At 41.4% G+C, this 65,845-nt stretch overlaps 7 protein-coding genes across 10 annotated transcripts; 2 read left to right on the forward strand and 5 right to left on the reverse strand.

Moving 5' to 3' along the window:
• Positions 1 to 450: 450 nt before the first annotated feature.
• On the reverse strand, positions 451 to 1,525 carry LOC6631632 (uncharacterized). Its single transcript, XM_002055099.4, has 2 exons — positions 1,369 to 1,525; positions 451 to 1,298 (listed from the first exon to the last, which is right to left on the reverse strand). Exon 2 carries the CDS (start codon positions 1,283 to 1,285, stop codon positions 605 to 607), a length of 681 nt encoding a protein of 226 aa, XP_002055135.2. The 5' UTR covers positions 1,286 to 1,298; positions 1,369 to 1,525; the 3' UTR covers positions 451 to 604.
• Positions 1,526 to 26,869: 25,344 nt separating this feature from the next.
• On the reverse strand, positions 26,870 to 31,572 carry CBP (sarcoplasmic calcium-binding protein). The gene is given in 4 exon segments (XM_002055096.4): positions 26,870 to 27,944; positions 28,035 to 28,343; positions 28,830 to 29,036; positions 30,983 to 31,572. Coding segments are annotated over 4 exon segments (1,659 nt in total). The 5' UTR covers positions 31,130 to 31,572; the 3' UTR covers positions 26,870 to 26,948.
• Positions 31,573 to 37,070: 5,498 nt separating this feature from the next.
• Positions 37,071 to 42,079, forward strand: LOC6631497 (arginine/serine-rich coiled-coil protein 2). Of its 2 annotated transcripts, XM_002055095.4 has the most exons (4): positions 37,071 to 37,277; positions 37,659 to 38,171; positions 40,374 to 40,442; positions 40,616 to 42,079. In XM_002055095.4, the coding sequence occupies exons 1-4, from the start codon at positions 37,212 to 37,214 to the stop codon at positions 41,858 to 41,860; spliced, it is 1,893 nt and encodes a 630-aa protein (XP_002055131.1). In that variant the 5' UTR covers positions 37,071 to 37,211; the 3' UTR covers positions 41,861 to 42,079. The 2 variants fall into 2 exon arrangements, with proteins under 2 accessions (XP_002055131.1, XP_015026490.1); XM_015171004.3 differs by lacking the exon at positions 37,659 to 38,171 and having other exon boundaries at positions 37,072 to 37,277.
• A 610-nt stretch (positions 42,080 to 42,689) lies between these two features.
• On the reverse strand, positions 42,690 to 44,740 carry LOC6631496 (tetraspanin-33). Its single transcript, XM_002055094.4, has 2 exons — positions 44,086 to 44,740; positions 42,690 to 44,022 (listed from the first exon to the last, which is right to left on the reverse strand). The coding sequence occupies exons 1-2, from the start codon at positions 44,519 to 44,521 to the stop codon at positions 43,526 to 43,528; spliced, it is 933 nt and encodes a 310-aa protein (XP_002055130.1). The 5' UTR covers positions 44,522 to 44,740; the 3' UTR covers positions 42,690 to 43,525.
• A 275-nt stretch (positions 44,741 to 45,015) lies between these two features.
• On the forward strand, positions 45,016 to 46,676 carry Seipin (lipid droplet biogenesis associated protein seipin). Its single transcript, XM_002055093.4, has 3 exons — positions 45,016 to 45,540; positions 45,603 to 46,090; positions 46,165 to 46,676. The coding sequence occupies exons 1-3, from the start codon at positions 45,257 to 45,259 to the stop codon at positions 46,485 to 46,487; spliced, it is 1,095 nt and encodes a 364-aa protein (XP_002055129.1). The 5' UTR covers positions 45,016 to 45,256; the 3' UTR covers positions 46,488 to 46,676.
• Positions 46,677 to 47,559: 883 nt separating this feature from the next.
• LOC6631494 (uncharacterized) lies at positions 47,560 to 52,223 on the reverse strand. Of its 3 annotated transcripts, XM_032439863.2 has the most exons (7): positions 51,160 to 52,218; positions 50,846 to 51,087; positions 50,536 to 50,759; positions 49,737 to 50,484; positions 49,478 to 49,671; positions 47,978 to 48,440; positions 47,560 to 47,915 (listed from the first exon to the last, which is right to left on the reverse strand). In XM_032439863.2, exons 1-7 carry the CDS (start codon positions 52,088 to 52,090, stop codon positions 47,655 to 47,657), a joined length of 3,063 nt encoding a protein of 1,020 aa, XP_032295754.1. In that variant the 5' UTR covers positions 52,091 to 52,218; the 3' UTR covers positions 47,560 to 47,654. The 3 variants fall into 3 exon arrangements, with proteins under 3 accessions (XP_032295754.1, XP_032295755.1, XP_032295756.1); XM_032439864.2 differs by lacking the exons at positions 50,846 to 51,087; positions 51,160 to 52,218 and having other exon boundaries at positions 49,737 to 50,479; positions 50,536 to 50,610; XM_032439865.2 differs by lacking the exons at positions 47,560 to 47,915; positions 47,978 to 48,440; positions 49,478 to 49,671 and having other exon boundaries at positions 50,194 to 50,479; positions 51,160 to 52,223.
• Positions 52,224 to 53,535: 1,312 nt separating this feature from the next.
• LOC6631492 (ATP-binding cassette sub-family A member 17) lies at positions 53,536 to 61,299 on the reverse strand. The gene is made up of 11 exons (XM_002055090.4): positions 60,961 to 61,299; positions 60,319 to 60,895; positions 59,593 to 59,736; positions 57,877 to 59,529; positions 56,288 to 57,126; positions 55,872 to 56,218; positions 55,465 to 55,797; positions 55,204 to 55,357; positions 54,935 to 55,132; positions 54,016 to 54,786; positions 53,536 to 53,949 (listed from the first exon to the last, which is right to left on the reverse strand). The coding sequence occupies exons 1-11, from the start codon at positions 61,224 to 61,226 to the stop codon at positions 53,751 to 53,753; spliced, it is 5,481 nt and encodes a 1,826-aa protein (XP_002055126.3). The 5' UTR covers positions 61,227 to 61,299; the 3' UTR covers positions 53,536 to 53,750.
• Positions 61,300 to 65,845: the final 4,546 nt, after the last annotated feature.

A 65,845-nucleotide genomic window follows, 5' to 3' on the forward strand; every position in this document is an offset into this window, starting at 1 on the left:
AAAATTTAATGCATATACATAGTTTTATGTATATATTAATAAAGACAATGTTGCAAGTATTGTTCAATAGGTACTTGTCTTAAAATTGCCATTCTGGTTCAAGTATATATACATATATATATATATATGCATATAAATATATAGATATATATATATACATACATATAGATTATAGGATCGGAGAAGTCGCCTTAGCCATTGGCCATCGACTGCTCGCTAGTTATCGCACGGAAAACTACAACCTGTATACGCCGTCTATCCATTTTGTTTGCCTCTTAACTTTTTGCATTTTTCTGTTCCTCTTTGTTTTTTTTGCTCAGTAAAATGTGCTTTTAATAGCATCGACTTGCGTCGGCTGATGGGATAATGGAGCGCGACGAGCACGCGTAGGATTATGGAGCATATTTGGGGGGGGGGTTGCGATTCGGGAGATTGAAAATGCTGGGTACATAAAAGTATGCTAATTTATACGCATTTCGTAAGCAATTTGGTTGGTTATGGCCGTCCACGAACCGCTGATATCGAGCCATTTCGATTAGCATAATGATGGGATTGGGTTAGTGCCAAGGTAAGGTGGTAAGGTATCTTGAAAATTATAGCCTTGTTATTTCTTATCCTTAGGCTGATCGCGCTTAGTCTTTCGGTCGGACCTGGCATCCGTTTTCGACTTAGCCGCCAGCTTTACTCCCAGCCCAGGTTCAGCCAAATTTTCGGCCTTCTCCTGATCGCGCTTATGGTAGGCCAAATAAGCCCGGCGGCGTCTATTGGTCGCGACGCGAACAGCCGCTTCCCAGTCATGACCCATGGCATCCCTAGTGCGCTCGTCCGGACTGCGCATAAACTGTTTGCGCAGCGAGTGCGGCTCGGTCAGTCCAAAGTCGGGCTTGTAGCGTCTGGGGTCGCGCGGACGCAGCCATTTAGTATCCAATCGCTGTGGATCGCTCCACATATTATCCTCACGCCTGATGTGCCGCGGTCCACTCATATCCACTCCCATGTTGGTCGAGCCAGCGGTGCCGCTTCTGCTGCTGATGCCGCTTTCGGTCTTGACGCTCGTGCTAGGGCTGGTACTGGGGCCGGTGGAGGTGATGCCTTTGTTGGCCTTGCTAATGCCAACTTTTGCCGGTTCCGCTGCTGCTATCTTAATGTTGCCGCTTCTGTTTGATCCTTTCTTCGAGCTATGGGCTGCAATATGACGCTTGACGAGCATTGTATGCTTCAGCAGCCGTGGCACAGCTGGCCGTCTCCATAAACAGCCGATGAATCCAACCGGTGAACGCTGCATGATTCGTAAACTTCTGTCGGGACATCGATGGCGAATCAATTGTGAGAGTTGGTTAAAGCTGAATGCATGAATTTATCAATTACCTGTGCTCTAAGATTTCACTTCTGAAATATCAAAGACAAAATTATATTATTTTATGTTTAATTTTTATATATTTTATCGTTATTTTCAAACCGGAATTTTTGAACTTTTTTCAACTTTCAGAAAATATTTTTTGCTCACATGTGATCTGTACTTTAAATGGGAACCGAATGAGCTCCCAGCTAACAGCCCCATTGAAATTGGGCATTTCGAAAGGCAACGCCTGCTAAGCAAACAAATTAAAAACACCTCAACTATTAGCCCAACAAAAACTAACTCGATTGCTGAAAACGAGAAGGCAAAAATTAATTCAGTTCAATATTCAACAAAAACGCATGGGGCCAAAAAAATAATCAAAGTTTATATTTATTTCAAGCAATATCATAGCAGACATATTGCAACTGAACTGTATATCTGTACTAGGTTACAAATCGCTTTGAGTAAATGCTAAATATTGCAATTCTGGAAAAGAAACAGAAAGAAGAATTACATGTTAGAACAGAGCAGATACTACGGATTTTAATGCCATTCTACTGCAGCTATCCCGATGAAAGGTCACGCATTTGAAGGAAACTGAGCTCCCCAGCTATGAAGCACATTTCTATACATGTAACAATTATAATGCGGCTTGGTTGGTTAATAACAGGCGGGACAGGCTGTTGAAGGCTGTTCTAGAAGCAATTGCACATCCGCTACAAGCGAAACCATTAACTGCCCGAGTGAGCGGCGGCACTTGAAGCAGAAACCAGTGCGACTTAAACGCTGACACTTGAACTCTTTTTGATTTTACATATTCATATATTTGAGTATGTGTGTGTGTGTGTGTGTGTGTGTGTTTGCCGCACAATTGCACAATTATGTTAAATATCGACAAGTGGCCTAGAGGCCAGAAGACGCTTTTGTTGTGCCGCTGCAAATATTAATGACGACAGGTATTAAATACTCGAAGCCAGCCACAGACGCAGCTACGCAGCAGCAAAAACGCCAGCAGCTGCGCCCGCAGCAGTTGCAACAATCGAAACGATTTCCCATGCCAACGCATGCAATGCAGGTTGAGTGGTTTATAATTTTGTGGAGCTTTGTTGCAGCATCTAGCTAACTGGGTGAAGTGCTTGGCTCCAACCTCGCCCAGCAGCCAAAGGACTTGGCAGTAATCATTTCGAGTGCCGGCCACGTGCATGCGTCTTGGGCTAAGTCGACAAAAGCTACATTATAGAGTAGTCCTATTCAGTTAGTAATCGGATTATTATAGTACTAGACGAAATAACTAAGAGTCCCCGAGGTCAAATGAATAATGCTGAAAATGCAAGTGTTGCTTGCGCTTAACACTAATTAGTCAGAAGAAAAAAAATAATAGCACACATATTATCATTAAGACGAACTACAAATGTTCCGTCTTTGTCTTCTCGGTGCTTCAAACACTCAGATTTTTGGCTAATGTGCGCTTGCCAGAATATATATAATATAAATCCTTAACAGACATTAGATTTTCTGTTAATTTATATGTTTAAATTTAAGTAAATTGTTGCTTCCTGTGTGAATATTAGTATGCATTAAGAGTGCTGCTAAAAATTGTTTTAGTCTTTCCAATAGTGTTGGAAAACAATCTAGGCAGAGGGGCAAAATCATAAGGTAACGCCAAATAAGGAGAGTTCCCAAAAAGTGCCTTAAATAATCAGATAAAGTGCCAGAGAATTCTAAAATATTTCCGTATCCAAATTAAATTAATAGGGTATAATAATTACCCAAAAGCATGCCGTAAAAATTCACAAAAACAATAATCTCCGAATTCAGTGGAAAAATTGTGAATAAATTGAAGTGGCGGCCATGAATGCAACTAAAGAATTTGGCAAGAATTATGGTAAGATTCCAATATAATTCCTAAGACTTCGCAGGAATATTCCGAAAGGATTTCAAATAAAATGATGTAAGTGACGTTAGTTCAGCTGAAGAATTCGGAGCGACTCAATGTAAAGTTCCAGGATAATCCCAAAAGATTCGTAGACAAATTTCGAAAGAATTCCGAATAAAATTATAAGGGGGACATTAGTTTAGCTAAAGAGCTCGGAGCGTATTAAAGTAGTGTTGCAGCATAATTCCTCATAATTTGGCAAAATGATACGAATGAGAGAATTCGTAGAAAATGGTGTGGGGTACATTAGTTTAGAATTAGTAGAGAATTATGGTAAGGCATCATTCAGTATAATTTTGCTCAATTTGCAGACAATTTTGAAATGCGCTCGAATCAATCACAAATGCCATTAAACTGGCACCTTTGGTCCGCATATTTATTTAATTTAGATAGTGCGTTAAATATCATAATATTTTAATTTGAATCCCGTACTGAATTATCACCCAAAGAATTGTTTAAGTTGATGAACTTAATGTTTGTACATATACTCCCATATATGCGCATTCTCTAGGCCAACAGCTCGACGGTCGAGTCGAAGTCCGAGTTGGAATCCGTCTTGAAGAGAGTTTCATAAAATACGCGCTTTACTTAATTATGCAATCTAAATGCATTGAATCACCTCAGCCAAATGACAATAATCATAATGACAGCAGCCAACGGGCTGAAAGGTGACTATTATGGTTGAGCCTGAGAGAGGGGGGAGTAGGGATCGTGGCTGGGATTGATATTTGGGGGCTGGGGTATGGGTTGCTTGGAATTGCCAACAGTGTATAGAAACAACGATTGCCAAGGCTTTCACGAAGCTACGCCAAAAATGTTAACTCATTTGTTGTCCTTTTGCTCAGTGTGACAGGTTGGCGGCCAGGCAAACCGCACAACAGTCTCAAGTCTGTGGGGCAGGTGTTATGCTCATTCCAATTGTTGTTGCTGCTGCTGGTGCTGGTGGTGCTGCCAGGTCCGCATCTTCAACAGACGACAAATCTTTGCAATTTATTTACGTGCCATTTCGTAGCAAAATTTTCGTTAGATTTCTTTGGCTTGGCGGAATTCCAAGACAGCAACCCAGCAATAGGGAAGAGCTGTCGACGTTGTCGTTGGAGTCGCAGTCGTTGTAGTCGTTGGTGGGCGGCTCACAAAAGTCATGACGCGCTGATGACGTTGCCAGTGGAAGGATTTAATGGCACATTAAGAATTTTATTACCGCACACAACAACAACAGCAACAACAACAGCAATACGCCATCTATTGAGGAGAGCGAAGGTGGGGCCTTAATAGTCATCATCCCGCAGCAAAAGCCATTGCACACCTTGGCAGAAAAATTTTTGGCGCGCGTACACAGAAAATTTTGACAGGACTATCGTTGGGCGCCATGAAAATCTTTCATAGTCAACAAATTTTCTTTCCTCTTTTTTCGGCGCTTGCACGGATTTCATGAATCTGACTTCCCATGCCAAAGCCGTTGTCATTATTACAAGTTTTGCATAAATGAATAAATGACATTTATGTATTCCATTTAGCCAGCACAGCATATACACTCGCTGCCAAACTGACTGACAGCCAGTCGGTAGTCATTTGTCGACCGAATCCTCAAATCTGCTTGGCCATTGTTAAGAAGATTGAGAAACCCTTACCAGCAAACCGAACTCGGTGTCCATCAAATTCCACGAACTGGCTTAACCCCCCAGTGTATGGAGCTGCCAACTCTTGCTGTTGGGTGTCAGCAAATTTCGAAAAATCGTACCACAGTTCAACCGCATTTTCAGCTTTGAATTTAACGTTTAATTGAATTAATTTCTATAGAATATGCATCTTAAGATCTTGACTGTAAGACGAAGCTCTTTTAAGCTGCCTCTTTTTGGCATTAAAGATGGGCGCAGCACTCATAAACATACTGCACTTATTTATATAGTTTTCAGTTCTTAGTGTATCTGAACGATCGTGCGTTGGGCTTGTGCGATATTTAGATACTGCCCAAAATTTTGAGACTTCATTATGACACTTTTAATATATTGTTATGTGGTTTTAATAAACTATATATAATAAAGTCAAGCTGGTCACACTTGGGCTGAGCACGTGGTTTTAGATTTATTTATAACAAACATGAATAATTATATGCACATTTTATAATACATATACTCTTATTTATATATGTATGTATGAATATCTATTTTTGCAAGTGTTTTATTTTTTAGCACTTCAATGAAGTTGATTCAAAATAAGTGTTACCAGATTTGCATGATAAATATCGAAATGGCTATGTTTTTCCTACAAAATTGTTGCTTTACTCAGTCAATTGGGTTTTCCACAAGAAAATATAATAAGAATAATAATTATAATAATAATTACAATAATTTGGACTTGTTTTGTTTAAAAGTAAATGCGGTAAATGTACCACTATTTTCGTAATTTTCATCATTCTAGCATCCATTTGTACCTGAAGTGGTTCCATTTGTATGCCTATTTGGCCAATTATGGGCTTATAAGGACCTGCCAAACAGCTGCGGCACCCCTTTGCCTTGGCTGTGGAAGGGGGTGGCAATTAACACCAGCACCCCCTCCCCCGCCACTGCCACCGACAAACATACACCCATTTGCTTTTGAGCAGCTATAAGAATTTTGTAAGGATAGTAGACTTTTTTATTTATCTGTAATTTAGTTTTTGTTTTGTTTTTATTCACTTTCTTTATGTGTGCAACCCTTTGAATGTTACCTTTCCACATTAGTACTGGCAACCCTGCACCCTCTCCCGCAGGTCTATGCGCCACTTTTGTAAGCTAACCCATCGCGTGCTACTTAATTTGAATGCATTTAAAAATGTAACAATATGGGAATTGCTGTAAAAAACAAAAAAAAACAAAAACAAAATAAAAACCAACAAAACAACAGCAAAAAATTGTCTGGAAAGACACGCACCAAGAACGTAAAGCAACTCACCAGCGAGGGGAGCGGGGGCAATAGCGGCCAGACGGGGAGCACAAAAGATTTGTACGTGTTGTTACTTGATGAGGTTCCTGAGTGTCAAACGCCCAACCCAGCCACCCCACTTCCCCTCACCAGCAACCCCGCAACCCTCCAGCATTAGCCCAACTCGATGCCGGGCACTCGCAGACTGTGTAAGAGAGAGGTTTAGAAAGAGACTATGGAAAAGAAATAGCGAAAATAGGCATTACAATTAAAGCAAAAAAGAGACGAAAAAAACTCGCTACACACAGAAAACAGAAGGCTGCCGGCCCCATTACGCGCCCCTTGGCCCCTTTCCCATGAGTATGCATCCGCCTTCGCATGCCAGCATCGAATGCGAGTGGTTCGCGTTACGCCGAAAAAGAGATAATTTTATTTCATTAATCCTTTTTTGGGACAAATTCGCCGGCATTTATTTTTTTTTCTCGCCCGGGCGACTTTGGGCGTGGCTGGAACGTAATATTAGCTTAAAATTGTGTAAATAAAAATTACATTCGTAAGAAGGTCTGGCCAGCCTGGTCGACCGAACAGCAGCTGCTATACACCCACCCCCGCCCCACCCGCCAGCACTGTGAGCCAAAGTAAATGCCACCGAGCCCGAAGGAGGGGCGCATATGAATCAGTGATGTTGGCCGTTTTCTGAATCAACCCCAACCCGCTCCAACATCTATGAGTGACCGCAACTGATGATGGTGTTTTGTCTGGCTTGGAATATGCTCATTCTGAATTCCTAGCGGGACTTAAGCACAACTGTACCCAACAGTATAAAATAAGAGTTACATGTTCAGTTTTTATTTGGACTAAACAGATGAAGCATATATCCCATATATGGTTTTTGGTCTATACCGTTATGGTGCAGCTACAAGAGCTCATGCTCTTTTGAATATACCATCATAGAATCTAATGTTTCCAGAATATGTACAGATATTTTTCAATTATATACATATGATGCCAAACTCATTATCCAGAATATACGGAATTTTTAATAACTATTTTCAGATTAAGATTATAGATAAAACAATCATATATCACCTACAAGGCAGTTAAGATATAGTACGTTTTCTGATCTTGGTGTATTCCTATATAGCAAATAGCTGAGGAAGCACATTAATAGAATCTCTGCAGCTGCCAGTGTTAACAACGTTTTATGAGTACACGAGAACAGTTTAGTATTCTTCTTCTTCTGCTGTCACAGCTGTCAATTGTTCAAATTCTATGCTGATGTTCTCAATATGCAGAGCTTCTTCTTTACAATCACTGTTCACTTGCTATTTTTCGTTAAGTGCCTAAAAAACTAACCAACGACAGTGTTGGTAATCATGATAGAAGTATATTTTCCAACACTATCAAACCAAAATCTACAAATAGCATCTAGACTAGTGTCTAGGTTACAGAGAAGTAGTAAAGAGTGGAAACTCATTCATGTCTTGGAAGTATTGGGTGTACATCTAGCAGAGAGATGCTAAGTCACAGGTTTGAAGACTTCCACTATTATGTGAACATTCGGGGCCACTGTCAACATCGATATTAACACCTTGGTGGCGCATTTATTGTAATTTACAGTGCTTTTTGCCCAATATAATTTGCGTTTAATGGCCCTGGCCCTGGGCCTGGCCGTGGTTCTGGTTCTGGCCTGAAGCGTCGCGTTGGCAACTCGCAAAACCCTTTGGTCCGACGCATAATTCAAATGTAGAAAACTTTTGAATGGGGAAGGGACCCATTCGCAAATGAATGTTACATTTCATTTGAAAAAAAAAAAATAATAATAATAATAATTCGCTGCGCTGCGCGTTATAAATAAACGGCAGCAACTGCTGTCCCACACGGACCCCATCTCTATATATTTTTGCATACTTTTGCAAAATTATTATTCCTATTTTAATATTTATTTTTATTACTAATCCGCTGTGTTGTCTCTTCTATTTTTTTTTTCTTTTTGAAAATTGTGAACAGCCGCGCGTCGTCGCTTTGGTTTCTGGTTCCTGGTTGGTATATAACTCCGCTCATTAGTTGCCCTACACGCAATTAAGCACAAATGGCTTTTAAGGCGGCGACGTCGGCGCACGCACACGCATCCAGGACTCGGGGCCCAGATCCTGGCCGCACACAGGCAGCGGCATTCCGCCTACGGCATTCGCATTCACATCCTGCACATCCATATATAGCTTCCAGCAGGCGCTTATAATGTTGCCATGACAACTTGGTTTAGCCAGAGCCAAGCAGCCAGGCAGCTAGCCAAGCTACCGTGCCCCCTTCCGCCCCCCACCCCCTTTCCCCTTGCCAGCTACCTCTACTCTAACACCCGACCAGGCACAACAGCTAACTATAAATCCTTGAGCAAAAGTTACATGCAGAGGAAACATTGTCATTGCCGTTGCCAGTTCTGCGAAACTTTACGTTTTATAATTCTTTTCATCTCTCTCTCTCGCCTCGCTCTCTCTCTCTGTTTTTTTCTTTTTTCTCAGCGCTAAGCTTTATCTACGGTACCCATTCAACGTTAAGTGTATTCCATCCGAGCATCAGATAGATACTTTTTGACATACGCACAACTTGTGGGGGCAACGGTGGACGACAAGCGCGATTAAGTTGCAGTGTTGAAAAACTACAAGCTTTCATATTTGAAAGCCAGTGTTGTTTGATTTTACTCAACACTTTGTATTGTTGTTGCTTAAAACAACCGATATTATAGTCAGACAGATCTGATATATTATAAAGCGCATATCTATATCAGAGCCTGGGCTCCACTGACTTAATAGCTGAAAGAATGTCTGTGAGGTTTTATAATATTGTGGGCATTGCTAAATGTTCATTACCCAAACCCATTTGAAGCCAAACTCATTTTTAAGCTCAGGGCAGGGACTTTGCCAGCCAAATTTGTCGTTGTAGTTCGTAACTTTGGCGAATGGCGCATCCGTCGACGCGTCTGAGGCGTTTCTGGTAGCACTCCTTGGGTTGGCGAAGTCAACTAAATTTATTGCACGTGAAATTTCACCTGTGCGACTGTGAAGCGACGCCATTTTAACGCTACATAGACAAATAATATACAGCTCAATTCTGCGGGATGGAGGTATTCCCCGCAGAGTGTTGGAAAAGTATTTATGAATTTAAAAATTGTCCATTTTTTCCGCACAATCTTTGTTGTTGCTGCGTCTAGTTGAATTTCCTCAAATAATCTTACTGCTGACAAGTGTTATATAGGGCTCATATTGCGTCTACCAACACTGCTTTTTTATTCATTTAAGCTTAAACACATTTTTATTGTAGTCTTGTAAAACGTTCAGTGTTCCGAATGCAAGTAAGGCGTGTTTTGATTGAAACAAACTAACTACTGCGGCCTTTCAATACATTATAACATAAATCCAAATACTTTATTGTCAATTATAGCCATATTTGGTAATCCTTTAAGGAATATTCGAACGATTGTTATATATTTTATTATACTTCCAGTTATTTCAATTGATAAAATATATTTAATAAATACAATTATATTTAAACTGGTAAAATACTTATTCTATTTCCAAGAAAGAAAGCAAAAATTCTATTAAACTTAAAGTAATAAACGAAATAACTATGTGAATTTATAAAATATTCATATGGCTTAGCTTTTGCATTAATGCGTTAAAAGTATTTATAGTGTTGGAAAAGAAAATAGTTACTAGGTCTGCTATATCACATCATATAGCAGCTACAGGAATGGTCGGTAGAAAAAAAGGCTCCATTTACATTACATTTACATCATTCCTATCTCTGGCGAAAGGGTATTTGGTCTTCGTTGAATGTTACTGAAATGTTGCGAGCCGTTGACTTTGGCATATAATTGAAATGTTGATAACTGATCACGAAACATTTGGCCAAGTAAGTTGCCTGTTTTGTTACCAACTGCAGCTGACTTAATGACTAATTTCAACTGTTGCGCGTAAGCCTCGAAGGCATCAACAGAAAAAAAAAAAAAACAGGCCAGACAGTGGAAGGAATTGGGTTGCAAGCAGCATGGTGAAAAGATTGCTCGGTTGCCATTTCGGACTGAGGGGAAGAGTGGTTGTGGGTGTGTGTGTGGGTGGCTGGCTGGTTGGGTGTATGCAAAATGCAGCCATGTGTATGATTCGTTTATGCTTTTGTCAGTTCGTCAGTTTGCGCCCAAAAACACGATAGAACGTGCGGTGTGCAATTCACCTGTCGGTCCAGTCACCCAGTCATCCCGCCTGCCAGCCAGCCAGCCAGGCAGTCAGGCAGTTGGTCGGGCCAGCACGGGCGTATCGGGCTGTTGGGCAGCCAACGAGTAGTCAGTTGTTTGATTTTACAGTTGTAGTCCAATTACGATTTTGAGCGTTTACCAACCGCACACAGATTTCTGCCGTTAGCCATGTTTCGAGTCCGTGCCTCACCTAACTACTCTGCGGACTGTCCTGTTGCTGTCAGTGCAACATCGTCATTGTGCTGCCAACGCCCACCAGTTCTAGCCCAGACCCTACCCCAGTTAGCCCATATCTCTGTCCTGACACAGTCAGCGCGGTTTTTGGGCCAGCTTGGGTTGTGCGCTCGTCGACCGGGGGCCAGTGCAGCGCTCTCTCTAAATTACATTTTAGCAAGTTAATTGAAATGGAAATTAGTTGAAATTGTAAAACGAATTGAATTGTATGTGATTAGCCTGAACATTCTCGAATTGGCTAACCAGCAGCAGTCAGCAGCCTGCTCTACCTTTCCAATTTGAGTCGTTGGTTTTAGGTTTCACAGAGACCTCTAACTTAGCTTCATGAAACCCAACAATTTGATAATGCCAGCAGCTATTTGTAGTACATATTTTTAATTTTCTGAACTGTTAATAATAACAAATATAAATACTAAGAGTTGGTTGAACCAGCGACCTCTCAAATGTTAACGCGACGCATGCACCAATCCATGGGTACCAACTCCTTTATAAAAGACGCGCATGCACTCTTAAATGGCAATTAATTTTTTGTATTTAATAATTTTTGCATTACTATACAGTACTTATATCTGGCTCCAGTGTTAGACAACAACTGTTTGTTTGTATAAAGTCTCTAATATATTTGCTGTACATCTTCTGCTGATTATAATATATGTACCTAATCATATTTGAACTTTGTGGACTGTAATCAAAAATATAATTATGCTTAATATTATTTGTGCTCGAGTTCTTAATGGCTTCTTGCCCAAACTAATTATACGTTGAACAGCTACTGCTCTCTGTGTGTGTGTGTGTGTGTGTGTGTGTGTGTGTGTGTGTGTGTGTGTGTGTGTGTTAACAAACAATGCGCCTTGTTCAATGCTGTGATAGTGCTGCAGCAGCTGACAGCATCCGGAGCGGAGTTGTTAACCACAAGTGCCAACTATTTGCAGTTGCCACAGTTTAGCAACTGCAACTGCCCCCTCTGGCTTCTCACCAGCCACCACCCTCCCCCCCCCCCCCTGTGTGCAACACTCACCACGCACGTCAGAAAGAAGTCGCGCTTTTATTTTTAACCGTAAGTAATATTAATACCCATTTTGGTAAAAAAGAAAAAAATTAAATAAAAATAAATAGAGAAGTAAATGCGCATTATGAAAAAACGTATACTTTATATATACCGCATATGTATATCCCAGTGTGTGTGTGTGTGTGTAAAATTATTATCCTTCACGCTTAATATGCACAAGCGGAAGCCGTCATTTGTACGCCGCTGCTGACCAGCGGCCATTTAGCATGAACAAACCCTGCCCACGACTTCGGTCCCCTCAGATCTCGCCCACCCTGCTCCCTAACTATCTCACATCAGTCCACACGCACGCGCATGCATCTGTGTGCAACTCTCTGTGTGTGTGTGTGTGTGCGTGTGTGTGTCCAACGTTTTTTATGTCAACGTCGCCGTCGTCTACTTATGCGCCACATGCTCCTCCGCCTGTGTGTGTGTGTGTGTCCGTGCGTCCGCGTGTCCGTCCTTCGCGCGCGTGTCCTTACAAAATTAGTGCTCCTTTACATTTCTATGTACGAGTACGAGTATAAAAATATATACCCATTTTTTTGCAATACATTTATTTTATTATATTCTTTTTTTTTCGGTTTTTGCCCAAGCCCCGAAATGCTGCGCTTAGCGCATTTTTTTCCCCAACTCGTCTTCCCTTTGCCAAAGGATATTATAATTTTCGGCCGCAATGTGCAATAGAAATATATATATGCATATAGATATAGTTAGATATTGATAAATATTAAAAGTAGCATTATAATCTTTTAACTAACATCCAAAGAGTGTTTTAGTATATGTTGTAGCTATAACAATTTAATATGTTGATCATTCGTTTACTTTTTCGACAAGGCTTTGCTCAGGATCTGAGCTGCATATTCAATTGCCACCAGAGTAGATAGGGCATTTCAAGCTTCGGCTATGCCCAAACTGTTGTTCCTCGCCCCATTTTTTTTGTTTGTGCCACATTGGCGGAAGTATCGCAGCGACATCAGCGAATCTCTGGACTGTGGCTGCCATGTGGAGCATGTGAAGGCTGTGGCTAGCTGTGGGCCTCCCTTGAAAGATGGCTATCCAGTTACATTTTTTTTTTCCCTTCCATAGCATAGAAAAATGAGCGCATAAAAAATTGAAAACGCTTTCTCATATTAAATGTGTGCCGAGTGCATCGCATGGGCGTGGCACCGCCAGCAGTTAATAATGAGTGTGTGAGTGGAAAAGGATAAAATTAGTGCAATACATGTCTGCGGCATGTGAGGTATGAGAATGAGAAAGGCAACGAGAGACAAGGACAGAGCTGCTCTGGAATATGTTAGACTAGCGGCGCTGCACTACCAAAGTTTCTATGTTCCTCAACAAGTTCAACTTATCTTGCATAATGCAGAAAGCTATTCACTATATATATTTCCAGAACGAGTGTTCCTGTAGCTTATTCTGTGAGATCAGATATTTGACAGTTTATTTGAGACGTGCCTAACCAAAACGCTCAGCAACAGAATTTCACGCATTTTCCGATCTGGAGAGTGGATTTTACATAATCGCTGAATTACTGCTTCAATGAATTCTTAGCAAAAGCTTTAAAAGTGGATTTGTAGCTAATCGAATGGTTGCCAATAATGTCAATTTATCAATTACGTATATTTTTTTTATTATTAATTTTTATTGTTACATTATAAAATAATAATTTGTTCTATAATTTATGCTCATTTGGCCTCCATTCGGTATGCTATCTCCTTTGGCATGCATATCTGTGTGAGTTTGGGTGTATGTATGTGTGTGCGTGTGTGTGTGTATTTCCGTTTCCTATAACGCTGATCCCTCTCTCCCTCTCTCTCTCTCTCTCTCTCTCTCTCTCTCTCTCTCTCTCTCTCTCTCTCTCTCTCTCCGTTTTTTCTACGCTCTGCGCCGTACGTGTCGCCTTGTCACTGAGACAGCGGCTGGCCATGTCGTCGCGGCTGCTGCTGCTGATTATTATTCCGCTGACCGTTTCGTATTTATTTGAAAGGCATTTGCCACACGCACGCTTAGTGGCAGCAACAGACACACACACACACACACACACACACACGTCTGTTGGGAAGGGGTGCTTGGGGCAGGGGTTGGGTCTAGCCGGGGCGAGCACAACGACATATTCGTCCTGCATAAATGATGTAATTACAGCGCAAGATTTTTGCTATGAGCAATTTTTATTTTAATTCCTTTTTTTTTTCTTTTGCTCTTGCGCCCCACCCCACTCATTTATCCGTTTCCATGATGTCCTTTTTTTATCCTATATGGCTTAAATATGTACTTGCATGTGCGCGCACATACCCCTTATGTATCTGTGCATCGGGCACATACATATAAGTCGTCATATATGCGCTTGTGAAATATTTTGCATGCTTTTATCATAATTTTAATTAAATGCGCAAATGACTATAAAATTTATGTGTGCGTTGCATCTTTTTCTCTTTCTTTCATTTTTATTCTCATCCATTTTTTTTATTTTTTTTTTTTGCTTTTTTCAACTGTGCTGCCCACAAAACATTAGATTGATGTTGTGAAAAACCACTTGTAAAGTTGAAGTGCACATTTTCTATGAATACATAATATGAAAAGGCAGCGCATATTTTTTCGTTCTATATTGAAATAGGTAAAAGTTCCATTTCCCCATCAAGTTTTGACCGAAATTGCGGCGAAAATCAAAGCAAAAAGAAAGGCTAAAATAAAATTATTGAATCGGAAAGCAAGCACAGCACATAATCTAGAAACGCAGAGGGAAAATCAACAGAAGAACTAAAATATAAACCAAGTAAGAAGCAAATTCCCGAAAACCGATCATCAAGAAGCAAATTAAAGCAGCAAAATTTACGAGAAAGTTAAGGGCGAAGCCTGAAACGAAGTCAGAAGCAGAGGAAGAAGCGAAGTCTGAAAACAAAGCGCGAAAGATAATCAAAACAAAATGAAAAGGAAGAATGAAAAATAAAGTATGAAGCAAGAAAAGAAGAAGAGGCATAAGAAGAGGCAAGATGAGCATAATAATTAGATAAGCATAAACAAAGCAGGAAGCGAAGTGAGGAAACAAAGCGTGAAAAGGAATTAAAAGAGAGTGCAAAGCGAGAAGCAGTTAGAGAAGCGAAACAGGAAAAGAAGTGAGAAACATAACAAAAAGCAAAGTAATCTTAAAAAAAGATAAGGGCGAAGCTTGAATGGAACTTATATACGAAGCAAGAAGCGAAGTGAAGTAGCAAAGCATGAAAACGAAAACGAATTAAAAGCGAGGCAAAGCGAGAAGCAAGGCAAGAAAAAAAGTGAGAAGCATAACAACATTCAAACAGAATGTAAAGCAAACGAAAATGCGAAGTGAAGAGAGAAAATTTAAAAGCTAAGTGAAAAGCGAGAAGCGAAATGTGAAGCAATATACCGAACGTAGTTAATGAATGCTTCTCGCTGCATCTTAGCTTATCTTAGCTATACTTAGACATAGCTATGCTCTCGATATGGGTAAAGAAAGAAACATTTTCGCGGCTATTTCTAGTAGATAAGTTTATAGTTCTGGGCAATAGAAGTAGATGAATATGTGAGATGAGCTTCTCTAGTTTGCGCAACAAATAACCTTGCAAATAAATAAGGAACACGCTTCACTTGATTCGACCTCTCATCTCTCTCTCTCTCTCTCTCTCTCTCTCTCTCTCTCTCTCTCTCTCTCTCTCTCTCTCTCTCTTTCTCTCTGTCTCTCTTTCTCTCTCTCTGTCTCTCTCTCTCTCTCTCTCTCTCTCGCACAGTCCATGCCTCTCTTTCTTGCTTGATTTTTTTTTAGAGCCGTCATGTCCGGTAATTAAGAATTATATTAAGGGGCGGTCTAGTATTTGTAATACCTTTACCTTGATTGCGTTGTGGGACCTGGCGACTGTCAGAACCCTTTTGGCCCACACCGGAGCATTTGAAAATATTTAACAATGCTCGTAATGCTTATTCAATGTTGAACTGTCTTTTGGGCAGGAAAGGCTACGCGAAGCTGTTCGCCCGCACGGACGGAGCCCCACTCCAGTTGGTGGCGCACATAATTCAGCGCTGCCTGCGTTTTGGCTTTAATTAATTAATTTATGAATTTATATGAAAGTTATGTTCACGTGCCTAATGAAAAAAGGCAGCTGAAGCTGAACGGGCACAGTTCCTTCAGCACGCTTTCCCGCTTTTAATGCCACAATTTTTATAATTTCTTGACATTTCCATTTCCCATCATTTACCAGTTGATTTATGAACTCCGAATCAAATTCGGAAAAACTGTATCGTGCGGTAGAGGAAGGGATTTGTTTTCTCATTATTTTTATTCGCTTTCGCAATTTTCTGTAATTATTGCCCAAATATTTTATGGGTTTTTTTTTTGGGGAATTTTATTTTCTAACATGCGATACTTTTTCGGAATACGCCTCAGTATTATATCCGAAAGTTGAAGGAACCGAACCAAAATTTATTGACCTAAGCAAATAGGCTAAAATCGTGGCAACCGATTCTGGAGGGGCAAGAGGTTGGTTCGGACGCAGCGTCAGCTTTTTGTGCCAATTGTTGTTGCTGCTGTCGGGTCATTTATCAATTGTTGCCATACAAACTACACTCACGCACTTGGAATTTCTCTCTCTTTTTTATGGAGATGAGCGCGACCAGCTCTCAATTAAGCGTCAGGGCTTACTCTCACAAGAGCGCAGTTCTTTTTTCATACATGCTTTGAGCCGCATTCGTAAACGTTGTGCTGGGCTTATAGACATCGACGGTTACTTGAATGTTAGCTTGAAATTCGTTTAACTACAAATAATCCAGTTGATTGATCGATGCATTTTACGTGTATCCTTATGATTCAGATGCTCATCTATCTCAGGTGGCATAAAGTAAATGCGGTTGCATAGTGTAATTCATTAAGTATAGCTGCACTTTTAAAGATTTGATTCGGATTTGGATGCCGATTTTGGGCAGCAGTCCCTATGCACAACCGCACAAACAAGCACACGCACACACACTCATACAATGGGTAGGACATCACCTGCTGCATTAGCTGCTGGCTTAGCTAACGTTCTTGTTGTTGTTGTTGTTGGTGCGTGTGTTTTTGATTTTTCCAGCGCAGGTGGCAGCAGCAACAACAACGCAGCCTTTGAGTAAAATAAATGATAATGGCCTCAATGATTATGCATCGGCACGTTTCTCATCGCGGCCTGCACACACACACACACACACACACACACACACGCGCGCACACACGCACACAGATACACGCACAGCCACACACAAATACAGGTGTTACCTTGTATGTGTATTAGTGTGAAAAAGGATTCAACAGCCACTGCTGTTTTTGGCTTTGTGATGGCGTTTAGCTGTCGTTGTTGTCGTTGTTGTTGTTGTTGTCGTTGTTGTCGTTGTTGTTGTTGTTGTTGTTGTTGTTGCCTTTTATCGCCACTCGCGCGATTTGCCCAAACAAATTACAAATTGGGTTTAACTACTATTTTTTATGCTGCCACGGCGTTTTGCCAACAGCTTCTGCCGCTGCCATTGCTGCGTTTCAGACCCCCCCCCCCCTCCCCCACACACACACACACACACACAGTGCCTGCGCCGTCCGCCCGTCTGTACACTCTTTATTTTTTATTGTTGTTTGATTTTCGCGGTCGCGCGTTTGGCTTTTCATTTCATTAAACTGGGCCCGCCAATGTTTTTGCGGCCACGTTATGTCAACAGCAAATCGGCCGGACCCAGCCCGGGTCCGTTCCGGCTTCAGCTTTGGCCTGGACGCACTTTTTGCCATGTTAGAAATACATTAGGCGGTTAGACCGCGCCGTATCTGTCGCTGTTTGTTCTGTTACCAAAAAAAAAAAAAAATAAAATAAACAAATAATATAAAAAAAGAAAAGGAAATCAGCATCTGAATGTATTCCACAAACAAACGAGAAAAACTTGGGCAAGCTGCGACCATTTGACCGCTCGCTTGTTGATATTGTATGGCAGGCTTCACATTCCATCAAATGCTTGTAAAATATAGGCGTTATTAAAGCGATATGATCTAAGAACAGGCAATAGCTGGAAAGCCCAACAAGTCGACATTCAAATACCCTTATAGACTTATTGCTAACGTTTCCGCAGACATGCAAGCAGATCTTTGTAAAAATAAGCATTAATCATAAAATTACTCGGTTGTCGGTCGATCTTTGAAAGATAAAAGTATAATATATAGAACGATATATAACATATAGAACGAGCAGAATGTGCCCAGAGGTAAAGTGCAAAGTAAATGCCTAGTTTGGTCGAAATAATCTTGTGAAACAAACGAGAAAGTAAGCATATTTTCGCCACGCCGAAGATTTAATACCCTTGCAGACATTCGCCTTCTGCAGATATGTGAAAATAGTGCAGCATGAAAATGCCAAGTTTGTTCAGATATCTTCAAAAACAGAATATTTTGCCTCTCAAGATCCTACTATTCCAGCGATCTTTCCTATAGCAGCAACTATATCATATATAGTGGTCCGATAAGCTTTTGCATGCATAAGAGGAGGGTAGGGTATCTATATGATATAGTGAGCCGATCCGAGCGGTTCCGACTTATGGACAGCCTGCAACTGCCTGCTGATGCTGATCTCCCTCTCTCCCTCTCTCTCTCCCTCTCCTCCCTCTGCCGCCCACAATTCCTTTAGAAATTGAAACTGGATTTAAACTAAATACTGTATAGCAGGCGATGCCTTGGATGCCTACGCATAGCCCAGCTGTAACGTCTCGAGCTATTCTCATATCAGTTTTCCTACGCCTAGCAAACAGTTCAACAGAACTGAAACAAAAAATACATTTTTTTTTCGCTTTTAACGAACGTATATTATTTTTTTGCAATTATTTAAGAAATTACAAAAATTCAAGCTCTTCGCATTAACACGAACGGTGAGTAGCCCAAGGCAGCAAGGCAACAATTACTATTGGATTCCCATTCAAATCGCATCGAACAGATGAATAAAGCGAAGGACGGTATCCAACAGAGGATGAGCCCAATCCCTTCATGCTCGGTGCGTTCGCCAGCCAACCGGGAGCGCCGCGCCGTTGTGGAATTGTACGAGGGGCCACAGATGATGCCCGATGAGGCCATGCTGCCAATGCCGCCGCACAATATGGCGCGCAGTCCCGGCCATTTGCTGCAGGACACCCAACAGTGGCTGGGTCGCTGGCAGATACTGTTGCGGCTCCTGAAGCGTCGTATCTGATGGATTCGTTTTGTTATTATCAATTTTAACGTTTTGTTGTTGCGCTTTGCCCCAGTTGCAGTTGCTTTCTGATAAATCCCATTTTGATTCCAGTTTTTGATTGTTTCAAATGCAGCTTTGCATTTGCGCTCGCGTTACAAATTGATCGAAAAGTGCCCTCCTGTAGGTAATGCCCAGTTTTAAATGGTATAATTAATAAAGTTCTACAAGTGCATTTATTAGGCTAAACATCGCCGTTTCGATCTTATATTTCGATTCAACTGACCCAGAGCCACAAAATTTGATTGCTTTGAAATTGAAACACTCTCTGAAACATTGAAATTCTCAGTAATTAAAATTTGACGTTAAATCCATTTCTTTTCTTCCATTTTTCTGGCCATTTGACAGTATAGTAGACTAGGTGCAAATGGAAAGTGGAAATGGAAATTGGAAAGCTACAGCAATGCGGCGAAAGAATTGTGCTTTGCAAGCATTTAACTGAGCGTCGAACTAGCAAGCGTGAAGATGCTGGTTCAAATCAGGGCAACAATTTCTATAACTCTTTTATCATTATTCATTCGCGTCGGTCGACATCGGCTAATTTCTTCTAGCACCATATACAGAGAAAAGTCCCGATGTTTCCTTTTCTAACCTATCTATAGATATTCTATTGCTACCAAATCGAACAAAGTGCTTATGCATATATTCTGTTCGCATGTCAGCCTTAGATATATTGCACGTATTTTACACTAGTCTCGCATGCATTTCTGTACTTGGCACACATAATAACTGCGAGTCGAGCACACTTTCCGGCTGCTTCTGGCTGGCCCTTTGCTTGTGCAGAGGGAGGCTGCATTGCTTCTTCCTTTTTATGTTTTTTTTTTTTGACCATGGCGTTACATTAACAAAGGATTTCGACACCACAGACACAGAGAGCAATTTAAATGTATTAAGGGTCGCTGTCGAGCTGCAGAACAGCTGCCCAAATCGCAAAAGGCCCCCAGCAACAGCAACAACTACAACATGGTAATGGCAACATTAAAATAAGTTTTAAAAACTAAGCAGCGCGGCTTATGCCACGTCTCAAAACAACAACAACAACAACAACAACAACAGCAAAAAACTGCCACAACATTTAGAATAGAAATTTCGTAAAACAAATCTCAGGCGCGGCTTCCCCAAGGTACAAGCGGCAAAAGCGTCGCGCGAGCAGCCAGGGTTGCCAGATCGCATGTGCAGCCGTTGGGGCAGAGTTACCAGCAGCTGTAAAATATGTAAAAATAAAATATGTATATATATTAAATATAAAACAATTCGAATTATTTACAACATATACATATAATTGTGTTAAGAGTTTGTATAAAACTGCTTAAAACTGAAAAAAACAGCTTGAAAAGCCTTAAGATTATAAAAGACTATTTTAAAAAAGGGAAAAAAGTTATTTTGACTTCAAGCCAAGCCTTAAAAAAAAAAAGAATTGAATTCTGTTCAGGCTTGGCTTTGCTTCCCCTAATTAAGCTGATTGAAGATTCGGTTAAAGGTACATACAAAATTTAGAATTTCAGATTCAATTGGATTCGGCTTAAGATAGCGATAACGATACCGATAACGATAACGATAACAATGACGATGACAATGACGATAACGGAGCTGATTACGATTAGAATTTCATAATTGTCCATGCGATAACAATTTCGATAACAACTTCGATAATATTTTCGATAACATTTGCGATAACGATTACAAGTAAAGTATACAAGTAAAGTAAAGTATATAATATATAATATAAAATTAAGTACCTCACCCTCTCTCTTTCTCTCTCTATCTCAATCTGCTTCGTCAAACTTTTTTCTTACTCTCTCTCTCTCTCTCTCTCTCTCTCTCTCGCTCACTCTGTCACTCTCTTAATCAAGCAACATATGATCGCTTCGGATCATTTTCGATTATTCCGTTTCGCAATGTGCATGCGCGACTCGAATGTAGGGCAACCTTTGAGCCCTGGCCCCGACTGCTAAAGTGCATTTCAGCCTGTTTTGGGCTTGAAGTTTATATTATTTGCTTTGTTTTTGTTTTCGTATAGGCCCAAACACACAATGTTGCAACGCCTGATGCTGCCACCCACCTGAACCCTGCACACAGCCCCCCCCCTCCTCACGGCCACTGACAAAACGTCAAAATATAATTTTTGCGTGGATTTGCGTCTGCACCACAGCAACAACAACAATAATACATGTTCCAAAATAAAAAAACACTGAAAATAGAACATTTTTTACCACTTTTACAACTGCTGCCTGCTGCTGCTGCTGCGGCTGCTGCTGCTGCTTATCGCAGCGCTGCCTGAACAGCACATTAATGTGGCCTATGTGACTGGAGCTGGGAGCTGGGAGCAGAAGCTGGCAGCTGGGTTGTGGGGAGCTTGAAGCAGTTGCCTGCGCATTGCATGTCCTACTGTGAGACATAATTTTTAATAATCTACAACATGACCGGGTTGAAAAGCGGCAGCACCGTGGCCCTTAGCTGAGCGGCGCTGCCCCAAAAAATACGCGCATGCAAATGGCTTAATTTAATATATAATTATACCCTGTAAATGGCAAACGTATCACAATTGGGTCTGTGGGGCCAACAGCAGAGCTGTAGGGAACCGAACCTTAATGCACGGCAAGAAACAAGAACTGGAAGCGATAGCTATATAATTAAATTGAGCTTCTGATCTTGATCAGCACAGAATAAACTTATCCTGCGGATAGTTTGCTATCTTCATTGCATATCCTACAGATAAGTATATTGATCACTGAAGTTTCAATGCTTTTTCCAGGGCACCCCAATTCTCATTGTAATATTTGCCAAGCAGATTAAGTGCCTTGCAACTTTTGCCAAGCAGATTAAGTGCCTTGCAACTGTTGCCAAGCATGTTAAACTTGCAATTAGCCTGGGAAAAATGAAATTGTTGGTGCATTTGATCGTAAATGGATCAGTTAGTATGCTTATGCCCGACTACAAGTCGGACATGCTCCGTCGACTGTTGGGCCCTGGCCAACTCTCTGGCTGCTATCTGGCACTCCGGTGCGACTAAGGTGCTAAGAATAATGTGGATATGCATAGGTGTACTATATGCGCAGATTGTCTTGTCTAAGCCGGAGATTGATGCTGCGACGCACAAACACCAAGCAAACATCCCTTGCTCCGCGCAATCCCAGTGCTGTAATTAAATTAACATGCGAGCAACGTAAAGTTGCCTACTTTTAGGCTGAGACATTGTTGCCCTGCATATGTAAAGATGCCGCTTAGTGTGGCATGTGGCAACCTCTATGTCAGTCTCTGTGTGTGTGTGTGTGTGTGTGTGTGTGTGTAGGAGAGGAGGGCGGAGCTCTTGCTGCGGTCTTGGCTACTGAATGTTGTAATTCAAACGACAGCAACGGGTTAACATTAGCGCACTTTTTATGGCCATGCGTCGGATAAGTGCTCGTTGTTGTATACCTAAACCTCGTTGTTGTTGTTGCTGTTCCGCTGCTGCTGTTATCGCATCTCCATGATTAGCCTTAAAATTTATGCCAGCCGCAAAAGCCATTTGCTGCAGCAACAACAGCTGCATTAAGCCAAGACACATTTTTTACGCCCACACCGAAAATAATTTCGTAATGAATAACAGCAGGCTGTTAGGTATGGGAAATGCTGTTATCGACCTTTCGATTATTCTCTGTTATCGATAACTTGTTACTGTTATGTCGCTTGTAAGAAAACTATGTGAACTGTTAGTTCAGCTTTTAAACTAGTTGGGAATTTTAAAATTAAATATGTAGGCTTTTAAAAGTTAATACAAGGTTTTGTTAGTCCGCAACCTTTGGGAGGAGAGATTGAAGGGTTAGAAATATTTCATATTTAATTGTCTTGGAAGGGCCAAACTGGACTCCCATTCAAATGCAATTACTTATTAGTTTGGAAGATGTCCGCATCAAGGAATGAAGGTTCTGTTCCGTTATAGGACCGTGTTCCTTAGAACTCTGATCTGAGTTGCAAGTCAAAAGACAAAAAAACTACTCTTGTTTTTTAGATGGTTAAATTTCGCTTTTTCTTCTTAAATGTGAATCGCCTTTCCATGCGATTTTCATCACGTGAAGTATTAATTTTTATTCTCTCTCTCTTTGTTTAATCTTCTTGCCATCTAACTCGATGTCTCCTTTGGTCTGGTTCGCTCTCGCTTGCTTTTCTTCTCTCTCTATGTTTTCTTTAAGTTCTGTTTTAAGGAACTGTCTCCATGTATCTGTCCCTCTTACTCATCTTCTGTCTCTCTCTCTCTTTTTCTCTGTCTCTCTCTCTCACTTATCCTTCGTCTTTCTCTCTTTCAGTCATCATCTGTGTTTATCTCTTTCTTAGACATCCTCTGTCTCTCACCTCTCTCTCCTCTCTCTCTCTCTCTCTCTCTCTCTCTCTCTTTTACTTATCCTTCGTCTTTCTCTCTTTCAGTCATCATCTGTGTTTATCTCTTTCTTAGACATCCTCTCTCTTTAGCTCTCTCTCCCTCGCCCTCTCCCTCTCTCTCTCTCCTTCTCTCTTTTTCTCTCTCTCTCTCTCTCTCTCTCTCTCTTTCTCTCTTTCAGTCATCATCTGTGTTTATATCTTTCTTAGTCATCCTCTGTCCTTAGCTCTCTCTATCTCTCTCCGCCTATCTTTTTGTCTCTTTGTTCCTCTCTTCCGACTCGAATCATCCAATATCAGATGCTTTCCGTAAACTGGGTTTAGGTTTAGCTTAAATTGGCCCATGAAGATGGCGGCGCACTTAGCGGTCAGTTGTTGGTTGTGTGTCAATTTGTTGTGCGGCAAGGGGCGGATCGGTCGGGGTTGCGGGCGCAGTCGAGTTCTTTGGGCAGCAGCTGTGTTGACCAAATGTGGACTTAGGACGTGCTTTTAATTTTTAAAAACTGCTCTTAAAACGTGATAAAACACGTTGAAACTGCAAATAGTTGTAAGAGACACACAAAAAAAAACACACACACACCAATACACACTCAACGCTCACATACATACATATGTATGTATGTATGCATGTATACACAATCTATGCAAGTATATTTATGTATGCGGCGATATTTTTTATATAATGCGCTGTGCGAGAGCGACAGAGAGAGAGAGAGAGAGAGCAAGTGAGTGAGGGAGCAAAAGGGTGATGGGGAACGGGTGGAGTGAGAAGGGCTATGGAGGGCAAGCCGTAAGTGGTGGACACCAAAGGCAACAAACAAAAAAATGTGTAAAGCGTGCATTTACATAATGAAAGATGTAGCAATATGTGACTGTATGTACATATATGCATATTCCCTTTCTCCCAGTGTATATGTGTGTGAGTGCGTGTGTGTGTGTCCGAGTTCGGCTGGGGATAAGCAGCAAACGGGACATCATGTGCGTCGCGTTTTTTTTTTCCTTCTTATATGCACGGTGTGGGTGATTGTTGTGAGGGGGTGGGGGGGTGTAGGTTTTACAACACACGCCAAAAAAAAAAAAATGAAATTATAAAATATTGAGGCGAACAAGAAATGCACAAAGCACACACACAAGCAGTGGCTGCTGGGTGCTGCTTGACTGCCCGCACTGCTTGCCGGATTGGGCTCTAGATGGCGCTCTGAACCACACTTACGGGCACACACAGAATTAATGTCCCTTTAGATACAAATGCAATTTATAAGCGCGCGCGCGTCTGTATGTGTGTGTGTGTGCGTGTGTGTGTGTGTATCTGTGTGCGGGCAGCTCCAAAAAATGCTTTCACATGGCCGCTCAGCATCTTCTACTCTCCCGCTGCTGCTGCTTCTTCTTCTTCATTTTTTTTGCTACATAATTTTGAATAACATTAAAATTATTAGCTACAAATGCAAAAAAAAAAAAAAACACCAGAAAAAAATGCGCAAAAACGGGCGTAGCCCGGCAACAAATGTGCATAATGAGTCCTGGTCAGAGTCACAGACGTCGTTGGCATTGGGGGCGTGGCGCGGGCAATGTGTCTACGCGGTTCCTTGCCGAGATTTACGCGCGACACATTTCCTTTTTTTTTTTTTTGTGCCGTCGTGGAGCTAAACACTTTTCAGTTGATATCGCAAATCCTTTTTCGCAGCGCTTACATAATGATATGTGGCATATATTTTTTCTTTCGCCAGCAGTCGGTGGCTGGTAGCTGGTGGGCGGGGGGCAGAGGCGGGGGCGGCATTTGCATGCAATTTGCGTTGTTGATTTTTGGGCGGGCGGCGGCCAACGTCCACTTGAGCAGAGCTTGCCGCAAAAAAGGCGAAAACAAATACAAAAAAAAAAAGCTCCGTTCTGTGGCTCGGGATTTACCAAACGGACATGATAAGATTCCGGCACTTGCTCTAAAAAAAGGAAAGTAGAAAACGAAAAGGAACAAGAACAAACTATAAATAATTAGCCAGTGCCTCGGTTCACGGTTCGAACCCCTGCCCGGCCTGAACTAGGTGTCCCTTCATGCTCCGCCGAGTTTGGTCCAGATCCAGATATAGATATAGTCCGATCCAGATATAGCCCGATCCGTTTCAGCCATGCATGTTTGAGGTCTCGCAAAGGTTTTCTTTGAAAACAGCAAACAATTGCAAGGATCGCCAGTCTGGCGTACTTCAATAGGAGTTATCCTCAAGCCAAGCTGGCGTTACAAACATTCCAGCTCTTCAGAATATCTTACAATCGATTCTGGGAATAGGATAGTGAGAAAGTCGTTTTTTGACTATATAGTCAACTATTTCAGTTAATATAACTTCAAAATATTTAGAAGAATGCAAAGTTTAACAGTCGAATTGAAGCTCATGGTAAAATTAAGGTCATGTTATCCCTCACGACTTTCTTATAGTCAACTATTTTAGTTAATATAACTTTATAATAATTAGAAGAATGCAAAGTTTAACAGTCGAATTGAAGCTCATGGTAAAATTAAGGTCATGTTATCCCTCACGACTTTCTTATAGTCAACTATTTCATTAAATATAACTTTATAATAATTAGAAGAATGCAAAGTTTAACAGTCGAATTAAAGCTCATGGTAAAATTAAGTTAATGTTAAACCTCTGGACTTTCTTATAGTCAACTATTTCAGTTAATATAGCTTCATAATATTTAGAAGAAGAATGCAAAGAATGCAAAGTTTAACAGTCGAATTGAAGCTCATGGTAAAATTAAGCTAATGTTAAACCTCTGGACTTTCTTATAGTCAACTATTTCAGTTAATATAGCTTCATAATATTTAGAAGAAGAATGCAAAGAATGCAAAGTTTAACAGTCGAATTGAAGCTCATGGTAAAATTAAGCTAATGTTAAACCTCTGGACTTTCTTATAGTCAACTATTTCAGTTAATATAACTTTATAATAATTAGAAGAATGCAAAGAATGCAAAGTTTAACAGTCGAATTGAAGCTCATGGTAAAATGAAGCTAATGTTAAACCTCTGGACTTTCTTATAGTCAACTATTTCAGTTAATATAACTTTATAATAATTAGAAGAATGCAAAGAATGCAAAGTTTAACAGTCGAATTGAAGCTCATGGTAAAATTAAGCTAATGTTAAACCTCTGGACTTTCTTATAGTCAACTATTTCAGTTAATATAAATATTTAGAAGAATGCAAAGTTTAACAGTCGAATTGAAGCTCATGGTAAAATTAAGCTAATGTTAAACCTCAGGACTTTCTTATAGTCAACTATTTCAGTTAATATAACTTTATAATAATTAGAAGAATGCAAAGAATGCAAAGTTTAACAGTCGAATTGAAGCTCATGGTAAAATTAAGCTAATGTTAAACCTCAGGACTTTCTTATAGTCAACTATTTCAGTTAATATAGCTTCATAATATTTAGAAGAAGAATGCAAAGAATGCAAAGTTTAACACTAGAATTGAAGCTCATGGTAAAATTAAGCTAATGTTAAACCTCAGGACTTTCTTATAGTCAACTATTTCAGTTAATATAATTTCATAATTGTCTCTTTTTTTTTTTGGTTTTTTGCTTTTTATTATTTCTGTTGTGTATATATCATTTGTAGTACATGGTATTATCGCTCGCTTTTACAATTGCAATGCGCTTTTTCTTGCTGTTGCTGTTGCTGGCGTTTTCATTTTGCGCTTGCGTCGCTTTCGCGCCTTGCGCCGTATGCGATCAAATTCGCGTATGTGATAAACAATAAAATGCTTGAAATCATCGCCCTCATATTGACGGCACGACATTGTGAATAATATAAGCGAATTAATATAAAAAAAAAATCTTAGATCATAATTATGCATAGTAGAATTTGGCCCATGCTTGCTGCTCTGCTCCTCGCTCCGATTTCCTTGTTGCTGCTGTTGCTGTTGTTGATGCTGCTGCTGCTGCTGTTGCTGCTGCTGTTGCTGCTGCTGCTGTTGCCGCTGGTAATTGGTGAAGTTGTGTTTGCGCACCTTGGGCGAGGGCAGAGGCAGATCGTCATCGCCGTCCGAATAGCGTCGGCGATTGCGTTTGCCGGCCGCACTGAAATGTTGATGTAAATAATCGTAAATGCTCATATTTCTAATTGTGATCAAGTTGATGCTGTTGCTGCTGTTGCAGCCGTTGCTGGTGATGTTGTTGCTTGCGATTGTCGTTTGCCTGTTGAATGGTCTCGATTTATGCAGCGCCACATGCTGTAGATACCGCCAACTGCCGCACGCCGTCTGCGTGCGAGTTGGAATCTTTAAGTTAGTTGTTGTTGTAGTTGTTGTAGTTGTTGTTGTTGTTGTTGCTGGCAGCATTGGCTTCTTCGTTTTGTTGTTTACATCGCGAACATTTTGATCTACAGCTGTGACTGCAACGCGTCAATGATCAGTGATCAGCGGACCCCAGAACATTTTCGATATTTTGGTATCATCTTCGGTTAAAAAGAATTGACGGCCCAAATGTACAAACTCCTTGAGCGACACTTGGCCATCGCCATTCTTGTCTATCACAGCGAATGAAATGGCAGCATCCTCTTCAGATAGTCCCAGACAGCGGAAGAAGAGCTTATATTGTTCGAGATCCAAGTGGCCAGTGTGGTCAAAGTCAACGGCCTTTGGGTAAAAAAAAAAAAAAAAAAAAAAACACATTCAATTACAATTGAATTCTTCATATTTATTTGAGTTATTTGAGTCAACACTCACCTTAAACAAATAGGGCAAAAAGCGTCCAATGCGCTTGGCCATTTTCTTGTCGTTCAGTCGATGATGCAAATCGGTTAGAAACTGCTCAGCAGTTACCAGATTATATGGTGTTATCTCCCCGAATTGCTCCTCCCATGTTTGTTTAATCACCTCGTTAAATTCGGCGGCCACATCCTCTGACAAATGGCCCAAATCGCTGAAGCGTTTGGCCAGCAATGTGAAATCATCGTACGAGATGACGCCATCGTGATTGACATCCATAATGCGGTGCAAGGTGCGCATTTTGCGGCGCCAGAACTCTGAATCGCCCTGAATATATTAAAATGGTTTTTATTAAAACGGTTACAAATTTCAATTTTTCAAATCAAAATTCAAATCCAACTGGCTGTAACTGCTTGCATGCACTGCTTAAAATTACAATACTTTGGTGGTTTCAAATTATCATATATTCACTGACAGCTTTACACTGCTTGCGTTAACTGCTTGTACTGTACACACACTTGTCAATCAAATGTCAGACTTAACGGTTTCAAATTTAAAATTCGAAATGTCAACTGCTTGCGTGCACAGCTTGCAAGTTCCAAACAAGTCAAGACACAAACCACCGACTGCGCCTGCGCCACCCACCCACATCCAACACTTTTGCGCAGCTGTCGCGAGCTCAAAACAAAATTTAAGCTTGCCAAATTGAAACAAAAGCAAAACTCGTTTCAAGCACACAGTCAAACAAGTCGAACAGACAGCAGACCAGTTTTAGCCACGTGGCAGAGAGCACTTTGCAGTTCGTTTGCTTACCCGTTCGCTGCGCTTCACATTTGCATTTTTGCGACGTCGCTCGAACTCATCATCCGAATCGGAGTCACTGTCGCTGTCCGTGCGGCGCAGGGTGGCTGCGCCGGCGGTTTTCTTTGAATATTGACGCACATTCTGCAGCACGACTGGAGGGCGTTGCATAAGATTCCACGCACCATGTGTTGCGCCATTTGATGATTTGACCAGACGCTGCAAACCATAAAAAAACATAAGATAAAACAATTCGATTAGTTTTTCTTTTGCACTGTCCAAGTTACAGTTTGTGAGCAATTGGCCCGTGACAACTGCTTGCGACAACAACACACACTGCTAGCCTACTCCATTTTGAATTCGCTGTGTTTTTCTTGCGAGCAACACGCACATTCATCAAGTCTGTTAATTTTGTTTTCGCCCATTGTTTACTGTTGCATTAACAGCGCGCTGTTACACAACATTCGGCGCTCATGCTGCGCTGTGTCCTTCAACTTATTATGTGTACATAAATATATGTATAAACAAAAAACTTGCGTTATATACCCATGCTTGTTGTTGTTATTATTGTTAAGGTCAGTTCTAGATTCTTGTTATGGACCGGTTTTCGACGGCTACTTAACAGCGGCCCTGAGACCATCAAACAACAGTCGTTGTTTTGAGAGTCATTGATGTCTCAAGTCACCACGTGGCGCAAACGCAAAACGAACCAGTGCATGTTCAACTAGAATGTTGTAGAAGTTGGATTATTTCTTGATTTGGTCTCGCCTTGACCCTGTGTATGAAGAGAGTGAGAGAGAGAGCGCGCAAAGGAGAGGCGGCCTGATCGGCTACACACACACACACACATGCATACATGTATGATTGCGGGAGTAACATTACAAATGCAACAACATCAAATCACCAATTTGTGTATGTATATATATGTATGTATACATATTAATGAGTTTTTGGGTCTGTTATTGTTGTTGTTGACAGACTGTTAGCGATAACAGTATGCAACGTTTCTTTTTCTTTATTTCATTTCTTGTATTTGGTTTTTAATTACAACCCCCAAAACTTGTCAACAACTTCAGGGAGCTACACACAAAACTGCTAGCCAAAGATAATGGAAAGTGTAGCAGCAAACGCTGCTGGTCTCATTATGATAATTATGATGACATCACTAGCATTAAGTATGTACATATGTATGTATGTATGTAGTTGAGTTACTCGCATTCGGATACAAAATAGCCTGACTTGTATACAAATGCTGATCGCGAGCCTCTCTTCAAACATAGACACACACACACACACACATACACATGTGTACATTTAAATATATTTATGCACGCGTGTGTTGAGTTAAAAAAAAAAAAAAAAAATAGAAAAGAAGCAAAAAAACAGCTAAGCGTGTGCCAAAAACTCAATGACAAGCGAAGAAGCACAAGGCACAAAGGAAGTCAACAAAAATGCGAAACTAAGGAAAATGCAAAACTGAAAGAAGTTGGTGCATGCATTTGCTAGAATAGTCAAACTCAAACAAATGACGGATGGGTTTGTGGCGTGGCTAAGCGCAACTATCGCCGCAAAAAGTGTGGCAGGCTTAGCTGGCTGCCCGATTTCCGTTTCGCCAGGTAAACATGAAACAGCAGCCCCGTTTATTGTTTGTTTTGTTATTGCTTTTTGGCGCTTTGCGCATGTTTCCATTGCCCGAATTTGCGCAGTTCGCCGAGTCGCCCCCATTTTTTGTTGTTTTTGGTTTCGGGGGATGGTTTGAAACTTGCCATCACTCAGCGGCGAATTTGTTATTGTTGTGTGTGCAGCATTGAAAGATATGCGTCTTTGGCAGTATTGATTGCTGTTATAGTAAAAGGGGGAAGCAGTGCGAATCAATGCAGACATACATATGCATGTATGTAGACTGATCTATATACATGTGTTTATTTGAGTGTGTGACTGTGTGTCTTGCTGGTATTTGGATTCTCTTCTGTTTACTTGTGCCACGCTTACAAATTGCCACTCAAATCCGACTTTAAATTCTGTCTCTGTCGCACACATGGTGGCCTCATTTCATGTAACTATAACAGATGCCCCTTCCCACCAATCGTACGCTTCACTTTTTTTGGAGCTCTTTGTAATTTAATTAAACTAACACACACACACACACACATACAAACGCTTACATTGTTGTTGCAATCGCTCGCTGAAAGCGGCAAGGTGGAGATGGGCTGCTGCTGTTGCTGCAGTGCGCCCACCGTTGCGGCCATATTGCGTTCCAGGATTTCTCTCGAAGTACGCAATAGACCACGGCTGACAATGGAGAGGGCCATGTTAACTGTTGTTGTTGTTGTTCGGTAACTGTTTTTATATCGATGCCAACTTAACGGTATTATTTAGCAATTACGCTCTCTTTGTCTTTGTTTGTTATTGCTGCTGTTGTTGTTGTCCCTGTATCAGGCAAGCGAAAAAAAATGTGCAAACTGACGGCGTTGCTTAGCTGCTGGTATTGTTGTTGTTGTTGTTTTTGAATTTATTGTTGCAGTTGCAGCGCGCATTTAACAACCGGTTTAAAGTCACAGACACAAGCACACTTTTATAGAATTTAAAAAAAAAAATAACGTTGCACTTTTATTTGCTTTTGCTTATTACACTTTGCTGCTCCTCTTTAACTTCTTATTCGTCTTCTTCTTCTTTTTCTTCTTGAACTTCTTCCTTCGATTTCTTTCCGTTCAACACGACCGTTCACTGGCGAGTTCCAAATCGTTTTGACAGCGACTGTTGCGGCGAAAAGAAATGAAAACAACATTTACGGCGACGCTGTACCAGAAGCGGCAAAGGCGCTTTGGGTGTGTGTGTGTGTGTGTGTGTGTGTGCTCGCGTGCGCCTGTGTGCGTTCGTGTATGTTGTGTCTGTGCGTGGTGTTTATTGAATTGGGAGTGCGAGCATAGAAGGGCAGCGGCGATGTTACCAGAAAAACAAAATACAAACAAACATGCGGCAGACACATACATACATGCATTTTAAAGCGAGCGGCATTATTAAAAACAACCTCAACAGATGTTCAGGCCGGTCAGTGACTTTCAAACCGTTACACATCGTGTTTTTAACTATGTATATATGTATGTTATGAATGCGTTTATGTTTTACAAGCGATTGAATAAAGAGAAATTTAAGCAAGCGATGAATGTATGCTCGTCTGCACGTAAATTTACGGTAGTTTGTATGTTTATTGATAAAGTAAACGAAAACTTACATATTTAGGTCGGTGTGACAGACTGTTTGATGACGATGGCTGCCAGACATACATATGTATGTATACATATGGATTTATGCATGTATATGTACATGCACATACATATATACACACATACATACGTATGTATGTAAGTGCCATCGGCCAAACGGTCGAGCCAGTTTTCTGTTTTTGTTCTACTTCCACACACACTTCATTGCCTCACGCGCAAGCACACGTACACGTGAATATTTACACACGCACACTAAATGAACGAACATAGTTGTATATGAACATATTTACATAAGTATGTGTAGCTCTGTATATGTATGCACACACATATGCTTGCGTTATATAATCCGTCTTGCTCAGATGGCGCGCACTCTTCACTTTCTGAGCTTAGCCTCTTTGCAAGCGATCCTGCAGCGAGTAAATTTAAGAGAGCCAAAATATAAACAAGAACGGGCACTTCTAATTAGAATATGAGAAAGAGTAGGCAAATCACTTACAAAAATTAACAGCTGTAATGCATCAGCTGTTATGCATACAAACGACGATAGGTACATACATGCATACATACATATATACGCGAATATGTACATATACTGGGCTAAATGTGCAACAAGTTACAAGTTGGCTTAGACTGTAAATGGCCCCCAAGCAGCGCCATTTGCTGTTGTTACATTGTATTGGGAGTGCAATGCACTCGGGCTTCATTCAATGTGTTGGTGTATCTATTTCTCAGTGTGTGTGTGTGTGTCTGCGTGTGTGTGTGTGTGTGTGTGTGTGTGTGCATGTGAACGTGTACAAGAACAACGCGCGCATCGACATCGGTTGACTCCCAAATCGTCACGTAACATTTTAAGCGCCGGCGAATGCAAACAATTTACATGAAACAACAACAACAACAGCAACAACAGGTTCAAGAAAATGCTTTAGTTACCTTGCAATATGCATGCTGACACAATTACATAACAATATATCAATGTATGTCTGTATGTATGTGTGTGTGTTGAGTTGTATCAATAATAAAGATGGGTTGAAAAAAAAGCTACGTTTATCAGAAGAAATTAAGCATTACTGTTATGGTTATTTTTTGTTTTCTTTTATTTATACAGTCCAAATTATTATCTTCTTTGACGATCTCTTCATTTGCCTGTGCGCAAATTAATTGAAATTATTTGTGAGGGCACCTAAATAAACTTAAAGTCTTAACGAGGCCATTTTATAAACTTTACGGTTTAAATCCACACGTTTCGTATCTATTGGCCGTGCTTCTGCTCAAGAGATAGACGAAAAGTTCGGGATATCAAGCGGAGGGGATAGATAAGTATTGATTATTTATTAAGCGGCATGAATATAAGGTTCTGGCTTCCACTTAATTCAATATTTTGTGAATTGAAAATAAATTTAATGAAAAACAAGCATTACTAGAATATCCTGCCCAGCCGAGCGGACGTTGTTAACAAAAATGCATTGAATTGAGGATTTTATTCTATTCGCAGCTCTCAGTTTTTACCTTTAAAATAGCACCTAGGGATAGTTAATAAGGTTTATTTGATAACAAAATACTGTTTCGAGCAGAATTTACATGTATGGCAAACTCTTATACAGCGTGTTTACATTTTCGTGATCAGCGTACTAACCTTGACGTCACAGGCTTAAGCCGGGGACTGCCAAAACAAGTGAAAAATAAAAAGAAATGCGTATTTTGAAAAGTACAGCTGCATGCTAATTAAATGCTATAGATAAAAGACAAAAAAAAAAAAAAACAAAAGATGGCGTAGAAAGTTTGTATACTATTTCATATATATACATATGTATGTACATATGTCTTATAAATCTGCGACCGGCTTATTAAAATGCGAAGTATTGTGTGTACACACATACATATGTAGGTGCATGTGTATGTATGTATGTATGTTTCCTAGCCTACACGCGACGCGTGTAATTGTAATTGTAATTGCTCTTGCTCCAGCCGTCGAAGCGTGGCGCGACTCCGAGACATGCGTATGCATACATATATACATACATACGTATGTGTATGTATATGTACTGTTAAGAAGTTCGGTTTTTGTTTATCGTTCTGTCCTCTGTTGTTTTTGTTACTCTTTTCGATTTTGGCTTTTTGCGCTGTTTGAGCGCTTGGTGTGTGTGTGTGTTTTTTTTTCTTCAAGGTTTTCTTTTTCGCCTGTTTGAGATTTCCGCAACGCCATTTAATTTTTGGCGTACGTGTTGCGCCTCATTGTCGTCTGCCGGCTCAACAACAACAGTTGAAAGTTGTTGATACTGGTATTTTTTTCAATTTCATTGATGCTACGCTCTGCATCCGCAGAGTACAGATACTTGACATGCAACATGAGGGCGTGCGCTTCAGTGTTTTGGGGTCGGCAATTGCTGCTGCGGCATTTGTATGCGGATTTTGGCACGTCAGCACCGTTACGCCGGCAGTGAGAGAGAGCGAGAGAGAGAGAGAGAGAGTCAGCCGAAACGGCGCACTTTTTATTTTTTTCAATTGCAGCTTTTGATCTGAGTTGAGCATTAAATGACATTGTATTAATCGCCTTTGTGTGTGTCAGTGTGAGTGCATGCAAAACGTATATACATACATGCATGCATACATATGCACGTGTATGCATGCATTGCGGTATGCGTATTTTCGAAGTCGTGGTGGCATTGCCAGACTTCAGAAAAGTGTACGTGCGCCAAGCAAGGCGTCCTTTTTGTTGTCGTAGGTTCTTGATTGACTTACATACATATATATGTACATATCTGTGCATGTATGCATATACATATGTATATGCGTGCATTTCTATGTTGTATGTATGTACGTATGTTTATTTACAATTATTCATGGACAGCCAAAACTGTTGCCTTATCAGCGACCTGCTTTTGCTATATTTCATTTAATATATTTATTGTTGTTCTTGTTATTGGCATTGATAAAAAAAAAATATAACAACAGCAGCGGACTCTTTGTCCATCGTTAATTTGAAAGTGCGGCGTGGTCGCTTTGTATGTAAAGATTAGTCCAAAAAGTAAACAGAAATTAACGAGGGTAGCTCGACAAGTTATTTAGTGCAACTCTCACACTTGGCGTAGAAAGTGCTCGAAGGTTCCCCACAAGTTTTTTGGGGTCTATTGATTTGACGAAACACATATACATATTACATATACATATATAGACACATATGTGTCTATATAACTTTTAACTCTAAAAGATCGCTACTTCGTAAAAAAATATTAAAACTTTAAGAGCATATGAGCATACATACATATCGATGTATGTACATACATATAGAGCTATGTACGCAAGGAACCATCTGCTTGTCTAAGCTAACGATACAGAAACTAAATAGTTTTATTAATATATGCATTAATTATTAGCTTAATATCACAAATATGTAGAACATGTGTGCAAACTTGTATTTTAGCCCTCGCAGAAAAAAGGTCAAACAAATTTGGAAATAGCTTTGACGAATTGGGTAAATAAGGAGCAAAATTGGTAAACAAGGTTTTTAATTTATGGAAAGGTTCTTGTGTGTGTGTTCTTATTTTTTGTTTGTAAGTATTTTATTTCATTTGCCTCATATATTTTTACCAAAGTTCAAGATTTGTTTATTCGCAACAATCCAAGTCCAAGTTTCAGTCTTTATACGTATGTATGTACGTGTGTATGTGTGTATGTATGTATAAACATGTTAGAAAATTGCTAATATGCGATTAATAATATTAGAAACTGATCGCAAACAATAATAAGTATGCGAAAAGCAATTGGCCTTGCATAGCAAACAAAAAAAAAAAAAACAATCCAAGAGAAATCAAAACAACATTAGAAATAAACAGCAGCAAAAGCGTGCAGTATAAATACATACATACAAATGTATGTACATGCATGCGCAAATGTGTGTGTATTTACATGATTGTGCATGTGTTAGTGGCATTACTTTAGCTGTAATCCACACCAGAAGCGCCCACAGTGGCAGCACTGACAGTCTGCGGCGATTGGCGAGCATAGCACAGTGAGCGCTTGATAGGGTTGACTAGTTCAAAGCCGGAGAGAAAAAACTCTTTGTTGAGGAAATGTTATGCTTGAACAGAGACTTAACATATTTGGAATACATTTGGCAATATTTTTACCTAGATTGCTCTTTAGCTGATTTGGGCGTTTATTTAAGCTGAAACATTTGTCAAACAATGCACACAGTAATATTAACATAGGCATGTGTTCATTTTGTTGAGCATTCACTGTGCTATGTATTATGATTACCCCCCACCCCTTACCAGCCAACACACACACAGCATTGGTCAAGTGCTAAGTGGTAAACACCAACTCAGCGCTCCGATGGCCCTTCGGCAAGCACAACTGTAAATTTATTTATGGTTATTTTTAGGTCCAAATATGTTTTGCTTTATCTCTCAACAAAAAAATAAGGTTAATTTGTAACTTCGGCGACGTTGAAGCCGGCACGTTAGCCAAAAAGTTCTGCGTAAACAAAAGTGTAAAAAAACAACACAAATATATAAACAACAATAACAATGAGCCGCAACCTTAATGTACTTATCTTATTACAGTTTTAGAGCCACTTAAGAAAGTCAAAATGATGGATGTTTCTAATGAGCGAGAAGTGAAGGAGAGTGGATCTTAGCATTTGTATGCGACAGGTGACATAACAGCACTTCACATAATGCATGCATGCTCTTTTTTAAAATTGGCGCGCTCAATGCAGAGTTGCTCTGAGGCAAGTGCTGCCACAGCTGTTAAGCGCCGGCGTTTCTTACAACAAAGAGGCGGTCAAATATCGATACATGTGTGTATTTTCCTCGGCCAAAATATCGTTCGGCAGTACAAACAAATCTCGTTGAGCACTACAATGACTGATTCAATATATACAATAAATAAATATATGCTTGTTGTTGTAGCTCAATTTGTGGTATGGGCAAAGAAACTATACAACCGATACAATCTCATTGACATATCGATAGAATATCAACACTCATTTGCCGTCTTACGATATATTGGCAGTCGATGCCAACAATTGTCATCCCAGTGTATCGACAAGCTGTCTGCCAGAGAAAATAAAGAAAAGATAGCAGCAGCAACGGAATAGATTTATTGATTTTAATATTCAAGTTTTAAGAACAGCCCAAGCGCGAAAATCAATTAATAATTTGGCAAAATGGAGGCGCTGGTCAATTATAGCAGCGAGGATGAACACGAGGACGATCCCGGCTACGAGATAAGGGTAAATACTCCAAATATGTTAGGGGGAAAAAAAAATGCCAAATGTCAGAGCATTTTTTTTTTTTGTGTATACATTTTACCGAGGCGAGCATGCCTCTATGTATATATATACCTATATAGTTTTGTGCGTATGTGTGAGTGTGCATGTAAATATCGTATGCTTGTGTGCATATGGATTCATATAAATATAAGCAGAATCTTTATTGAAATACGTATGGCGCGGGTCATACCTCAAACTGAAATCAAAACAATGAACTTACCCGTCTTGTCCCCCCCCCCCCCCTGCCCATACCCCCTTTGTCTCTATTAATGTAGTTGTGCCTAGTGTTTTAGTAAAATAATGCGAATTTGCTGTTTCTGAATAGTTGAACCATTCCCCTAGGCACCACCAGCCGCAGCACCACCACCACAACCAGCTGCAGTCACAAACACAAGCACACGAAAAAAGCGCAGTCCGCCATCCGCTCATGCAACTGCCGCCGATGCCGCTGCTGCTGCTGCTGCTGCTGCTGCTCGACGCCGTTCACGCTCGTGCAGTCCGCCGGCAATGGAGGCGTTATCTAAGGCAGCCATAAAGCAACAAAAGGCTAAAAACAAAAGCAACGACCGTCAGATGCGACGCCAGCGTCAACGCTCGAGCAGCAACAGCGCCAGCAGCGCCACTGACAGCAGCATTGACACTGACAACAAAATAGACAAGTTGAAGAAACGTCTGCCAACGCTGTCGCCGCAGCCGGCCGCAACATCAATGTCCAAAATGGCCAGATACCATCAAATGCCGACCACAACTCCGCTACAAAGTGGCGGAGGGCGACATAGTCATCACCATCGTCATCGTCATCACAGGAGCCGCAGCAGTCGTCATAACCACAACAACAACAACAACAATGATGAGGTAAACTTTTGTTGTCTTTGTCATAGATATTTAAATGCCTCATATAAATATTTAACTGCCGCAACCAAAAGCAACTAAAGAGCCACAATTGCACTTAAAGATTTGAAAAACATTTTGTTGTAGCACAGGGAACTTTTCGTGTATGTTCGATCTAAATTGTTATCATGTATTTAACAGATTCTCCCGTAACTCGATCAGCCAGTCAGTATAACGAGAAGGGACTAGGGCAAGGATTAAGATTGGATATATCAGTAGAATTATACGGCTGAGGAAACAACAGTAAATGTTGTCGTACATAAACTAGTCTTGTTACCGTTTCTTGTCATTGAGCTTATAATAATGATAAAGTAGCCTGATGTTGCAAAGATGTTGTTTGTCTGTAGATAGTTAAAGTGAAACTAATGCCAGGCTTAAGATTTCTTAAAAGCACAAAGATATCATTAATAGAAGAACTTGTTTGATCGATCGTTCCTCTAATAACTATATGATGCACTGCCCATTATAGAGAGACGAAGCTGTAAAACTGAAAGGCTAACTTAGCATAGAAACAGACAGTTAGACAGATCAAGATTCTATATGTTTTATGGCCTCCCTATGTCGTCTCATTATGCTCCACACCATTCTATTCCCTCTACAGGGGAATAACTATGGGTTGAATAGTGTTCCTTAATAATTAAGCTTGAAAGTCCTCCTGGGCTGATTTGCAACTTAGCTAAACCATTTGTTAGCTCGAGAACTTTTATAAATAAACTGAATGGGAAATTATGATTGAACAACTTTTGAGAACTGTCAACTGTTTGCCATTAACAATTATAATTATAACCGCCCGCTCAACAAGAAAATGTACTTTAAAGTCACAAATGCAAAATGGTTGATAAACAACTTTGTGTGTTTTTCAGGCTATGCACTGAGATTTAGATATTTATGCGAGGCACATAGTTATAGTTAATTTTGTTCTAATTTTGTACATTTATATAAATGCACTTTATGTACCTACACACACACACACACACACACACACACGCACACACATTATTATTATTATATATTTAAGTTTTTATAGTTTTGTTTTGCCCTATTTCCAATTTCTTGTCTGGGTTGGCTTTATTTTTACTTGTCCGCTTCCCAGAGCTCCTCCATCGAAGCGCTGCGGGCGGGTCTAAGGTGTCTAGTGTGCGTGCATGTTTGTCTGGATGATTTATAATGGGAACCTATATATATTTTGTGAGTCGTGGTGCTGGAGTCGAGGTTGTTGTAACAATTATAATCATAATTGCAATTCTAATTTGTACTCGTATTTTGTTATTAATACATATTTAAGCTTAAACTTTTATGCAACCTTTATATTTATATATGACTAAAATATACCATTTTATTATTGTTATTATTATGTAAACAAACCAAAAAAAAAAAAACCAAAAAAAAAAAAACAAAAACAAAAAAACTAAAGAAAAAAAGATAGTCTCGACCAGGACCAGGCGAACTCGACTAGCACAAAAAAAAAACACAAACTTTAGAGTACTGTAAACGAACTGAGACAGTTAAGACCTAAAGCGATAACCGATAACCGATAAATGATAAACGATAACCGATAAACCGTGAACGTGACTGTTTTAGAGTTAATAGAGTTGTTCCAACGCGCCCAACAGGGTATTGTGTCCCACTCCTTTAACTCCTTGAACACACACTCTAACCGCATGGTTGCGACAAAGAGAGAACGAATCGAGAATCGAGACGCATCAATGTGAGTATTGCAACATAAAATAATAACCAAAAACCCAATACATAGCATTTAATCCACACACTTATCTATGAACTTATCCAACTGTGAGAATCCGATGGTTCTCGCGTAGCCGAAGCGACAATTCAAACATCTCTTGCAGCAGCGCCAGCAGCAGTCACAAACTGAACAACAACCACAACCACAACAACAACAACAACAACCACAACTATAACGACAACGATAACAATATGAACCACATGAACCACATCTCCATCGCATGGACTTGCAGGGCTGAGCCGAATGCATAAGAAACGTTTTTGGTTTCTTCCTTAAAACGAAAACGTTGTGCCCAGCGCCCAATTTGTCTTACGTTTCATTCTGTTTAGTTATGAAAGTTTTAATTTGATATGATTATTAGCAGCCGCATCCAATACGAAGCAATAATATGAGTTTCCACGGCCTTCTTCATTTCGTTACAGGATGCCCGCGGCCGACAGCGTGAAACAGAGCGCAACAGGGAGAAGGATAGGGATAAGGACTACAGCAAGGTGAGTGCCATGCAATGACACGAGCGCATATTCCCCTCTCTCTCTCTTCAATCAATAAGCAATGCTGCAGTCCCTTTCAGTCACTCACACGCCCTTTCCCACTCGCGCTCGTGTCATTGGTGTTGAATCAATTTGAGGCAATCATTTAACAAAAATTTACATTTAATTTGCAGAGCGAACGCCATCATCGCACCAAAGAAAGCAACAAAGAGAGCGATTACAAACGCGAGCGCGATCGCGAGCGCGAAGAACGCCGCCATGGCAGTGGCAGTGGCAGGGATAGAGACAGGGATAGGACTGCGTCGCGGCATCATCACACCAAAGAGACGCGCTACAGCGACAACTCGCGTTCCTACAACTCAGCCTCGTCGTCATCGCAGACGTACAAATCTCAGTCGCTGCAACAGCAGCTGCAGCACTCGCAGCGACGCTCCTATGATGAACGCGGCCGTCGACGTCGCGACTCGCGCTCCCGATCACGTTCGAGCTCACGGTCCCGCACACGCACACCTATTGATGCGGCGTCAAATCGTCGGCGTCAGGCGCCGACCCAGTCATTGGGCACGCAGGCAACACGCAAATATCGCAGACGTGATTCGCGCGATTCCAGCAGCCGTTCCAGATCGCCGCCCGAGCGTCCAGTCAACGTCAGAAAGTCCAGCGAGCCGCTAATGAGAGCCGCCTTCCCAGCAGCCGGACTACTCGGCAAGCCGCCAGTGCCATTTACAACAGCTGGCCCGGGCGCAGCCGCAGCAGCAGCAGCAGCTGCCCTATCTGTCACTATGACTCCAGCTGGCGGCGTTATTGGCGGCGGTGGCCTGCTGCCAACGCCCAACTATGCGCCCAAAATACCATCCTTAATGTCGCTGGAGCTGAACACGCCGGCAAGCGTGCTAGTCGATGCACAGCCAGCGGCTGTGCAGCTACCCAAATACTATAATCCGGGCATTATCAATGCCAATCGATATGCGGAGCAGCAGCAGAAGCGTAAACTGCTCTGGGGCTCCAAGAAGAACGAGGATTCGGCCAACAAGTGGGGCAATGCGCATTTCTCTCAGGACTCCGATGGCAAGGTTGCGTCCAAGTTTATGCGACTCATGGGTATCAAGAATGCCAATAACAATACAAATAGCAACAACAACAACAACAGCAACAACAACACCAGCAGCAGCGGCAGCGGCAGCCACAATAATGGCAACAGCAATGCGGCCGCCAAAGCCGATCCAGCGATTGATCAGTCCAGCAGCAGCAGCAGCAGCACCACCACCACCACCAATGGCGGATCTGTGCCAGCCGATGTGCAGCTGCGCCAGCGCATGTTCTCCAACATGGAACAGCAGTACGAGGTGGCACGTGCCGCCACGCATACGATGCGCGGCGTCGGCCTGGGCTTTGGCTCACAGCCGCGCAGCTTTTAAAGCGCTTGGGTCGAGGCCAACAAAAAACCGTTTACGAGTGGAAGCTGTAAATAGAATGTGCCCGCATCAACACTCGCTTAAGTCACCTAAAACTGATCTAATTTCGCAATATTTATTTGTTTTAACAACTTTTTTCTCCAACTATTATTATTAATAATTACTTTTTATTTTATTTTTTGATTATTTCAAATAAATTTTGCGAGGAAATGTTCCAATTCAGATGCAATCCGATTTTGTGAAATATGGAGCATGTGGATCGAAAGAAAATATATATGTATAATATATTAGATATATATTGGTTCGAGTTTACAATCGAATTCATAAGCTACTTTTTATCATGAGCACTTTTCAATCTGTTCAAAATAATTGTTAAAATGGCCAAACAAATTTGCAAAAAAAACACTTATTTTTCGAAATGTTGCGAATTAAGATTATATTTCGGGGCTGCGAAAGCCAAAGCCAAATTTGTAGGCTGCCTTCCTGCCAGCCTGTTCGTTTACCTGGTTTTGCACACACCTACAAGCCCAGGTGTTGGAGGAAATATGGCTAGGGATTGGTTGCTTTTCGGGTTCGGTTCCTAATGAAGACTCGATGCAAACGCTGTAACCGACCGCGCAATGCTCTTTTTCCAACGCAACACCAGCTAAACACCTGCAAGAGAGCTCACCTAAATATGTAATTCTATGGCAGTGATTCTCATACTGTGATTAGATTGACTGCAGATTGCTAGAAAATATTCTTGGTTCGCTCCTTGAAGGACGCTCATCAATAACGGGCAATATACCCCATTTGTTAACTCAGTAAACAGAGTACACACTTGTTGGCGGTATAAATACAAAAATCTACTTTTATTTCTGTCTTAATTTACGAGTATATAGTTTACAATTATACGTTATTTTTGTACCCATGCAGAGGATATTTCAATTTTGTCGCGAACTGTGTAACGCATTCGAGAAGATAATTTAGACCTTATAAAAGATATATTCGTCTGTCTGTCAGTTTCTATGCAGGCTAGTCGCTGCGTTTTAAAGTTAACTAATAGAAATGTCATGGGAACAATGGGAGATTTGATCAGAAAAGGGTTTTGTTTCTCTGCAAATAACGAGTTTCATAATTTTGAAGATTAAGTCAACTTCGGGAGTGCTTCATTTGCGGAGGTCCGAAAATAACTATACCTTGTTAGCTTAAATATTATAAAATGCAATCTCTACTTAATGTGCACTTACAAAATAGGGTATGTTCATTTGACTCGACTCTCTACTTAAATACGTAAGTACATGTATATATACATATTGTCGTAGTTGGTAATATTATAGCTAAATTGGTCCTTCGATATAAACCAATTACGAGAACATGAATTGTTTCTGATCAAATTAACATACTTATTTCAGACTTTTACAAATTGAAACAGTTCAATTTACAATCTTTAAATAGAGTATAAATATGTTTTTTTGAAACATTTAAAAGACAGAAAGAAAGAAAAGAAAAGTCTGCTACCGTGGGAGAAAAAAAAAAGAAAACGAATCTAAATGCTAGAAATCTTTGAATATCGCGGTTAATCAATCTCGAAGTAGAGCAGCTGCGTAGCAAGGATTTATGCTCTATCCTCATCTCACAGCGATTGGCAGTCTGACTATATATGTACGTGTGTGTGTGTGTGTGTCCTTACGCTGCCCAGCGTGACTTCTGCAATTCGATTTGGCCCTCCAGAGTTTTGGCCAAGTAGATGACCAACAATTGTACAAGTGCAATGCCCAGCGCTATGCCCGCAATAGTATAGAGATTGCGTTCGGCCCAGACACGCACGATTTCAATGCAGCCACTGGTCCAAATCAGTTTGCTGGCGGCCGCAACCGAATGCTCCTGCACCCCGTAGCCGCACATGATGTTCACCAAGCCGGAGCTAATGTCAGTCGCATTCATGCAACAGCTATATGGCACTCCGCACTTTTCCACCGACGGCGAGGAGCAGTTAAAGTACTCGTTCTTGCTCCAATCCTGATAGCCGGCATTGCTCAGGCCACAGCACTTGAACTCCTGCTGGGCAAAGTCAATGAAATTCTGTAAGTCCGGATCATCACGATACGAGTGTATGATCTTATCAGTGAACTGATCCTCGAGAAAAGAGTTCATGTTTTGCGGGAAGACAAAGCAAATGATGGCTGTAAAATAGGCATTGTATAAGAACTTGAGATTGATCTATACGATTCGACAATGCCACCTACCAATGGCCATTTCCATGAGGAAGAATATCAACAGGCACATCGAGTAAAATTTTAACAGACAGGTGTTTTCGCGCAGTGCGCCCAGGCAGCCAGCAAAGCTGACCACAAATATGACAATGCCCGTTATGATCATGACCAGCGATATATTGAGCACAACATCGTAAATATTTTCCAGCTTCACCCAACCGTTCGCCTCTTCCCATTTGTCCTTAAACGCATACACACCGATGCCCAGCAGCAGGCCGCCAAACAGCCAAAACATGAAGTTCAATATGAATATCATGTATTTCACGCAGGAGCTAACGAATGTAAAGTGATGCGGATAAGATATACGCTGATGCATGTCGCGCACCTCAATGCCATAGTAGCCAACGCCGATGCCGCCGCCGCCGCCGCCGCCACCTCCGCCCCCACCGTGATATCTGTAGTTGCTCATTGTTTTTGTGGTTCTCTGGTTGTGAGAGAGTCCAGAAACCTTCGATGTTAGCCAACTTGCGTACAACTATTGCAATATACACATATTCGAGTCTTGCTGCTTAACACATGCCGTTTCTAGTTACACTTGATTGTTTTTTATTATAACTTTTGTTTGATTATCACATTGTATATACTATTAAAGCGATTGGCTATATTACGTTTACATACACAAATCTAAAGGCTAAATACATATCGATATTTCGATATATCGATAAGCCTACAGTATGAACCAGTGTTGTCGATTGGCAAACATGTCAAAAACTAAATCAAATATATAGCTAATATAAATAAAATAAAATAAAATATTATTGATTATATTAATTGTTATTTATCACAATACGCACAACAATATTTGTTCGCTAATAATACAATTTATACATAACATTGATACCAACGATATATGTAAGCATGTGAACTAGTTCTGGAACTTGTTCCACGAAAAACCAGTATTTCTGCAGATATGCACGTGAATGATTCAGCGCGCAGCTCCTAGTTGATTGCAAATTTGTTAACAACTGATAATGTCCACTTTTGTCGTTCAAAGTTTGAACTTCAAACCATGCAAATCCGGCAGTAGGCATTATCGCCGATAAGAACCACAATTATTAAGTAGTATGTGCTACATTTACGGTACTTAATAGCCACAGTTCGATAACAGACGCAGTCATAGTTACGCTCGCCAGATCGCGCCGTCATGAATTTCCTGCTGCGTTTCATCGTTTTCTGCTTTGACCCGCTTGGGTTGGGTCGCCGCTTTATTGTGCGCCCGGCCGTAAATCTAACGCTCAATGTCTACGATCGATTCCGCAGCAAAGCCGATGAGAAGGTGGACACCATACGGGAGCTGGTGCTGCGCCTGGGACTGATTGCCTTTGCCGTTGTGCTCATCATTTGGCTAGCCGTGTTCTTCTATGCCGCCTTCTACTATGTCTACATGCCGCCGATATCGCATACGCGACCCGTGCACATGCAGTTCAAGTACGTATTCCTCTCAACACAGCTGCAAGGCAAATGTGTATTGATTGGCGGCACATTTGCAGAACCTGCCTGGAGACAAGCACACCCTGCACCTTTCCCCATGCCCATGTGTCGCTGACCAAGAAACAACAACTGCTGATGGTGGGTCAAGCGTACAAGGTCATTGTCAACATTGATATGCCGGAATCGCCGCAGAATCTGGAGCTGGGCATGTTTATGGTCTGCGCTGAGATGCGCGACTATGATTCCATGCTGCGTGGTCACTCGTGCCGATCGGCCATGATGCGCTATCGCTCGCCGTTAATACGAATGATATCCACATGGGCGCTGAGTCCGCTCTATGTGCTGGGCTGGAAGGAGGAGTTCCAGAAGGTGCCGGTCGAAATATTTTCACGTTATTTGGAGGAGCGTCAGCATCCGATAACCGATGTTTATGTAGAGATACAATCGCAGAAGATACAATTCTATACGGTTACGTTGCACATTGAGGCGGATTTTACTGGTCTGCGGTACATCATGTTCAACTGGCCCATTCTTTCGGCCATCGTGGGTAAGTTCTGCAGCACGGATCACACCATATGGACAGTATCATCTAAATTGGCTTTGCATGCACTCCCTTTCCAGCCATTAGCACCAATCTATTCTTTATATTGGTCGTCTTTCTGCTCAGCTGGTACCACTGGTCCGATGCCACCTGGCTGCACAATTTGCAAATCAGATACGCACGGCTCACGAATCAGCTGCAAAAGAAAGCCAGCAGTGTGATACTCTCCAGCTCGAGCAGTTTACGCGACGAGGACGAGCTGAGTTTCCTGGATGAGAAGTACGAAATTGCTGAGGTCGGGGCGAACATTGAAGATCTACAGCTAGATAAGGCTAGCGATAAGACACCGGAGAGCCTAGAGGCCCAGACGCTGCGTCAGCGCAAAGTTAAGGAGCAGGCCTAGTGAGCTATCCAAGCTATCCGAGCATTTTAAATGCAATCGCTAAAATTCCACCGCTCTAGGCTTACGCCAAAGACTTATAGGCTTAGGATTATTTTAGTTTCCTGCTGCGGTGCAGCATGTGCAGAGTTTGTCATTGAAGTATTGCCATTAATACAATAAATATGAAAGGTTAACTATTTATAAACGGGACACGCTATAGTCTGTATACATTGTGCCCAAGACGAAAATAATACTTTGCTTACAAAGTCATAAGTTAAATAACTAACTTTTATAACGAACTGATTCTGTACAATTATTGTGGCATCTATGCAATTTATATACATATATATATACATTCCTATATATCTGCCATAACAATATGGCGCAACAATGTCTTAAGCCAAGATCAATGCTCTCAGACATTGTTACGCCGTATAGCCATTGAAAATTGTTATATATTGGCTTTGTACAAATGTGTGTAACAGGCAGAAGGAGGCATATCCGACGAACTGGCTCGATTAAGCTAGGCTCGATTGTCTGATCTCGGAAACTAAAAAAAAACTAGGCACTTGAAATTTGAAATATGTTTTCACCTAGATCATACGCTAAACAAGTTATCGATTTGTACCGATATATTGGCTCATATGCAAAATATCGATAAAAATCGATTTTAAGACGTTTTTTTTTAGCATAATTCGAAAACTACGTGAGCTATATGCACCAGACTGGGCATTCAGGGTTTCGTATGGAATGTACAGATCCACCAAAATTGTTAAACATCTAAATTTATAACAGGCAGGAAGCATCTCCGATCCCATAAGGTGTATATATTCTTGATCAGCATCGTTAGTCGAGTCGAGTCAGAATCTATAAGAGCTACAAATGTGAAAATTTGAACGTAGTTCTCCCCAGTGTCCGCGTAGTTCGAGTATGTTTCCGATAATCGATATTTGACCCCGTTGCAATCGATAAAAATCGATATCGAAATTCTGTTTTTTTTGAGTCTAGAGTTCCCAAATTTGACAGTTTCTATTTGTAATTTGCGAATATTTTGATTTAATCAGACTAACGAGTCTGGATAAAGCAAACACTCTTTCGTTTTGCTCAGTCTGGCTATCTGGCTTATTAATGACAAACTTGAATTAATGGAAATAAAAATACATAGATGCAATAAGTATAATTGAAGCATTAAATGTCGTTGGACTTTTCCTCCTCAGGCTCTGATTCAGAGGACCAAATCGATTCGATGGGCTCTGGCGAATCCGGTGATTTCTCCGATGGTGTCGCCTCCGACGGCTCCACAGTTGTGTTCTCTTTGCTGCTCGATAGCAGAACATCACTAAACATGATATCCAATAATATATAGCCTATTTGCTGGGCGGGCAAGTCAATAAGGAAGGCCACAATAAGGGCGAAGCACACAATGCACACCAGCTCCTGTAGGCTTATCTGCGGAGCCAACATAAGGGTTGCATATAGTTGGATGCATTATGCAGCAGAGATTTACGTACCAAATCGGAGATTTGAAATTGATGGGGCTCCTTTACGCTTGCCGTGCTCCACAGGACGACCACATAGCTGGCCAGCTGTAGCGGAATTTGCATTCTCGACAGAAGTAGCACAGGACGGGCAATGTTTGGATAACGCTGCAACAGACCTTTGTCCAGTGGCGCCATCAGAATGGCCCAGCATAGGCCGAGGCCAAGTATTAGTGGACTCCAGGCCAGGTATGCAGCTGCCTCCGTCGCATTGTATACGAATTTGGTGCGCATTCCCGCCGCGGCTGACCAAAAGCACCAGGCAATGCCCAGCATTGCCAGAGCCCAACCCGCACGCCGAAAGCGTGGCACAACGCCAAAAGATCCGGACTCGCTGCGGAATAGGAGGCCGGCGCCAATGCCCAAAAGGTAAGTGGTTGCACGCGTGATTGGCGAGTTGTAAATAAGATTAGCGGTGCGGTAAAATTTGCTGACACTGTTAATAAAAAACACAAAAACAAAAAACAACAAGAAAATGAGTCCGAGTACTCTCGCCGGCTAGTTGATACCCTGCATCCAGGCTCGAGTTGCCGTTACGTGTGTTGCCGTAGTCCGACTTTGATGAAAGTTTAAGGCATTAACTATATGGTTAATATACTTTTGTATTGCAAATGCATTAGTGATTTCATTAGAATGAAAGCAATGATTGTTAATATTATTAAATAAATAAATTATATATTACAATAATTTATCATTGAAATGGTAATAAAATAATCATATTGAAATTCGCATTTAATTATAGTTCAAAAAAGCAAATAAATTGAAAAATGTATATTAATATCATTGAAAAAGTATTAACAATGAATAACTGATTCCATTAACATTTCCATTGAATAAGGAAATAATGATAAAAATTCAACAGAAATAGTAGTGAAGCATTCTTTTCATTGAAAACCCAATATCATTAGCAATTATAATTAGTTAAAAAATAAATAGCAACAAAATTAGACAAATGAATTACTGAAATGACAAAATATCATTAAGCATGCGACGTTTTAGTTATGAGGGATTGGACAATATTAAGATAGAAAGTTAATGGGATGGGCAATGAACAATGAAATCCTGCTGTGTAAATATTACAGTTCAAGGGTCTAGTAAGAAGTCTTCCCAATAAGTGACAGACAGCGTATTCTACATATCTAAGTAGCTGGCATCATTACGAGTTCTCTCAAAATCGATTTCTGTCTATATTATGGACATAGGATAAGATTGTCGATCAAATAACTATGAGCCTGTTATGCGTTATGCCAAAATATAAATTCGTCTAGCTCTCATAGACGGGACAGACTGGACATGGACATGGTTAAGCCGACTCAGCTGCTCGACTCGATGCAGTCGAATGTGCCTCCTCTCACCTGTTACATACGTGGGCAGAAAAATATCATGCCTTTTTTTTTAGAAATTGACAATGGGTGCAGCTTTCGCCAACAAAGTTTGAGCATGAGTTTTGCGTAAATCTAATGGAACACCCACCCGATGCCGTGGAAGAGCGACGGTGCCAGGTAATCTCGCTGAGTGCGTGAATATCGCGCCGCAACGGAGATGGCATGAAAGGCGCCACAGAGAAAAAAGCCAGCCTCTGGATCGGTGAAGTACAGCCAGACGACGAGTGCACCCAGAAAGTACAATTGCAAATCCAATGAGAGTTGGACCGTGATGGGCGAGCACTGAAATCAAATTGGCTTGTACACTTTTGGAATAGTATTAGCGCTAAGGAAATCAACTTCAATACCATATCCTCGAGGTCGCCAGTGTTTTGGACACTGAGCGCATTACGCCACATATTCTCCTCGCAGAGACGGGCATTCTCGCCGACAAGCAGATGCCAGAGCGGACCGCTGCCCAGATGGGGCAGTATCCAGGTTTGGAAGCCGACCACCGCCAGTATGCTGGGCACATAGCGACACGCCTTCGAGCTGACATTCCGCAGGAAGCTCAAACGGCACGTTTGCTCCATGTCATTGGACAGCTGATGGGCCACCAAGAAGCCACCGATCAGGAGCAACATGTCGTTGTAGAGCAGTGGTATGCGGTACGCCAGGCTCCAGTTGCGATTCACAGTGCCAACGAATGCGTCGCGATTCGTCAAGGGCAAATGGCCGGCCATGATGTACTTGAGATTGACATAGATCATGAGCGTGCCCAATATCTTGAGCAGATGTATCAGCGGGAACTCAACATCTGGATGTGTCAGCGACACTAGCGACTCCAGAGTGCGCTGTGGCGCGAAGGCGCCCAACAGCCGCACATGTAGCGGCGGCGTGAGCTCCTCCTCTGTTTTGGCTGCCGTCTCGTCCAGCTCCGGCTCCTCAGCGGCCGGCGGCTCACACACATTCTCGACTCTGTCCGCCGCTGCTGCCGCCAGCTGTGCGTCCGCCTCGTTGCCGCCGTGCAGGCGCATCAGCTTGTGACTGATCCAGTCCCAGTGCTCCCAGGCGAGCGCCAACAGACACATCAGGCCCAGCATGGCAATGCCTAATCTATGCAACGGATTACATAGTGCTCCACAAATAGTTTGATTGCCAACTCACATGCCCGTTGCCAAATAACTGTCCTTGGCCAAAAGCTTTGTGAAACTCTTTCGCTGCCTTGTGGTGCAGTGCTCGTCCCTCACCTCGATGTGGAACTCAATGCCCGTGTCATTGTACGGGCGCAGACTGGTCTCAATAATGCTGTGCACCACATGGGCGGAGCAGGCGTGCGGCAGGCAAATGCCCCAGTTGGCGATGTTGTAGCGTGGTGCAAAGTGCTTGGGCTGAAAAATAAAACCAAATAGAAAACCAATAGAACTTCAATCATAAGAGATGAGATCCCATTCTAGCTGGGCTGCTGGCTAGCTACATGTTTCAGGTGGGCGTGCCATAGGTCGCGTCCATGCAGCAGATGCAGCGGCTCCTTGAGGCTGCCTAGAGTCGATCGCATCTCGATTTGGGCCAAACAGTATTTGCCATGCACGCGCATCGAACTCTTGGACGCGGTCGTCTTCACCGTCGTGGACACCTTGGTGCATTGGTCATAGTCCCCGAACTGGTTTATGTTGCCGCGCAACAGACCGGCACCAATTTTGGCCGTGGCATCGAGCACTGCAATGCAAATGGGCATATCATAGCTATATCAGAGTTAAGCCCTGCTAGGGATCGGTCATGTGCTCCTACTCTGCAACGTCCACATCTTGTGCGCACGCAGCTGGCGATGCAGCAGCTCCAGCTGCTGGTGGCAATCGCCGTTCTTCGCTTGGGACACGCTGCCAATAAACGCGGGCAGCGAATGTATCAGCAGCTCGACATATTCCTCGCTCTTGGGCTGCGGCTGCGGCCGCGATGGGCCGCTGCCATCACCGTCAACCGGGCTGTTGCCGTGTCGTTCGCGCCGCCGCTTGGCGCTGGGCTGCGCTGGCGGCTCCGGGAAGATGCTGTTGAAGGGCCAGCGCTTCAAATACGTTAGCCAATCAATGTCGCTTTTCACCGGTTTGCGTGACTTTTCCTTTTTGCCCACTGGAGCGGCTTCCTCTGTGGGCTCCGTCAGCCAGTGCAGCCAGTTGAGCACATTGGGATACTGTGCCTCAGCTGTCTCGGTCTCATTGGCAGCATCTTCGCCCCAAACAAATCTGTTCCAAATGCGACTCATTAGCGACGGTTCGGTCTTGTCTTCGTCATCGGTTTCGTTATCACTATAATTTTCAATCGAAGATCTATCCTCAGCTTGCCGTCTTCTATTGCCAGCCTTGGACTCATCATCATTATCATTATCATTATCGTTATCAGTATCGTTCTCGTTCTCATCGTCGTCATTATCATTGTCATCAGCCATGTCTTCAGCGCCCGATTCGTTATCATCGCCAGTGTCGCCGTTGTCGTCGTCGTCGTCCATGCGCTGAATTTTATGGAACTTAAACTTGGCTCGTTTGGGCGCTGCCTTGCGACCCGTGCCCAGAGCTTCGGTCGCCTGAGCACAGGCGGCCGCATCGTCTGAGCCCTTGCACAGGTCACGGCTGGCCTCTTGGGTGCCCAATGGCAGCAATAAACTGATGAATAATATTGCTAACCAAAAGACGCGATTTGCTGTTGCTGTCTGGCTGGAGACCATTTTTATATTGCAATATTCGTGTAATCCTGCAGAGATTTATTCGTCAAAGTCTCTCTTTATCGTTTTTATGTACTCGTTTTTGTCACCGTTCTTTTTTTTTTTTTTTTTTAATATTTTCGCGCCTTCCAAATAGTTTACTCAACCTTTTCACACAGACTAATTGTGCACATAGAAAATATACCCAGATGAAAATAATTTGTATGCATATGTGAGGACCATGCTCTCTGCTCCGAGTACAAGTGCTGCACTTGCTCTGGGCCTCGATGCTATTAATAAATTGCAGAACAAACAAAAATCGCATTCGTATGCTGCAAATACTCGAATAATTTTTTACTCACATCTAAATAGACCCTATCAGCAATCTTATAAAAAATACAAAATTGCACATTTTCACGAAATTTTGCAAGCGTCGCGTAAAAAATACCCTGGCAAGCAGATATCAGTTTGTCTTATTTTACTGAGAATAATTCAATAAATATGGACCAACTTAACAAAGTAATCAAAGGCGTCAATTGATAATAATAATGTCGAATTATATTGATAATGACATCAATAATGACAATAATAAGAATAATAATAATAACGATAATAATGATTTTGATAATGATAATGATAATAATAATATAATAACAATAATAGTATACTTTAAAAAGTATACTTTGATGATATACTGGAATTTTTTTTATACAAAATGGTACTTTTTTCCTATGGTCCTCAATAAGATATTTTACGTAAATATTATGTTATGATATGCATTTTTATTTTACTATAGTTCCACATTCTAGAACGCTCTTACTTGGCTATTATATTGGTTGTACTCATTTTAACCGAGTTTGGTACATTTTCTATAGTCTTTGGTACAACATAGTTCTATCACGAGGCAGCTGTGGCTATATGGGGAGATATATATACGTATGTTTTTTTTCTGCTCACATCCGCGTTCCTATTTATATAGTTTAGATTAGGTATAGCTTAACAAACGGGGTATTTAGATACTCAGGTACAGAATATTGTTTTGAAATACAATTGTTTTACGACAGAGTATAGGGTATCTGCAAGTCGACTAGTCGTGTGCTTACTTAATATTATTATATATAGTATGTACATGCACGCACATATTTGTTTTATCATGTTTGCATATTATTCTTAGCTGTGAAAAAGTGGGTTCATTATTTTTAACTCAATTACTTGTATGGTCAGCTGGGGTCAGCTTTATAGCCAATTGTACGGTCTGTTAGCTTTGATTCTGTCACGTTGAAGCAATGCCGGAATAGTTTGTTTCTAGTCTTCAGTTTTGGCCACAAACACTTGTCTGACAAATGCGCCAGTCATATTATTGTTGGCATCTGTCGTGTAGGCGATTAGGATTGTTTTGTACATAAATAAATTTGAAAGAGCATTGGCCGCTGTTAAATAATATTCAGAGCTTTTTGATTCAGACAATATAGGAAAAGAATGAGTACTTTATTTGGGATATGCCCAGACTTAAGTTAGCCCCAATGCTTTTAAGATTTGTACAGAAATTGAACTGAATTAAGGAACATGATGAATATGTGCTTGAACCTATGAAATATATATAACATTAGTATTAGATATATTTTCTATTACCTATTATGCCTAACTAAAAAGAGCAGCAAAATCGTATGAAAAAATATAAAAATTAGATATCCTCGTCTTCGATTATTTGAATAGTTCGACCCGGCTGTCCCACAACGTTTAAGAATATTGATTTGAGGAAAGGTGAACAGATCGTGAATGGAAAAAAGATATTTTTGTTTTTGTGCAACGTCTCCAGGGCCACCGACATACTATACGTTCTTTTCGATAGCCAGAAACAGGCCATATGATTGGTCATGGATCTGAAATCATATATATACATATATATGTACCATATACACTGAATAGTTATGCATTATTTAACTTACTTAATGATCGCATGAGGGAAGAAATGTTCAATTATTGAACAGAACTGAAAGTAATCCTTGTTCTCGTCGGTGTTCCGATATTTGGACAAATCAGAAAGTCGCGCCTCATCCTTATCCATAGACTCCATTCGAAACTCATCAATTTTAATACGTGTCTTGATAACAATATACTCGTCCAGCTGCTTCATTTGCAGATCCTCCCGGTCACCAATGACGCACAGGTTCGTACGGTTCAGCAGGGTTGTCCGGTTGGCCACGTCGCAGTACTTGGGATCCGAGCTGGTATAGAGCACCGCCTGGCCGTTGAAGCACTGCGATTGAATCAAACTATATATGTTGCGCTGGCTGCTCACATCCAGATAGGCAAAGGGATCATCCATTAGAATGAGCCCAGCATAACCAATCAGTGATATGGCAAGGCTCAGGCGCTTCACCACGCCTCGACTGCATTGGGGCAGCAAATGGAATCGACTGTTATATAGATCGAATATCTGTAATAAGTTTTTCGCTTCCTCCAAGGCATGCGCCTTCTTCAGACCACGTATGATCAGTACGATTTGCAAATACTCGATAACAGTCAGTGCCTCCTTGATCGTATCGTCCTGTGCGCAATATCCAATTAGCTTATGGTTATCGTGCTCACTGTACTGATACGAGTACTTCCCAAAGCTGCTTATGCTGCCCGCGCTGGGGGGATAGGCGCCCAGAATCGTCTTGATCAGCACCGTTTTACCGGAACCGTTCACACCCACCACGGACATGATTTGGTAACTAAATTAAAGCAATAGCAAATTAAAAATATATAAGTGTAATATATATCATGGCTACAAATGGCAAAGCCAACCTTAACAGGCCTTCGCTTGTCCGTTTGCAGCCTTGTTATACTTATTAATATTTTTTATATTTATCATTCACGTACCGTTCTACCAAGAAGTTGATATGATTGAGCACTACATGCGTTCGAAAAAACACTGCCAAATTCTCGACATGCAGCGCCTTGGTCTTAACCAAGGGACGCTCCAGTGTACGCACACGTATCTTCTCCTTGATCCACGTGTTGTCGGGCTCATTCTCGTTGGTAAAGTGAAGAATGCTTTGGTCAAAGCAACTGTCGGGGCTGTAATAACGATGAGAAAATAAAAAAAGTTGGGCAAATTTCATAGCAGCTTAACTTGGTGGCCTACTTACTCGATGTCCTTCTTTAGGGTATCATTACTTCTGGGCGGCTTTAATTTTGCCACGCTCAGACCAAATCGTATGTAGATAAATCCCCATATCAATATCATAGTTAGATAAGCAGTCCATGTAAACTCCCAGTATGGATCATCTCGGCGCTCTTGCTCTAAGCAAAGAAATTTCGATATTAAAGAGTGCAGACGAAAGTACTTGACACATGTCGTTGAAAATATTAGATGTCTTAAGAGGATTGCATTAGTTCTGAGCACTTACCACAACAATTTGGCACCATCTGACACTGCTCCAGATGTACACTGGTCTTGTAGGTCTGCTCATCGGCGCACACATCAATTATTTCGGATATATTATTGAGTCGCATCAGATTGTTGACCATCGCATAAATTGGAAATATGTTGAGTTCCCCGACATGGCCATGAAATTGTATTGTCTGCCATTCGTAACTTGACAAATACAATACGATACCGATCGAGTAAAATATTATGATTACAATATACCCAACGCGCAGATTTGCCAGCCAGTACGAGAGCAGAATATTGATGGACGTAACGCAAGCGCCCGCAATGAGTATGACATAGAGAAATGCGACTGTGGTTAAAATTCAATGAATTGTTGCAGAGTCGACTCGTCTCAAATCGAATCGAGCAAAGTTAATCACTCACAATTATCATAAATATCCATGGGCAGTGAATTGTGAAAGTATAAAATGACCGCATTCAATGGAATCAGGCTGGCGATTATCCCAAGGACACCATATATAAAGTTCGCCACGCTGAGTGTACCAAAACGCATGCCACCGATAACCTCAATGCGATGGTAGGCCGTACCGTGACCCAGACCAAAGTCCAGCAGCGGCATTGACCAAACATAACAGAAACAGAAGCTCAACGTTAGCCAAATGACCCAGTCCAGGCAGTTCAGCTCATTGGTCATATAGACCGTGTGCATGGTGGAGAAGGGCAACAGCTCGAGCTTCACATTAATGCCAGCTTTGGGATTGACAAAGGCCCTATACATCAATTAGATCAATTAGAAAATACGAGACACTATTACAATGAGATCAGAATGGAGCACTCACACGGCCAATGAGTTCATGACCAGACTCAAGCTAATTGGCGCCGAGTGCATTAGATTGTTGTTGTACAGCGCTTCGACTGTCTGATCGCTGAATATGGCGGCAACAACGAAATTGAGATCGGTCATGATTAGATTCTTTGCCGTATACCATCTGATGTATTCGACCATCTCCAAATTTGGATTGATTTCGATAATTCGCTGACCGAGCGTGGCATGCTCCAGATAATGTTTACTTGCGGCACGCACCGGCTCCAATAGGGCTCGTTGGGCCATTAACGTGACCGTGTGCTGAAAATGGTTCATTGTCATTGATACTGTGGGCAGCTGGTAGCGTCCCTCCTCCAGGTGCGGCATGATGAAGCACCACGTGCAGACAACGCTGGGCAATAGCAATTGGAGCATCAGCACGGTGCAGCAGCGCATGTCGACAATAAATCGTTTGCGCAGCACCACACGGATGTGGGTCAGCAACTGAGCAATATCGGTCAGAAATTTACTCTTCTTTGACGAAAGTCTCGTCACCTCGACTTGACGTATGCGATTGGCCAGCATGGGCAATGGGTTTTGCATAAACTCAGTGTTCTTCACATGCTTGTGCATCATGGCCTTCAGCAGTATCTGCTCGAGGGAGGTCGTCTTTAGCTTAAAGCTATCCAAATGCAAATCATTCATTTTGATTGACAGCAAATCCACCAGCTTATACAATAGCTGCAAGTCCGCGTGCTCAATGGCAAAGACGGCTGTGTCGCCCATCTTCGATTCCAGATCCATGCTTGGTATGTGATAGGCGAAAAAATTGAATAACAGTCGAAAATTGCAGCCGGCGCCCAAGTAACAAACCTGTTCATACACAATCAAGTGAAAAACTGTTCAAAAATAGCTACAAATATGCAAATAGAGATTTTATTAATGCACTCAAGCAAAGTTTTCTTGAAAAGTTCAAAACTAAAAAACATTTCTCTATTTCTACTCTGTGCTGAAATTGAAGACATCTATTTACATTTACGAATTTTCGAATACGTTTTTAGTGTGCCTCGCAAACTGTTACTCAAAACAATGACTGTAAAACTTTGAAAATGGCTTGGGCAGCAAAACTGAGTTCCGGAAAAAGTCACGCCCGTGCACATGCATTTGCAAAGCATCGGCATTTTCAAGTAAATGTTTTCAAAGCGTTTGTGAAACTTTTTCAATGTAAAGCATTTGAATAGACTGAGTATTAAATTTGGAATGAAGATTATCTTATCACGATATACGACATTAAACTTCAATTGCCGTTTAAATTTCTTCATAACTTATGAACTTCACGTGCATATTCAGTTTTTTTTCGGAACATTTCATGGGATTCTTAGAAGCGGAGATTTATTGTCTGAACCTCCTACAAAATTGAATTATTTGATAGTATATTTGTTATATGCATATTTATCGCTAGGAAAAACTGACAAAAAGAAGCATATTCAATTAAAAAGAGTTTGAAAAATTCCTGCACATAGAAAAACTTTACTTGATAAACTAGAACTGTCCCCCATTAAATCTTATATTTATGAGAGAATGTTTCGGAACTCGATAAATTCGAAAATTCGGATGACTTACCAAGCGATAGACATTCTGGTTCCTGCGTAGCAAACGCATCTCCTTGCCGCAGACAAACAGTTTGCCATTGACCAAAATGCCAATGCGATCGCCCAGATTGCTGGCCACATTCGGATAGTTGGTTGTGATCAGTATGGTGCGATTGGATTTCTCGCGAAACACAAAGTTATAGAAATGGCGTCGCTTTTCGGCGTCCACGCCCTCCATGGGCCTGTCGAGCAGCACGATTTTTGTGCGTCCGGCGAATGCGCATAGCACCTGAAGGAGTCGTTTGTGTCCATTTGTTAGCATTGCGACGGGCAAGTGGGCCAGATCGCCGGCATGCAACGAGTGCAAATATGATTTAACATCATGTTTCGTCTGGCTGGCCGATAGGCCGCGCAGTCGACAGAAGTAGGCTATGTGCTCGGCGAATGTGAACTCATTGAAGAGATTGACGGTTTGCAGGGATATGCCTACGTGTTCGAAGGCACGCGCTGGTCGCTTGAACACATCAAAGCCGTCAATTAGAATGCTGCCATGGCTGGGCTCCGTATGACCACAGGCCATATTCAGTATGGTTGTTTTGCCGGCAGCATTGTGGCCCAGCAGGACCAAAAGCTCATTTTGATATACTTTCAGTGAAAACTTTCGCACCACAAAGGTTTTGTTGAACTTTTTCCAAACGTTATTAAATTCGATAACAATCGGACCCTTCTCCCCATCACTTTCCTCCTCGCTGTCTGTATCCCCGCTGCTCTCCAGCGGCTCGTTCACGTTGGACGCCTGCTGCAGGTAGAATTTCTGGGAAATCCGCTTTGGATCGCTCTCGAGCATGCCCTTGTTCTCCATTTCGTAGTTACTTAGCCAGACCAACAGTTGTCTGTCCAGTACATTCTGCTGATTGACCGGGCGCACAGTTTCATCTGATTCGCTTGTGGAACTCATTGATTCGGTGCTAATATCTGTATCAAATTTGCGTCTCGGCTGATTCATTATTCTCGTTGGCACCAATTTGCTTGCCTGCTCCTTGAGCAGCTGCACTGTTTCTTGTAAACGTTCACGTTTATCTGTATAATCAGAAATGCGACGCGACAGGCTCTCCTTGAGCTCCTCCTGATGTTCCCTAATTTTCCTTTTCCGCCGTTGTCGTCGTCTGACCCACCGTCGTGCCTTAATGGCCAGATTTTGGCATGGCACACATTTGATCAGTTTACCAGACCACGGGCATACGTTGCAGTCGAGAACCATTGCCAGTACCATATAGAATACGGTCTGGATATAAAAAATTCCAATGAGCATTAACAGCGTCAGATCCTTTGACATCAGCGTGGACATCAGATATTGCTTGGCGCTCAATTTGCTAATATTATAATACTCAAAGCTCAACAATCGCTTCAGCCCGCGACACATTGTCACATTGCACAACAGATACGAGACCACAAGTAGAATATTGTTCGACAACGAGGATTCCAGCGACTGGCCCGTCAGCAAAGGCAGCGTCGCCACGATCCAGCAGGTGGGTATTATTATCACCACCATTTTTGTGGTGCGTATCATTACGGCCAGAAGCACCGAAAATGCCACGACAGAGAGCACATACGAAAAGAAGAAGAACAGCATGATATGCCATGGACACTTTTTGAAGACTGATGAATTTAAGCTCCACTCCACCTACAATTTGATTATATCTCAATGATAATATCCATAATATCCATAAGGTACAATATATCATACCTTTAGCACTACGGTGAATATCAAGCAGGAGATGAGCTGCAGGCAAAACCCATTGAAATACCAGGCCGCAAACTGCCAAAGGCTTCCGACACTGTTTCTATTCAGCGAATAATGAAATGAGAGTTCACGCTCCTCAACTATTTCCTATAACAATTTTATATTATGTGTGCGTTAAGACTCTTTGTATTATATATAAATAGAAAAAAGTGGTATTTTTATAGCAGATTTGGCAATAACAAAAGTCCCAATTTGTAGCCGAATTCATAATTACTAATATCGCATATCAATGGTACTTAATTCTTTTCTACTTGATAACAGAAATGATAGCTAGGTAAATTTGTACCTTTTTGTACCAAAACTGATTTCAAAGCCGAAAAGTAAATGAAATACTAACAGAGCTGATGAAGCGAACGTTGCGTTCCTAGCTGTTGACGATATATAAATATATGGGACAGTATTTGATTTTAAGCACAAAAAATCCAGAATTTAGAGCCGGCCTAAGCTAAAAAATTGCATAAAAATAAGAAACAGGCCGCTGAATCTCTACAATAATTATAATAATAATAAATGGTACTTTTTGAGAAAATTGATACGTCTGCGTACAAATGAAATTTTTCCAGTGGAAAAAGTGTTTATGGCATGGATATAATTGTCATAATTAACGCTCAACGCGCGAATGTAAATATGTATGAATATATGTATGTATGTATGTACACATGTACGTACCTTTGTTAGAATGGTGACGGGAAACATGAATCCTAGCAGCAATACCAATACACACGTATCGATGCCCTCGCTTATCAACTCATTAACAGTGTTATTAAGGCCAAAGGTACGTAGCAGCACTTGTGGTATCTTTGCGTTGCCGGACGCCTGCTGCAGATACTCAATGCCAATGTAGTACTGAAGCGATATGAACCCCTCACGCACATAGTTGGACACGGGCGTTGTATTGCTGGGAATGTAACTAGCAGGATGGATGTCGAGCATTTGGTTCACTTTCCAATTATTGCCAATCCATGTGTCTTCATAGAGCCTCAATTCGGATGGCATCAGTATCGAATAATGCAACTGCATGGGCAGACCATGCTGCGACTCATCGACATTGTGAAAGCATACGCTGGCAATAAAATGCTCCATGGTCGCTCGTATGCGCAGCTCGTTGCAGTCGTTAAAGCTCGAGATCTGCATCGGTGTCAGAGACATAACACTGAGGGCACCATCAACCAGTTTGCGTATGCCAGCTGTTGTGTTTGGGGCATAGCCTACCATTATTTTTGGTATGAACACATTGCCCTTGAAACTGTATAAGCGAGTAGTATAATCTATAATTTTCACCCCTCTATATATCTAGTGTCGTTGACTTACGTTTTTTCCTCGCGGATCATAAATTCGCGGCGCTTGTTTATTTTCTCTATGAGTGCTTGCCACCAAAATTCATATTCAACGGCCGTATCTGAGCTTGTTTGAAATTTCGGTATCTCTGGTATATATCGCAGCAGAATTATAACTAGAGAAAATAACACGGGCATTATCATCATTGCAAGGAAGGTAAGCTTATGCTTCCTTTGCTTTTTAAAGTGTTTTGATACCATTAGACAGAAAATTCGACATTTCGGAATTTTGCACGGCATGTTCTAAAGTCTGCCCTTACGTAATGTGTCCTTTTATTTTTTAATTCACTTATGTTTTTTTATATAATTTTTATAGTTTATCTTTTATTGACGAGAAAGCTAACTCACAGTTTGCTATGATGTGTTCAAGCTCAAATTTCGTACTCAAAACAATATTTTTCGCCTGTTTTGGCAGCCTAAAAACTAGCAATTTAGAGAAGGACATTACATTTATTTGGTTCAAACAAAAAGAGCCTTAACATTTTTCAGGCCCGAGGCGACCATTTGGCTATTTCGCACAGTTCGCTTTTGTATCGGTGCATGACGCTGGGTTCACTTTTATGTCGCCTGCCAAAGTTGAGTGCTAGTGAGGTCAGCATATTGCTATTTAATGTAATCAAGTCGGTGTCCTTCATCACAACTGGGCAGCGTTCAGTTGCATAAATACACCTGCAAAATATGTTCCTCTTGTAACTGTTGTGGTTCATAATTTGATTTCGCTTTTAATTAAAGTGAAAATTTTGCCGTCAAAGTGAGTCTGTGTGTGTGTGTGTGTATGTATGTGTGTGTTTTGAATGAATCGGTTCTGACCTGATTTAAAAAAAAAAAAAAATAATAATAATATTATGATTTTAATAACCCAAAAATTGTGCATACTTTTAGTTGCTTTTACCATATTCAGTTTCATGACCACAAAAAAAAAGGACATATTTGTGCTTGGGAATACCCTTATGCGCTTTCTCAAGACATGTGTCATGTCAGGGCCATAAAAATAAAAAACAAATAATAAAAAACCCAGTAGCGGCATCAGCTTCAAGATGGCAAGCGCATCTTTGGGCCCACTACATGCTCTACGAGTACTCGGTTAAGTTATACCAATGTGTATGCGTGTGCTTGTGCTTGAGTGTGTGTGTGTGTGTCTGTGTCTGTGTGAGTAGGCATTTGTGCTATGAACACAAGAGCTGAGGGCTACGTGTCCTTGAATATTAGGCTACATTTTTGTTGCTATTTTAGAATGCTCAGATTGATACATTTTGTACATTTCAGATGAAGGGGACAATTTCGCACCACTATCAGCAGCACCCGAAAATTGTTCGTGCTAAATTCTTCAAGTCCGTGCACGGACATAAATATGTACTTGTTACTTATTTACATACATACTGGACTACTTATGTGTGTAGGCATGGGTGTGTGTCCATGTGTGTGTGTGTGTGTGTGGGCCTCTTCTCTGTTGGCTCCACATCTTAATTATATTTGTGCGCGACTTGGTGTGTATGTGAGTATTTCAGAAACAGATGTCTGCTTGTGTGACAAAACACTAAAAATATCTCAAGCATGTGGCATGGTATGCCAGCAGTTGCCAGCAACAACCAGGCTGGGCACCAGTGCGCGCAGTCAGGCACTCAGTCACACCGCCAACCCTCATACTCATGCATGAAACAACAATCTTCAACGCACCGCCAAGCCCCATACACACACACACACGCACACGAACACACACACGCACACACACTCACATACAACCTATTCAGAATCTTCAAACCGAAATTCCCCAATGCCCATGCCAATGCCTATGCCCATGCTCATTCCGGTTGCACAAAAAGCAAATGTCAATGCTCACTCCGCACAGCGGTAAAGTCCAGATAAACAGAGAGAGAGAGAGAGAGAGAGAGAGAGAGAGAGAAAGAGCGAGAGCGAGAGGGAGAGGGAAAGAGAGAATGAGAAAGAGAGAGAAAGAGCGCGTCAAAAGTCCAACTGTTCCATCCAACGTGTGCTTAAAAATTTCCCAACTTGTAGCAAACGAGAATAATAAAAACAATACATATGAAATATCCTCACGCATGCACGAGTCGGCAAATAGAGCGAGATAGAGCGTATGTGTGTAAAAGAGAGAGAAAGAGAGATAGAGAGTAAGAGCAAACGAATGCGATATATACAACAGCTATAAGCAGGAGTGCGCGCGCTCTTTATAGAGCTCGACTTAATCTGCGCAACTGCTCACGCGCACATTGTCGAGGCCGAGGACGTTTCGGCAAAACGTTGTGCATCCATCCAATCCATCCAAGCCACTGATGGATGCTGGCTGCATCTCCAGCTGCTGGCCTAGTTATTCAGCGAGGAATAAGGTGTGTGTGTTTACTTAGTGCTCGCGCTCTTTACGAACCACTGCGAAGACGTCATATAGAGAGAGAGAGAGAGAGAGTCAAAGATGATTTGTGTATGTGTGTGTGTGTGTGTGTGTGTGTGTGTGTGTATTTGTATGTGTGAGCGCTGTTTGTGTGGTCTGATTGTGTCACTATGTCAATAGTTGTCGTTGGTCTTCTTGGCAGGTACTCCACAGCCACTTGCTGAGAGTAGTGAGCGCCGCTTTAGCCGTCGTGCTCTTTGCAGCTGATGTGTCTTGCTGCCAGACTGCTCTGCTATTCCGTGTAACCCCTGGCCAGCATATAACAACAGCAGCAACAGTAAAAGCAGCAGCAGCAGCGGCGTAAGGCGCCTCGTTATTATGTTTACAATGTTGTGTAAAGTTGTAAATGAAGCACAAAGACAACACATACATATGTCTATATGTATGTCTATATGTGTATATACGTACATATCTGTATATATATGTATATATATGTATATGTACAAATATATGTATATATATATTGGTCTAAACTCTGTGTACACATACAGGTGTGGCGTGTGCATGTTTTAGTGTGGGAATAACAAAAGGCAATGAACGGGCAATAGTGACGCCAAGTGAGCGGCAGGGGCTGAAGTTCACAGTTCACAGTTTGTGTGTGCGTGTGTGTGTGTGTTTAGGTGTAGGCATAGGTGTGCGTGTGTGGTTGTGTGCGCTTTTTGATTTCTCATTTGATTGTACACCCATTTCAGTTCCCGTCCATTTACAATGGGCATTAATTATGTATGCCTCAAAGGTTCAACTGGAAAATTGGACGACTTCTAAACAGCAAACATTCAGACAAAAAGTGTAGCATAGTTTTCTGCGCTCACTACTGCTGCTGTTTCTGCTGCTCTTTCCGCTGCTCCTGCTGCTGCTGCTGCCACTGGGCGAGTAAAGCGTTAAGGGTGTGTTGCGCGGGTATAGTATAGTAGTTAGGTGCGATACAGTTTGGAGGCATTGGGGAGGCTATGGGCCATGATTAGATTTGCAAATCGCACACTATTGAATTTGACAGCCTTCAATTGATGTAAATTTTCAATTTGTGATTACTCGTTTTTACCAGCCGGAATTCCGGAATTAACTTAAACGAAATTATGCATATGTGATTGCATTTGCAAATGTCTGTATGTATACAAATATATATCTGAAATATGCATATATGTATACGCTTTTGAGTGAAGCACGCGAAAAATTATGCCACCCGATAGTATTTATTTTTATTGCCGAGGTCAGGAGCTCTTTTGTACTTTTTGTTCATGGCATTACAAACAAAACGAGAGCATCCCCAATGGCTAGTCTAATGTCTCAAAGCATCACACAATAAAAGAAACAAATTAGCTAGAAATCGGCCAAAGCTGAATTTGTATGCTAAAAGATGGTTGGTAAGGCAAAAAAGTTCAATGAAATAAAATATGGCTTTGAAATAAATATAGTTGTTCTTTATGCCAAGTCTGATTAAAATATTGAAAGACAAATTCTGTTGAAAATTCTTAGAACAGCTTGAGGCTTGTTAGATTTAATTTACAATTAATTCCAAGAACTCACACCACAACCTGAATTCCCGCGAAAAGCCACTCACCATAACTTACATGTATATAAGCATGTGAGGTTAGACTAGAGATAAAATTTAATTAAGTTTCTGCATATTATTATTACGTTTAACTAAGCTTTGTGGTCACGAAGTGCTCTAGAGCATGAGTTTGGTTAAGCAGAATGACTTATGGCGTGAAAGGCTTATGGCAGAATTTTCTCGGAACTTGCACTTAGACAAGTGTCATTCAGTTGAACTGCGTTTGCTGCTCAGTGTTAAGTGATGCTTAACACTAAATTGAAGAAGTTGGTGCAACCGGCACTCGGAACAATAAGATATATAAGCAACACAAACTGCGGCAGCCAACACCTAACCAATTAAAAGTTTTAAAAAACTTTTCGAATTAACTCGAAAAACAACTTAATTTTTGTATTATTTGGTTTTTGTTTTTGTTTTTTGTTTTTTTTGTTTTTTTTTTTTTGGAATTTTTTGTTGTGTGTTTGTGTGTGTGCCTGAATATATTTGAGACCCGCAGAGTGCTTCGAAATTGCGTTCCCAATGCTTGGGCTAGTCGCTATGTCTGTAGTTGTATTTTATTTTAGATGACTGAGAAACTTTGCTGTCGGCATGTGTGCGGTCTCTGTGTGTGAGACTGTGTGTGTGTGTGCAAGTGTGTGTGTGTGTCTGTGCTCTTGCGTATCTACAAAATATCCCATTTTTCCTAGATAGGTCCATACGTCCATCGTGTAAAACAGGGGCGTTGATGCTCCCGCCCTATACATTTTGGCCTACATCGCATAACGTAACGCACCGAGAGACTGAGATAGAGCGCCACACAGAGAGGGTGACGCCGCCAAAACGATAGTCAGCAAGGCGCTTAATAAGAGACCCCCTACTGGTAGCTGAATCAAACGTGAGAGCAAAGAGCGTAACTGAGGC

This window comes from Drosophila virilis, chromosome X (genome assembly GCF_030788295.1).
Source record: "Drosophila virilis strain 15010-1051.87 chromosome X, Dvir_AGI_RSII-ME, whole genome shotgun sequence".
In the NCBI taxonomy this organism is placed as follows: Eukaryota; Metazoa; Arthropoda; class Insecta; order Diptera; family Drosophilidae; genus Drosophila; species Drosophila virilis.

What these genes read in the sequence shown, in the direction of transcription:
- LOC6631494 (XM_032439863.2), bottom strand. Translation starts at nt 52,090, where the DNA reads ATGGTCTCCAGCCAGACAGCAACAGCAAATCGCGTCTTTTGGTTAGCA. An exon ending in CTGGCGACCTCGAGGATATG is followed by an intron (nt 49,672 to 49,736) that starts GTATTGAAGTTG and finishes ATTTGATTTCAG; the next exon opens with TGCTCGCCCATCACGGTCCA. An exon ending in AATTTCAAATCTCCGATTTG is followed by an intron (nt 47,916 to 47,977) that starts GTACGTAAATCT and finishes TTGGCTCCGCAG; the next exon opens with ATAAGCCTACAGGAGCTGGT.
- LOC6631496 (XM_002055094.4), bottom strand. Translation starts at nt 44,521, where the DNA reads ATGAGCAACTACAGATATCACGGTGGGGGCGGAGGTGGCGGCGGCGGC. An exon ending in CCTCATGGAAATGGCCATTG is followed by an intron (nt 44,023 to 44,085) that starts GTAGGTGGCATT and finishes CCTATTTTACAG; the next exon opens with CCATCATTTGCTTTGTCTTC.
- LOC6631632 (XM_002055099.4), bottom strand. Translation starts at nt 1,285, where the DNA reads ATGCAGCGTTCACCGGTTGGATTCATCGGCTGTTTATGGAGACGGCCA.
- LOC6631497 (XM_002055095.4), top strand. Translation starts at nt 37,212, where the DNA reads ATGGAGGCGCTGGTCAATTATAGCAGCGAGGATGAACACGAGGACGAT. An exon ending in ACAACAACAACAATGATGAG is followed by an intron (nt 38,172 to 40,373) that starts GTAAACTTTTGT and finishes ATTTCGTTACAG; the next exon opens with GATGCCCGCGGCCGACAGCG. An exon ending in GGGATAAGGACTACAGCAAG is followed by an intron (nt 40,443 to 40,615) that starts GTGAGTGCCATG and finishes TTTAATTTGCAG; the next exon opens with AGCGAACGCCATCATCGCAC.
- LOC6631492 (XM_002055090.4), bottom strand. Translation starts at nt 61,226, where the DNA reads ATGCCGTGCAAAATTCCGAAATGTCGAATTTTCTGTCTAATGGTATCA. An exon ending in ATGATCCGCGAGGAAAAAAC is followed by an intron (nt 60,896 to 60,960) that starts GTAAGTCAACGA and finishes TCGCTTATACAG; the next exon opens with TTTCAAGGGCAATGTGTTCA. An exon ending in TTCCCTCATGCGATCATTAA is followed by an intron (nt 53,950 to 54,015) that starts GTAAGTTAAATA and finishes ATATGATTTCAG; the next exon opens with ATCCATGACCAATCATATGG.
- Seipin (XM_002055093.4), top strand. Translation starts at nt 45,257, where the DNA reads ATGAATTTCCTGCTGCGTTTCATCGTTTTCTGCTTTGACCCGCTTGGG. An exon ending in CCCGTGCACATGCAGTTCAA is followed by an intron (nt 45,541 to 45,602) that starts GTACGTATTCCT and finishes GCACATTTGCAG; the next exon opens with AACCTGCCTGGAGACAAGCA. An exon ending in CATTCTTTCGGCCATCGTGG is followed by an intron (nt 46,091 to 46,164) that starts GTAAGTTCTGCA and finishes CTCCCTTTCCAG; the next exon opens with CCATTAGCACCAATCTATTC.